Source organism: Nesoenas mayeri (assembly GCF_963082525.1).
Source record: "Nesoenas mayeri genome assembly, chromosome: 4".
In the NCBI taxonomy this organism is placed as follows: Eukaryota; Metazoa; Chordata; class Aves; order Columbiformes; family Columbidae; genus Nesoenas; species Nesoenas mayeri.
The window spans coordinates 16,239,208-16,311,296 of record NC_137540.1 but is presented as its reverse complement, the minus strand read 5'-3'; the positions used below and the strand labels follow the sequence as shown (position 1 = coordinate 16,311,296).

Genomic DNA, 72,089 nt, shown 5'->3' with positions numbered 1-72,089 from the left:
ATACACTGAGAAGACAGGTGAGATAAGAGCTTTTCCCCACACACCTGTCCAGTTCTGAACACTGAATGTTTCTGATCATGCTACAGTGAGTGCAGAAAAAAAACTCCACTCACTAACTGGACTTTTCCCTTGCTAAATATGAGTTTTGTTTGGGATTCTGCAAACATATTTGATGTTGAAAGGTAGCTCAAACTAACAATAAAACCTAAGCCAGCTTTTAAACAGATGATGATTTTAACACCTTCATAACACTTACAGCCACCTTACCATACAGAAGTTAATGCTATGTCAAATAAAGTACATTTTCACAGCAGTACAACACTACCACTTAAAATCTCTGAGTCTCTGAGTTTTTGCCTTACAGGAGTGTTTTATGCCCAGTTATGAACCTCATTCATTCAAATACTCCTTCTTACAAAAGTTCACAGAGCCACTCATGAAGTTCATTGATTATCACCCAAGCAGTTAGTTCAAGGTAAATAAATACTTTATGTGCTGAAGTGTTCAGCAGCCATCCTGTAACATAACAGTGTGATGACCAACAAGCTCTGGCAAACCTTGCTCCAGTAGTTTACAGTTGTCAACCTGAATTCCCATGCACTCCCCTGTTGCTTATCTACTAGAGAAGAGAACAAATGAAAGTCTTCACTCCAGACTTCAGCTTCCTTGCACAAACCAGCTTAATTGACAACTTAAGATAATACTTCCTAATGAAGCACATACATTATTCCTCTTCATTATGCGCTGAAGAGTAGATTGACAAAAGGAATCAAGAAGGAAAGCAAATATTAACCACTTCAGCAGGAGTCTCCAGGACACACCAGTTAGCAACCATAGTCAGCCAATAAAAGAAAAATCGTTGTGATTAATTGGGATTTTAATAGTGAAGTTTGATTCTGTTTTAATTAAACAAATAAAATTGAGTTGTGCTTGGGAATAAAGCAAGATGGATGTCCAGAAACTTAAGGGCAGTTGGGCTCCAAGAGACAGCTATAAAGAAGACACAGGAAAGGTTTTCATAAGGACACTTCTGAGGCTGGTAAAATCTTCTCTTGATGTCCTTTCCAATTTTATCAAGAGGCATTTTCTATCCCCTTCACAGATCATGGTAAACCAAAAGGGATTTATGTGACTGAAACAACACACATAGGGAAACTTCTGGTGTCAATATGCTATCCTGCTCATCCCTGGAGGAACCTGAAATGCAAACATTAAATCCCCTGCTCAATCCAAGTGCTCTATGTAGCCGAACTAATTTAGCTACAGACAGCTTATTTTCCCAAAGAACTTTAAATATTTGAGTCTTGCATTAGTGACATGGAAATGTGGCATCCAAGACCTCCTATGTTTTGCCTACAACAGAACCGAATCTGTGCAATCTGGTACACAACCACTAGACAGATACAGCCCAGCCATACTAGTGCATGCACCCTATGAATTCAAAAGCACTATCATGCTAAAGTGATATATTGTCTCTGATCATGTTAATGTAGCATTATATTTCACCTTTACCACAGAGATTAAATGGCTTGAGTTTCCTCAGTCTATTCACTCAGCTGAACAAAGGAACAATTGGATTTGGAGAAATAATAAAAATATTTACTAGCGTTGCTCCATCAACCTAGAAATTACTTTTATAGGTGATAAGTGAGATAGCAAAGGGAGTGAGAAGTTGGGGGTGGGACAGGCCTGGAAATTACTACTCTCGATTCAAATTCATGTCAGGAAATTTGACTGCCTTACCACTGAGTTACTACCAGTTTCAATGAACTGGAGGAAGAGCCTTTGAAATCCTATTACAATTTTTTTTTTTTTCTGTCTGCTCATGAAATTGTAGGCAAAACCCAGCTACCTCAGACAGAAAAATACCACACAGGCTATTCCTGTTGTCTTATAAGTTCTTAGAGACACAGAAAAAGCAAAAGTCATTTCCAGCTTCTTCGCAGTCTGCCCATGTACGGTTTCCAAAGTGTTAACCTTTCAGAAACATTGGCACTGGATATGGATGAGCAATACGTAAAGTAGAACTTATGAGGGAATGTATTTGACCTTGGGTTTACTCCTTGCAACTCAGACTTTCATTTAGCTTCTGAAAAAAAAGCATACTACGTGTCTGCCTTGTTCAGATTACGCTGCATCTGTATTCTTTCTATGAACTAAGGAAGTATTTGAAGACATGAGAAGTATGATAGGCAGGTACTGATGATTGCTCTTGTTCAAGGATAAAAAGTACGCAGACATTGCATCGACAAAACTCAAGACATAGGAATTACAGCTCTCTCTTCACTTTGGTCTTGTGGTTAGACATGGTTCTTTCTGTAAAATTTTAAAAGCTTTGAAGAGTCTGAATGGCTGGCTTCAACTTTAGAACTAAAACTGGTCTTGATTAATTGGTTTAGAGTTAAGCACCAAATCACTCTTACCATTTTGAAATCACTTCTGCCAACTCATGAAGAGGTGCCCACCAACTGAGATGTAGCATCATACTGTTCAGTACATGGGCTGATTTTCCCGTTTGATACCCCCACTTGAATTGCAAAGCAAGCTTCAGGTGTCAGAATCAGATCCCTGCAGAGAGGTACTCAGAGACATACGGATGCAGCAACAGAGACTGACAAAATTATTTATGCACTTGCTCTTCTATAGAGCTTTTTCCAGTCACCACAGCTGTGCACATTAGGACTTGGCAGTTTTAGGCCCGCAGTATCTCAGGTAGGAACAGCAGTCAGAATTTGAAGCACAAAGTCTCTCCTACCAACCCCCAAGAATTTTAAATTAAGTTTTGCTTGTGCAAATTGCTAACATCTTTCATTGACAGAATCTAACAGTAAGCATACACTTTAAGTTATAATAGTGTTGAATTAAATACTTCATAGGGGAAACTTGATTTAGGAGCCAGAAAACATCTTAATTAAGCAACTGCTGTCACAAGGCAGATGATGATTTCTTCTGTAGTATTTCATGTATCTCTCAGTGTGCAGAAATGTTTAAGTCAAGCTTATCCTTGAAATTATCAATTAAAACATTCATGGAATCTTATTTTTCCAAGCAGTTTAATAAGCAATGATGCTTCTTTGGTAGAAGTCACTTCAATGTCAGTTCCACCTGCCATTTTGTGAATAGTGACAATTCAGAAGTAATAGTAATAAATCTGATGGCCTTATTCAAAAATAATTTTACTCAAAGTAAGTTTCATGAAAACAACTATTACTTGCTCCTGCAAAGTCCAAGATAATTAATGTGATTTCCGCCAGATGTAATAGGAAGTTTCAATTACCCTACTTTTCAATTATTCTCCATAATATCTTTTTATTAATAAAAGACACTCTAGTCTTACTAAAATAAGTTTAAACAGATAATGATGATTGGGGAAGTTAGGGGAAGAAGGGAGAAACTGTCTACACAGGAAAAATTATATCATATATTATTTACTATATCTCAAATTCCAAAGAAAAGGGAAAGACAGAATAAGTGACTTAATGTGAATATCTGAATTGGACACGCAGATGAGTTATAAGAATTAAGGTCAAAGGACAGATAAAATGTATAAATCTACTCAACATTTGTTAGGATACAGATGTTTCATTTAAAGACACTCATAGTTCAGGAAAAAAAAGAAAAGCTGTAAAAACCAGAACTGTCAGATTTCTATGAAAGTAAGCTCTTTGCATCTTTGCATGTGACTTAAGCTAGTGGCACAAAAAAGGTAGAGAAAACTCCTTTTTGATGAGGTGATTAAGTCCCATTTTGAGGTATTTGCATGGGTCAGGAGTAGAAAACATTGCATACTATTGAAGGTTATGTCAATCCTTTACCATCAAAATTGTTGTTTTCCAAAATAAATTATTTGACGTAACATACTATACCAGCTAATTAACAAGTGTTCACATCCACGTATCTAGTTAAGGATCTGTGAGTACATTGTACCTCTGTAAGTGACGGCATGTTCTGTGCTGAGGTTAAAGTGCTTTCAGAACACAGTGGTAACACAATGAACTTAAGCACTTGTTTCAGCACTACCTTGGTTATGCCCAAAGAGAAAAAAAACCACCACATTTCAGTGCTTGCAGTTCTGCTATTTAAAGTACTGTACAGAGCTCTACAAGCCAAGTACAGAATTCTATACAAGCTTTTCATCCATTGACTTATGCAAGGTTTTAGTATGTAAAGATCAGAATGCATTGCTCTATTTTTTTTTTTTGTTCTTCTACTTCATGCAACCTTCTACTTCAGCATTTTAGAATGCTTCCCATTTACTTTGATTGCCATTCCAGAAAAAGTCACCAACAACTTCAAACCACTAAATACATTTCTGTGCTAGTCTTAATAGTTACAAAGAAGTCAAGCTAATTTTATGGACTATGCATACATGTTCAGCAGTGTTTTGTGTCTATTCCCCATATTTGATGGCATAATATAAATCAGAGAATTAAGAAAGCACAGAGACGACTAAAGAATCAGGCCAAAACTATAAGAAAAGTCATATTTAAAGAAGTAACACAAAGACGATAAAATATACACTAATGGCACCTCAAAACCACGCTATATACATATGCAAATGTCTATTCATGTTTCCATTATAAGTCTTGCTTTGTAGCAATTAAAACCTTATCAAAGTTTATTTCCATCAATCTGAAGCCTGGCATTACAGTCCTTGATTTAGATGCATCTCTCTTTTCCTAATTTCGAAGAACAGTTGATGTAAATTATTCCAGACCTTTTCATTATTACATGAGAAGCTCATAACCATACTGCTTTTGTAATCAAGCAAAAAAGCCTAAAACCAAAGAATATAACCAGTTGAATCGTTCTACTTTTTTTTTAATAACATCTAAGAGTAAAAGGAGTCTCCAAGACCCCCATGACCAAAGCTTCTTAACAAAGACCTCACACAGACTATGTTCCCAAATGATATCACTGAGTATGTAGAATCACAAGAATACACAATTCAACATGATTTATAAATAAAAACATATGAAAGTCCAGTATGGCACCTCTTACTTGTGAAAAGCTGCCTTTAATTTCAGCCTAGACAGCTGCAAGTTTAAGTGTTTGATCCCTCCATTTTTATAGCAGTGGTGTTATGGACAAGTGCTCTGTTGTGAGCCACAGTTTTTAATGGCCTATGGGTAAGGTCTGTAACCAGACTTCAGTTACAGCTTTGAGACAAATCCTGACCCCACTTTGAGTTCATAGTGCCTGTATACAGCAAACCTGCCATGAAATGGCAAAGCAGCGAGTCTGGAGACATCCTTTCACACACCAGAAGAACAGCTCCGAGAGGAAATACAGTTACTGAACTGTTCCCCAAAACTTCACAATATATCCTGCCTTGCCAAGAACCAAAGCAGAGTTCACAACAGTATCCTCGAGAACACTGGGTGCTTCAACATCTAGGGATTAACAGACTGGAAATGCACATTTTAAGAAGCTTTCAAATATACAAATTCGATGTGCTTCATTTTGTGCAGTGGAATGGACACTGGGTTCCTTTGGGATGAAGCTAAACCACAGCACCACTTGTACTCAAGTGAAAAAAAGACACAACACAAAGAATGAGATTAAAATAAATCTAAAGTAAAAATCAGCAAGGTGCATTTTGATGCTTCAAGTGTGCACATGAAGTCCTCAGCTCCTCCCAGCTCAAACTACACATCTACCCCTGTTGGTTCACACCACTTCACAAGCTTAATGCAGCCAGAGACAGTCCAGTCAAAATACTAGGAGGAAGAAGCCCTGCCCTATACATGAGATTTTATTCTTTTGCTAAAGTGCCAGTCCTCATTTAAACCTAGCCACAGCTTTACTAAATTGCTCTATATTTTAAGTTATACACATAAAGAGATGATGTTAACCTGCAACAACAAGCAATCAGGCTACTGCAGCACAGTCCACAGTCATTCACTCCCATTTTCACTACATTGCTAATGCTATTATTTAATGGCTGAATCCGAATACTTGACCCAGTTATCAGTAGAAAAAAAAAATCTTAAAACATATTCAAGAAATGAGCATAAAATACAAATGAATGGGACAGTCAGTCAACTGTTCAACCAAATGGTCCTAAGGGAATCTGCATAAAAAGATGCTGAAGAGTTGCATCCTATTACTTGTCACCTGCATGAACACACATGGAAGAGTTGTATTTGCTATGTAAAGAATCTTTAGAAATGGTTTGAAGAGAACAGTAAACTTTAATCCATTAAAAAAGGAAAATTAGCAGACATGAACACAAAACAGGGAAAGTGGAATGATTCATTTAGGACTAAAAATAAAGAAAGAAATAAATCACTTCAGTTCTAATTGAAGCCTTTCAAAGGGGTAAGGGAACACATGGATAATCCTGTCAATAAAGCATACTTGTGTTTCCTAGAAGCTTTTGTCACAAATCCTCATTAAAGGCTCCTGAGGAAACTGAACTGTCATTAGATAAGAGAAGATCTTACCCTTTGTTTCCTATCCTTCGATCACCTATTAACTCACAAAAAAAAGTAAACTGTCCTTTCAAAGTAGTTGCTAAAACAGTCCTTGAAAGACATATCTGATTATTTACTGTTCAATACACTCAAGTCATCAAGATGATGCATGAAGATAAAGGAGAGTAGGGTACAGAGTTTACAGTTTAAGACCTGAAGATTACTGTGATAGGTTGGAGAGTACCATAAGCAGATGAGTGAAGACATAGATGCACATGGCAAAGATGCACATGGAGAAAAAAATTGGTCTCTGCCTCATACAAACACTTAAGGCAAGGAAGTTAACACTCAAGAAAGACAGAATCAACTCACTATTCAGGAGAAGACAAAGAGAAGGTTTGAAGATATTAGGAAAGGAATAGGAAACCAGAAAGCATTGTGATAACCCTCCAAAAGACCATACACACATTTACAAATTTATATTACATGCAGTTCTCTTAATCCTATTTAAAAAACAAACAAACAAAAAAAACCCCACAGAAACAGAAAAGATGCAGAGTGTTGCAAGGGTAATCAAAGGTATGGGAAAACCTCTAGAAAGGAATTAAATAGATTAGTTTGCCATCTGAAGAGAAAACTAAAAGAGATACAGCAGTAGTCTAGAAAATTACACATTGTATAAAGAAGTTGAAGAGGAGATAATTCTCTTCTACAGCAGGGCAGGGGAAAAGAACTAGGTAGCCCCCTGTAGGGTCATCATTGAAGAGGTTTAAAATTAACTTCAAGTAATTCTGCTTTTCATGCAAATTTTGGAAGTTACCACCAAATAATGACAAATCTGAGATTTGATCAATCTGCAGAGTCAGTCTCAAGTATGACCGTTGCAATGTGACTGCCCATACAAAACTTCCATATGGTGGGTTCCAGCTAAGTGTAGCAGTGTAAAGCCCACACAATGCCAACTTTGCACTCCTCATACTCCCCTTGGTGAATGCTGCAAGCCGAGGCAGCAGGGTAGAAAGATTCTCAGTTAGACCTGGTGTAGCAAACTGTTAGATAAAATGGAAAGACAATCAGTATGTTCTTAATCAGCCTTGTTAATGATTCATTGAAGAATAAGTAGCCCTCAGCCCTCCCAGCATTCTAAATCTACAACTCTGTATCCATGCAGTATGCATTGCCTCTCCAATTATGTAAGGAGCCAAAGTTTACACACAGCCTGTAAAACTACCATATTTATTCATGTTACATATCTGTTGTGTGTGGTTTGGTTTTTTGCTTGGCTGGTTTTGGGGTTGTTTTTTAGATTCCAAGCTAGCCTGGAAATACTTTCACTTGGCTAATTCTTCTATAACACACAGAACCCCAGAGTGCATAATGTTCTAAGGAGGATGGTGGACGAGTTATTTTCCTATTCAACTCAAATCTTTCCTAAAACATTTGCTAAAACTAATTTTAGCACAGGACTTATTTGATCTCTGCAAATGTTAAGCTTCCAGGAAAACAAAACAAAACAAACACAAAACAAAACTGGTCATTGGCAAATATTTCATCATTGGCAAATATTTCATTATTTGCATTTACAGAATCATAATTTATTTTCTATGGAGTCTATATGCGCAAAACCATTGACAGCGTTCTAAGAATCAGTCCAGTTTCCCTACCTGCTGAGCTCATGAGAGGCAGAAGGGAACGTACAAGTGGCAGATGTTGTATCTCTCACCCACAGCCCTGGTTCCCTGGGTATAAAATTAACTCTGACAGAGAACTGTTAAATTCTCACAGAAGCCACCAAGATGAATGCTTGGATACCTAGTCATACGTGCTATGTTTCCTGTGCGATGCAAAATTTCATTTCATTTTGATCCTCACTACATTAGCTAAAAAAGGGTAGATGAAAGAAGCCTTACAAAATTTTGAGAGTATTCTGCCCATCTGTAACAGTAACCTAAATGCTGAAACTAGGCCCACAAAAGTCTGAGGTAGGCTTCCAATTTTACCTAAATGCTGATCTAAACGATGCAATTAAAAAAAAAAAACAACCAAAAAACACACCACCACAAAACAAGCAAACAAAAAACCCCACAAAAACACAAACACCACACGCACAACACACAGAAAACCCAACAACAGACCAAAAAAAAGTAATAAACTGTCAGGGATTTAGTGCTGGGCAAATAGTTGGCTGATCATGAGTTTGAACACCTGTTAATCCATAAATAACTGTAATACAATTGCCACCTTTTATTAAGGAGTTCTTCAGTGGTTCGTCTTCCCACTGACAGCTATTTTTAAGAACAAAAGCTACTCAGTGCAAGTTTGCATAATTACGTTGATTTAAAAAGTAGTGCATCAGTTTATATATTTATATGAAGCACTTTTTTTTTTTTTTTTTTTACAGACGGAAAGATACTGAAAAGATTTAAGGTGAAGGACTATCCATTTTGTACAAAGGATTTCCCCTTCAAAATCATTTTGACAAGGATTAGAAAAAAACATAAAAGCATTCCACAAACTACTCTTGTTAAACTAAATAACTTCTGTAGCTCCTTAAGAAAGGAGAACTGCGAGAAGTATACCTTTCATCAGAGGAAAAAGATCATATATGAAGACCAAGCTCCAACTTGACCTTTATCTTCATAAGTGATAACTCTCAAAAGTGACCAAAAGGTTAAGTAAACTCTAAAAAGGTCATCTGTCTTTAATCTGGCTATATAGATCCTTCTCTGATGTTCAATACTACACAGCTACTGCTCATTAAATACCACCTGTCCATTCATTATTCTCACCTTCTGTTTTCAGCAGCAGCTAGACTTTTGTTCTGTCATATTAAATAATCCCCAACTTCTTTCAATCCAGCACATTTTATGGGTTAGGAAGTGTTTTAAAATTATGTAAATAAATTCCTAACTGTTCTCCTTCTATAAGACTTCTGCAATGTCAGAGATATATCTGTATCTACACATACTAGTCCAAGAGCACATTAAGTGCCTTCTTTGCCCCAGTACCAGTTTTTTGTATTTGTAAGATACAGTAATCATCTACTTTTCAGAAGTGATGCAGTTTGAATCATATTCAGCTAAAGCACATTTCAAAACAATTATATAACTCAAAGTTACATCAGAAACTGAACTCTGAACTTCCAATTTAATACACAAAGTAACAGTATGTAGGATCATGTACTTCGGATGTCTAGAGAGCTAAGTACGTACTGTGAATGAACATAAAACATCAGGGTTGCTTCCCTTTAAAAAGGAAAAAAAGAAAAAAAACAAAACAAAACACACAAACACCACAGGTGCAAATACATTCTGAAAGTTCATATCATCTTATTCAATTATACAGGTTGTTCTTGTCTCTCTTCTTTCCATTTTACTGTTTTGTAAGCCCTGCTATTTACTGCTTAGTTTGAATATTGTGGGAAATGAAGATTACCACTTTTCGCCCTCCTTTCAAGGACAACAGTAATGAAGAGTGGAAGGAACTAAACTTTCAGAATAATCAAAATCCGGTTGATCGCATAGACAAGTGTTATCTTCTCATTTTTCAGCAAGTATTTAACAAAATTCGTGAAAAAGACTTCATCCAGCACCCATCCAGTCAGCTTTCATGTTTTCTGCATACCTTCCTTGAAGTCAGTCTGCAATATTCACTGTGAAGAACTCCACTTTTCAAGTTGTTTTATAAAGTTTCTTTGAAAACTGAGAGTTTCAGAAGATTATCTAGCATAGAAAAAAAAAGTCATTTACAAAAAACCTAAACCAACTCTTCAAACTACTACCATTAAGCTGAACTATGTATCAGGTCACTCAAAAAATGTGCTGGTGCTGAGTGGGTTTCTCCAGTTGTCTTTGCTCCCAGGATTAAGGCAAAGAACATATGAGATCACCTATAGCAATACAGAAGGAAATTGAGTGTACTTCCCCATCTACACTAACAATTTCCTTCCAACTGTCTCAAGTCCATACAATAATTGTTGTTATAATTATCATATTTATTGCAAAGCTCAGAAGTAATTCTTCACTGTCATGCCCAGATTTGTGCATGAAAAGTCAATTTGGTCATCAATTCAAACCTAGCTCTTCACAGGAAGAGCCAAATAGCAATCATCAGCCAACCATGCACTAGTTTGAAATGCTGAGAGAAGACAGGCTTTCAAAGGAGTGACATCTCTTGAAGGTAATACCACCACAGACAGACATGTATGAGACTCAAGAAAAGGGCAGTGGATGATTTAATTCACAGCAACCACAGAGTGCCAGACAGGGTTGTTTGTCTTGAAGACTGACAAAACAGACTCATGTAAGTCTGTCTTTTCCTGGATGTGAAGCATATAATGGCTCTGTGATTCTCAAGAGAATCAAGGTTCAATGTGATGAGAAGTGGTCTTAACAGCATCTGGATGCCTGTCCTCTCTGCTGCTCTGAAAGATGTACAAATCTTAGGATGTCTCTTAATTTATTATGCAGCATTTTATTCTGGTTTCTTCAGGGAACAGGTATGAGTGAAACATCATAAAGCACATAACTCTCACCTGCATGTAAATGAATGTATGTTCTTTTACAAGGTATTAGCCCACAATGTGAATCACCAACACATAGTACCACAGTTTACCTCTTGAGATAGAGAAAATAACAGAAGTGATACTTTCAAGTCTACAAAAAGGTGAAACTATGCAAGCCATGAGCATTTCACAACCTTGTATGCTTCCAAGCAAGCCTGCAGAGGCTACCCTGTTAACCTACACGGTTCCATTTCAAGAGTAATGCCAGTTTGTGGATCAGTGGATGCATGGAGCTGCTTTCTGACTACTGCCTCTCACTACAGAAAAACTGTTCTCCTGTCAAAGATAACCTAATCTTATGAGTCAAGGCAAAAGAAAGGATGTTTTGCCAGAAGCAAAATAGGATAAGAGAGATGAAAGGGATTTAAGAGAATGGGGTCAAGCCCCCAGATTTAGAGATAAGCTTATTGTTAAATAACAGTAAAAAAGGGTCATAATGGATGGGGCATAGTTTGTGAATTTGAATATCTATTTCTTCTGCCTACAAAAAATCAGTCTAATAGTAAAATTACCAGAGCACCACTTCAGTCTCAAAATCCAACCTTTTCTCATCTATTCTACAGCATCTGCAAAAAATCAAAAAGGGGCTCAAGGGATGAGCAGCACAGCATACATTACAGGTCAGCATGTTAACCCTGAGGAATGTTTGAGTCTAGCAATTGCTAGGTGACATATTATGAAATTAGTTACCAGCATTCCATGGGACTAGGCCCACTGGTGGTCACACCCACAGACATCATTCTGCAAGTGGTACTAAGCAGCTCACCTGTTTGTATTTTCCTATGAGAGTAAGAGTTTTAGTCTTGGCATCTATCTTCTTTTCTACAATCAGTTTTTAAGCATAGATTTTCAAATAAATAAATCACTGGATAGTGAGATGCAACATACTAGTCCACACAAATGTCTGTGTACCATCCCTAAAATAAGTCTAATAAAGTAGTCTCAACAATCAAAAGGGTAGATAAGAGTTGCAATCATTAAATCACTTCTTGAATATTCCAATAGCATGTTTGTTTCTTTACATACATCTGGGTTTACAAATACAGTGGTGAAGACGGATATATATTAAGCAAGAAGATAGCACTAAGGAAAATTACTTTCTCCCCAGCATGATTAAAGGAGATTTAACAGAAAGAGACTTTTAAGCAGCAGTTTTATTGTAAGTAATGACAATAACCAGGTACTTTAAAAACAGCAGTATGAAATGCAATTTCTGTCAAATTAAGTGAGGTTATTTTGATCAGACAAGCTCAGAAGCCTTACCCTCTATGAGTAAGATTGCCTACAGATTTCTTTTCCAAATTAGTATGTAACTTAACTAAAGAAAACCAACAAGATTTTTATGCACCAGAAGACATAATACCCCCTATATATAAAGAAGTAAATGGCTAAGCATCTGTAACTAAAAATTTCCAAGTTTGTCTCTCTGTTACTCCAAGAAATTATCTCCCACCTCTCCTCTGCTCCATTCAAATTTCTTCTCTATTACTAATTTAAAGGAAAAAGTCCAGGTTGAAATAAAATCCAGAATCATACTGAGACTTGAGCTCAACAAGGTTTGGAGGGGCAACTGCCTAGTATTTTCATGCCTCTTCTTCAAAGACAGCAGGCTTACAGACTCGAGCAGTGTTTTATTAGAATGTACAAAGACAATGCTTTGCAAGACAGCACATGAATAGAGAAATATATACATATATATATATATAAAGCTTAAGGGAAGTGGTCCTTTTCAGTCCTGATTACCGGCTCAACAGCTTTCAGAACTTTCTCAAGTTGAACAGACATCAGACAACCCTCTCAAGTATTTGTAAAATCTTTCATCACCCTTGAAGTAGGGCTTGGCCAGTAGGTCCCTGCTGAAATCATTATCTCCTCTTGCTGGTCATCTCATCAGAGCCTTCCCCAATCTGACTGCACTAGCAAAGGAGCAATTTCTCCCTCTTTCTCTTTCCAGTAAAAGTAAAATATGACCAAGAGCCCAGGAGCAGCCAGGACATCATATACAGGTTCTTTTCCCCATGCAGCCACAACTCATACACCGTTCACCTTGCCTGATGAACAAAACATTTATCATACACCCTGAACATTCTACTTTCAACACTGAGCACTTAACCTATTTGGATATTTTGCCTCTTACAACTTAAAACATGTTATCTGAACTCTATACCAGTTTGCATGATAGTTGGCTAAATCAGTACCTTGCTTTCCAGATTTCCTGTTTAATGAATAAATAAAACTTAAATCATGAGTCAAAAACCAGATTCACAGAGTCACTGCCACCCTGTTTTCAATTGGCATTCCCTGTCAGTTAACTGGAGAGGTCTTGCATTCAGTGCACTCATTTCTCTAAATCCCATTTTTAACATCTGTCATACTCTATATACTACATAAAGATTCTGCAATGATTATCAACTAAACAAACACATTCAGAAACCATAGTATATACACACACCAGTTCATACATCTCCAAGATCTCAGCAAATAGGCCGACCAAAAAAACAAAAACAAACAAACAACAACAAAAAAAAAACAAAAAACCAAAACAAAACAAAAAAAAAACCACAAAACAAAACAAAACAAAAAAACCCCAAAAACTCAGCATATTGTACTGCAATACAAAGATATCAGTTCAAGTCCCAGAAGTAAAACAGTGGCTACAGTGCAGGATTGCTACTATTTTAAGTGGCAGGAAGGGAGGAAAAACTCCTCACTGAGGGCAGGGTTCCATGCTGGAGACATCTGAGGTAGCTCAAGAATCACTGCACTACATTAAGGAGTGGACATGCAGTATTTGCCCTTTTGAGTTTAGCCCTCTAAAGTAAACATTGAACACAGGATCAATACTCTGCAAGGTTATAGGACCAATGAACTGCTGAACACACACCCTTACTAAGGAAGCATAAACCTGCTTAATTATTATTCCTAATAAACATTGATAAACGTGTCATCTTTTATTTGGTAGGGTGAGTTAAGTTACTGCTCATCTGTTTGTTGTGAGCAAGGATTCACTTTCAGAATGACAACATATGTCCTATTGCTTTCTCATTTCCATGAGGATTTTCATGTAATTTTCTGAAGTAGTAGGCCAAGTACAACTTTTTTTAAACTAATTTCCTTCACTAATAACAAAAGACAAACTCTTACAAAAAATAATTCTAAGATATGAGATCTTACCAGATAAACCAGAGTTCTCATTTAGTTCCCTATCCCTTACCAAAGCCAGAAATTTTCAGTTACAGAGAAGAAAATGTATTGTTCATATGGGTGTTCTTGTCACTTTTTTCATTGCAGAAAAACAGTTTTCAGCAAAGAAAAAAAATAGCACATAAAAATGAAAGCAGAACAAACTTGTGTCTGATTTCCCAGAAATTCATAGGTCTTGATCTCAAGATCCCTTAAAAAAAAAACCAAAAAAAAACCAAAAAAACACCAAAAAAACACCAAAAAAACACCAAAAAAAACAAAAACAAAAAAAAAAACCAAAAAAAAAACAAAAAAAACCAAAAAAACCCAAAAAAAACAACAACAAAAAAAACAAAATACAAAACACCACACACACAAAAAACAAACCTTTCAATAACCAAGTTTTCAGCTATTGCTACAACCCAAGAACTTCATTAAAACTTCCCTAGCCTTTCCAAAACTTGGAACTCTAGAAGTAGCTACAGGATAACCATCATATCAGAGGGTATCAGCAAAGAGTCTAACTAAGTTCATTAAAAATTTCCACAGCTGAGCAAAATTCAGTTCTCATTGCCAGTGAATTTGAATTAGGATATTTGAGTACAGAAAAAGGCAGGAAGGAAGAGAGGGTGTTAAAAATAAGACAATGAATGCTACAGTTGTAAAAGCACTTATTTCCAATTGCACCATCACTTACTCGTTTCTACCACACCCAGAGTTAGTTTCTTTAGTTGGTCAACTAGAAAAATGCTCTAGGTCAGCACTCTCCAAAGTGTGTTGCAAACAACCCAGGGAGTGTGCAAGATAATCCACTGGAGCACAGGAAAAAAAATATTTTTGTACCCTTAATAAATAAAGAATATCTTTTAAATAGGATTTGTTTAATCCTTATCTTTTTTTTAAATTTCTATTTTGTATATCTTTTCTAGAGCCCATAATACATTAGCACAGTAGTACAATTTATAAATACATATTCATATATTGGTGATGAATGCTCAAGAATTTTTACTGTTAGGGGTGTGCAATCAAAAAAGTTTGGGGAACTGTTCTAAATAGCACAACAATCCAAGAGTAACATTCTTAATATTTGTCAAATACTTAAAGCCTTCTCAAACATCTCAAACTACCAGAGTTTTCTGTTTCATTTCCAAGCCCTCCTAAAGAACAACAAAAGCCAATCCAGTAAGAGTATCAGTTAAATGTATTTAAATATTACATAACTAATTCCCAGCACACGTTCACTTTTCTCTTTGTTTCTTTATAACCTCTGAAAACATATAGTCCATTTTCAAGCAATGAAGGAAAACGAAGGTTTTCAACTGTCCTATCAATTAAAGTCCTTAAACTGTGTAAATCAAGGCAGAGGCTTTCCATGGGGGGGGGGGGGGGGGGAGGAGTGAGGGGGGGGTGGTAAAATTCCTAAGCTCGTACACAACCACCACCACTTGACCATGACAGGGCAAGATTCTTCAGTTCTTAAATTTCACCCTACACTTAATAAAAACAAACTTCCGGTTGTTTCACCCTTAAAAAAAAAGTTTTCATCAATATACATAAAGAATTTCATGATTCAGAAAGTTTTACCATCAGAGCAGCTATTTTCTACTCAGTTCTATTTCATTATTTAGCACATCTTTGTTTTTAGAGTGATACCAATAAGAAATGTACAGAGGTTAGCTTCTGCCTATCAACCAAAACGACCAGTGCTAGGTCCAATACCTGATGTAGCCTTGAAGAGAAATGGAACTGGAGTAATATCAAAGAACGCTGCCTTGCACAGCCTCAAGCCCACACCAGTCCCTTGATTATAGTACCTCATCGGTTCTTCGGTGTTTTTTTTTGGTTGTTGTTGTTGGGTTTTTTTGTTTGTTTTTTGTTTTTTTTGGTGGGGTGTTTTTGGTTTGGTTGTTTAAAAACAAACACTCATCTAAGGGCAGGGTGTGACTAGAGGTCTCTGCAAGGCACCAGCACGTCGTTCTTCCAGCTCCAAGAGAACCTCCCACCACCGACATGCGACACCGCCGTTTCAGCAGGCGGAGCCCACCCGGGAGCATCTTGCTCTAGCCCAGAGGATACCTACTTGCCCAGATTTCCTATTTCTATTATCTAACTTATTTTTTCCGTCTTTGAACATCACCACTTGGCAGAAGACTTTCAGCAACAGAGGCAGCTGGCTCAGCCCCTCTGCCCAGCCCTGCCGCAGCCGGCTGTGCACTGCTCCGGGAACCCTCTCACTGCGCTCCTTTCCTCTCCCAACTTCCGACTAACTCACATCTTTATTTACCCATTCATAAAGCGGTACGACCAACTTACCGCCCTACGCCTGCCTCCTGCCCGCCCACCAGGACAGCTGCGACGCTCGACACCTTTTTCCTCCTCCCCGACACCAGCCGCACTCGGCTCTGCGGGACCCACCTCATCGCGGCCGCAACTCCGTATCAGCCGTTTTCCCTCACCTTTAAAACAACTCCCCACACAGCGCGCGCCGCCGCCGAGTAGCCGGGTAACGGCCCAGGCGCGTGGCAACGGCCCAGGTGCGCAATAACGGCCCAGGTGCGCAATAACGGCCGAGGCGCGCGGTAGCGGCCCAGGTGCGCAATAGCGACCGAGGCGCGCGGTAACGGCTCAGCCACCTCCGGCTGCCCTTAATTAGCTCATTCACCGCCCCCCCGCCCTCAGCCGGGGCTGAGAGATGCTGCTGGAAATGGAGTAAGTTAAAAGAGGTTCTTAAAAAGCTCCAACCCGAAACTTCACACCCACATGGGACTCAACAATTTAAGAAAGCGTGTGAATGTTTTAGAGGGCATGAAAGCAAATCCTTCCCGTGCAAACAGCAATGAAAAAAAAGCTTTTAATAATTCTGTAGGCAATACATTTTAAACCAAAAATGGAATATATATATGCACATAATTAGCTGGCTGTATTAACATGTACATGCAAGAAAACACTATCCTTACAAAGGGACACGGTGTATTCCTCTTCACAGGAAGACTTTACCTGGCCTTTCCATCACAGAGCAGGCAACTGCTTTGCCCATGTAATGTTTTCACACTGGTAAAGCCACCTGGTGTGGAGCAGGCACATGCACCTTTCCCATTGCTTCTGTGCTGCTGCCCCAGCACCAGCCACAGCGAGGAGGCCACAGGGGGCTCCTCCATGGAGGAACAGCAGAACCCCACCAGCACCCAGTAGCCACCTGGGTCTCAGAACTTCTTGCCCAATGGGGCTGTAAGTAGTCTCTCCATGTTAAAAAAAAATAAAAATAAAAATAAAAATAATAATAATAATAATAATAAAGTAATAACTAAATAAACAAAGCCACACGGCTGTGGGGACTTCTGTGGTTTTCTGCTTCTCAGAGGAGAGACCCTCAGCCCTCAATCCCAGGCCTCTCCAGCCATGGTGAGGGTCTTACCAAGGCCAGAGTGAACAGGCATCCAAGGCAGCCACCTCCCTGTCAGGCCACAGGGGTATTAAAAATGTATTATTTTAATATTATGTAAAATAATATCATAGCAGTGGTGGCAGTCTGGGTCTCCCCATTGCCAGAGTGTGGTGCCCACCTGGGCAGCCGGCAGAATTGTAGCTTTCATGGAGGTCTGGTTCTCCTGTCTCACTCAGCACTTACTCACCTTTCAGTATTAAAAAAGAAAAATATAAGCTGATAAGATATCCCTAGGCAGTGTTTCTGCACTGCCCAAGAAAGCCTCTGTGGCTGCAAAGATCCTTCAATAACCTGTCAAGAACTGACGTCGCTGTGTAAAGAGCTGTTCGTCCCTATATCTCATTTTAGATGGATGTACGTGCCACTTTCATATCCTTCAGCTCAGCATAACATTTGCCCTTTCATGTTCTCCATTTAAGCCATTGGGAATTCAAAGCTATTTCAAAGCATAATTATACCAATCTGCATATAAAAGGCTGTATGTCCTACAGAGTGTTCAGCTGAAAAAACCAAACTCATCGAAAGAAGAAAATTAGGAGTAAATCCCACAACTAAGATTCAGTAAAGTTAATAGATTTTTCATCTGATGTGAACAGTCTGTGGATTCTTAAAGCCACTGGAAAATTGTCTAAGCCACTGCACTGAGTCAGTCTGCGTGTGTAAAAAAAATATAGCTGCTACAAGGGGCCCACAGCTTCAAATGTTACTGCCACCTGGGGTGTGTGGCAGGTCTCCTGTTGACCTTGAGGCACCTTGTGAGGAGGCTAGTACACTGAAGTGAACTTTGAAGGACCCTCCCAGAGCTTAAGCACCTTTCTTGCTGCAGGCTGTTGAGGAAGGAAGGGTCTGTAGGAACACTACTTGCTTAAGACATCATGAAAGAGGAGTGGAGAAGGACTTCTTAATAGGTACATCCATCTTAACACAAAATTTCTTTCTGTTGTGATAATGAACTATATAAAATTGTTTGGGTTTGACTGTATCATATCAACTTATCATATACAAAAAAAATCAGATACAGGAATTATAGCCACATATGCTATACATGCTACATCACGGAAGTCAGTTCATTTGTAATATTCCTTACCCTGAACATGCAGAGTTAACTTCATGAAACTCATAAAAATGGTAGAAGTCATTGGAGTGTTTCTAATTTACCTTACTTGCTTTATGCACTTGGCTTAAAATGTCTCTGACAGTTGGAAAATACATTTTTTTTTTAAGTAAAGTTGAGTTTCACAAAATTGTGGAACTTGAGGAACAATATAATAAATTAAAATTTGAATATTTGCAACTTAATTATGAGTGCTGGAACACTGATTTTCTGGGATTATATTTCAGAGGTGGTTTTCCTACCACATGGCTTCTCCTTCTTTCTGATTTTCCTGGGATTATATTTCCTGGGTATTACGTTTCTGGTGTTTATGTTTCTGGGATTATGTTTCAGAGGAGGCTTCCCCAGCATACAGTTTTCCCTTCTCTCTAATTTTCCATTCCTCTTTCCTGCCTCAACTTGTCATCACACTCTCCTTCATGCCACTCACTTTTCAGTTCTCCTTAAGCTCACTCTCGTCCATCAACTTCTGCTTTCTTCTTCATAAGTTTAGATGGTATGTAGAGGTTGTTTTCAAAGGAACGTGAAGGCACTGGGAAAGCAACTCCAGAGAAGCTGCATTTTGCCTCCCCCACTACCTTCTGCAAAAGCATCCAGACATTTCACTTTGTGTAGCTGATGTGCTGCAGACAAACCCCCTCCTTTCCATTTTTCTAGGAAGAAACACTGTTTATCATCAGTTGTCTGAGAAATCCTTACAAAAAGTTAAAACTAATATTATCAATGATAGCAACGACTGGAGAATTTACTTTCTGGCTGTTAAGAAATGCAGAGGTATGTGTCTTTTCTGTAAAGCTATATTGTGAAAAAAGTTGGAACACAAGATTACATTTTAATAATGGCAGATGACAACAGTTCAGAGCTTCAAAAATACTGTAACAACTTAGGGAAATCAGTAACCAAAAAAAAAACCAACCCAGGAAAAGTACAGCTAACGTTTCTGTATGTATAGCCTCTTATTAATAAAATGCATGTCTGTTAATGTTTACCAGCTTCTTTGGGAAAGATATTGCATTGATTTCCAAATTGTAAGAAAGATCTTTCAATATGGGTTCAGCTCTGATTAAATTTTCTAGGCCAAACTATAGTAGTGAAATTAACAACAATGATTATTTACTTTTAAATGAACTTTAAAACATCGCTTTGATTATAGGCTGTTCCAGTGAGAGACTGTATTGGTAAATATGTATTACAAAAATAAAATGCTGGCAAAAAGATTGCAAGTAGAAATAGAGGATGTCTCAGAAGCTCACGAGAGGCAGAATTCCATCTTGATTAAAAGCGTTTCTTGCTTGTTATTTGGAAAAGACGTAATTTGCCTTTATTTTAAAATTCTGTGTATTTTAGAAAATGGATAACTTCAGGCTTTTAGCATAGAGGCATTGAAGCATATGGTAATCCCAGTCCCAAACACTAAAATGCGCCTGTCTATGCCAACTCTTAATTACCAGCTCATTAACACTCAGGTGTCAATTGCTGGTGGCAAAGGCAATACTCAGTTGGCCTGGTTTCTGTCATGCACAGTGTAATTAAATTGACCTCCGCAAAAGGAGCCCAGTAGTTGCCTGATACCACTTGGACACCGATTGCTGCACTAATCACAATCGTGTAATTTAGTGAATCACACAGTGTAATGAGGGAAAGACTCTGGAGAGTACCAAATTGTACTTGCATATGTAATAATGACTTTAAGGACAATTAGGGAAATAATCGCTGCTCTGTTTTCTTCCAAGCTAATAATGAACTACAGTAACTATTTGAGTTTCTATTGTTGATTTAAAACTTTAGCTGCTCTCTACTATTTTTAAAATAATGCTTATCAGCAATTAAAATGTTAAAAACAATAGCAATACTAGTAAAAAAGCTCCATCTTCATTGTTAGCCCAATAACAGATTACAGTTCCAAGTACTGGCTGCCTAGTTAGTATTGGAGAGACCTGTATCGGATGGTTTGTTGCAGGAGGAAAGGGTGATTAGATGTACTTCACTGATCTCTAAGACAGGCCAACATGCAGAGACCCTCACCCCACCTGCCCCATGCACATGACAGTGACGTGAAGGAAACCAGCCAGGGCTGGGGATGAGAGGAGACCATGGGCACTCCACTTCTCAGGTAAGGAATCTAACTTTGGCACCAACATCTAAACAATCTGTACAGACACAATTGCTCAGTTTAGCCAAGATTTTTAAAATGCAGCTTTTTCTGATCAATGTAGATCTTCTGAAGTGAACTCTCTGCCTTGGGACTTAAGAAATGGGGCTCCTAAGGCTGAGTTTATTGTATGGAAGTTTTAGCACTTAAATGAAGTGTCAAAATTTGGAGCATAGTTAATCCTTAGCTCCCTCTTGGCCAGGTAAGCAACACCAGCAGCCATCTCAGTGCTGTTTCAATTTCCACTTCCCTTGATAGCCTTTTCTCTTTCCCTGTATTATTTAGCACCTTACTGCTACATACTAATGAGATCACCTAATGTCGATTTCTAAACTTGGACGGAGTGGGTCTGGGCTATGACATGAGACCACAACTCAGACTTGTGAGCTTCTAAAAGGCTGGCCACACCTAAACTTCAGCATTTTCCTTTCCTTAATTCTGAAGGCTCTGAGTCTCTAGACACATCTCTGGTGTTATACAAGTATCAAAAATCTGGGCTTAATATTTCTGTGGAGAAAAGCTCTCATCTTCAGCTTTTTTTCATCTCTGCTCATCATCTCCCATGCATCTTTCCTGTGCATCTCCTATGCAGTACCACTGAACTTCAGGGCTTTATAGATTAGGTTCCCACTTCTCATTGTTGGGTATTTTCCCTTGTGGTTCTCTGTTTGTTTGCCTAAATCCTCCTGTTGACTTTAATAATTAAACTGTAAGATCAGTATGGTGAAGACTTTTTTTTTTGGTGTGTTTGTGGATTCACTAGTAGAAGCATCTGCCTGTGAGCGGGTCTCCTATGTGCTATTGTTTTACCAATACTGATAAAAATCTGATGTCCACACCCAAGTATGAATAAAAAAAGGTCTTTGTATTGATACACTGCATGTGTTTCATTAATCAGCAAATGTCATGCTTACAATATGGAGCAGAATTTTTATGATATGCGCAAAAAACTTTTCAATATATAATACAGAATGTCAAGTATATTTACATGGGGACATTGGATGATGTCAATTTGTAACATATGCAAAAACTAAAACTTAAAAATTCAAGACTCTTCTGTAGATATTTTACATATAATAGAACTCCAGATCTTAGATTTTTCTTTTGCACTGATACCAGTGGGATATTTGAGCCCAGAGCTTGTGTACGATCAATTCAATTATCATGGTGAGCAGTAAAAGAAAAAACTGCCAAAGAGTGCAAGCCATCTGATGAATAGTTACTGAGCTGGGAGAAGAACAAAGATTTTTTCAAAAGTGAAAACTTTAGTTCCCTGAGAATGCAGTAAACAGATTTGCTGACAAGTTTATGCAAAACACGCAGAAGGAGCACAATCATTTCTAGAGATGTTACAAAATCTAAAGAATAGATGAAAGCATTTTGTTGATGATGTGTTTATTAAAGATTGTGAATTCTGGAGAAGTGATCCATCTAACAAAGAAATAGCAATGCTGTGCAGAGATTAGGAACAAAAGGGAAGGATCTTTCTTGAAGAGTGACAGGCCATCAAGGAAAGACACTTTCCAGTGAAGTGCTAACAGATGTAGCAGGTGAGATTCAATCAGTTGAAAGGTACCCAATCGACAAACAAGAGGAATTCAACACTGTTTCATGCATAAGTTCATACCTGCAAAACAGTGCTCAGCATGTATTGCATAAATATGCAGCTCAGGAAGGAAATAAAACTCACAGTACCTTCTCAGTAGACATTTCTAAACCTGTCTTCTGTGTGTTGAACAAAGAAAGTTTAACATAGAAATAAAGATGATGGAGATACTGTATCTATAATTGTGGGAGAAAAGGAGTCAGACTCTTTTTTAATGTACTAACTTACTTTTGGAAAACATTGAGTATACCTGGCACCCTTCAACTTAAACAGGAGCTCTGGTTGTTCACAAATTTTTAAAATCAGTCTTTGGAGATATGATGTATTTTCAGATTAAAAATACATTCAACACCTAACTTCTTTTCAGTTATAAGGTGTGAAAGAACCACTCTTCAGCCTGAGTAAGAACCAAGAGGCGATTCCATAGGAATGCCCTGCTCCCCAGTTATTTCGAAGAAAGGTAACCAAAAAGTGGCTCCACTGTGAAGTCCAAGTGAGCTCACTGCACTAAGAAGCAGATGGCATAATCCCCCAGACTGGAGAGTTAGCTGTAACCTTCTGAAACTCCAAACTTTTGCTTATTGTAGTAACTATCATACAACATAAGCACACATAAACAATCATAATAAAAATGCCTTACATCTAGAAATATTTTCCATTCACTTTTTGAGAGGCAATACACACTACAAATTCAGATAGGAGTACTGACATAAATGATGCTTATAAAGCACTTGCCCCGCATTCCTTTTACAACATTGTGAGTTATTCATTCACCATCTGTATTGTCTATACTACTTCATTTCTATTTAGTTTTGCTTTCTTCCCCTAAGGAGTCAAGCCTTCATTTTTGTATGTGTATGTTTATCCCCTCCAATATTGACTACCAGTCTTTCTGATTGTGACATCTGCTAGTGATTTAATGTACAAATGGCAGGCAGAAATCGTCAGGCCATGGAGTGTCATTTGTTATGCCATTCTGTCTTTGACTCTGCACACTCTAAGGGCAATAAAGAGAAGGACAGTACTGATATAATTCAAGGTGATGAACAGATTCTTCTAACTTGAATGGACTTCTTGTGATCTTCCATATTATTTAAGGATTCAAAGCCTTCTGAGATTTTGATCTTTTAAGCACGCTACTTTCTCACAATTTAGTTTATGTATGTTAAGTGGAAGTGCAGGGGAATACAACAGGGTTTTAAAATATAAGATAATTCAGAGAGGTATCTCACCAGCAGCAAGACAGAACAGTCTCTGTTACCCTCTTCTTTCTTCTTTGAAAGGCCTAGGGGAACACCAGTCCTGGGAATAGGGTGGGGACAGAAAGACATCTTAATTTCTAGCAATATAGTCTGGAAGCAATATAGTCTGGATGGCTGCTGAAAAATTGTCATACTTCTGGTATAATCAGCTTATATCAGGAGTAGTACAGAGTGATGAATTCAGATACCCTTTTATATTGTCTCATTTATTCTCATCTCAGTTGTGAGTTCTGTGCTGTGATTTTGAAAGGGACAACCCCATATCTCACGTTTTTGATTCAGTTTGCATTTATTGATTATTTACATATATTCGCTCAAATATAAAATTGTAGTTCTATATAGATACTCAGAATTTTGATTAATGGGTCAGTTTACCTTTTTTATAATGGACCTGGTAAGGCAACGTGTTCACCTATACTAGACTAGAATTACACATACAGACACTAGGCTAAGACCCTACCATTATTCTGCTTGGTTTATATAGACTACACTGGAATTGAAACAGAATTTTACCTGCACACCAACAAGTGTATGAAATTCTTGTAACAAAATTATTTTCATGTCTCCTACAGCTTCTCTCATAATGTTACTTGTTCAAGGTACTGCCAGGTCAATTTAAGTGTCTTGGAGTGAGAGGAGATTGGGGAAAGAGGGAGAGACAGAACTGTTATAGGTGTAAGGTTTTAGTTTGTAAGGGCAAACCAATATCAAGAAGAAAAAAAAAAGACCTTGTCACATTAGTGACAACATATGCCCAGGAAATGTACTTGTTTGATTTATTTGAAACAGCTATTATTTTGCAATCTAAATACTCTAGTATTTTACAGTAACATAACAGCAAGGAAATAAAAATATCAAAACAAAACTCCATCTGAAAATGAAATATTATTTTTTCCATCCTCTTTGGAATCTCTCTTTTACAACAGAGGCATGTTGTGCCTGGTATAAATATAGTCTGTAAGAACAGCTTAGATAAACTTGTATTGGTAATGGCATTCAAAACGCTAATCCAGGAGCAAGGCAGTAGAATTGGGAATGATGACCTCCCAGTGTCAGGGCATGGAGGGGCTGGGAGCTCCCTTGGGACTGAGGTCTCCCAGCCAGGAGCAAGGTAGCCAGAGAGCAGCCACAGACAGCCCCAGGCCTGGACATGGATCACCAGCGAAACAGCAAAGAAATATTGTTTCCCACCTTAACTGGTGCAGTAATTCTGTTGTTGTCAATAGGATGACTTCAGAAACACTTACCTACTGGAAATTTATCCAATTGTCTAGAATCTCTGAACTTTTCAGCATCTACCAGGTACATACTGGGTAAATCCTTCTCTGTAATGCATTATATTAGTGTATATCTGAGTATTTTCTAATAATACATTCATTTACATGACTAGCATGCCAGGTGTGGTTTGCTCTCTTGATCTCTTTGGCAAGAGACCAGGCTCTCTAATGGTTCTGTAATATGCTCAGTGTCACTCCATGTGTCATTAAAAGAAAAAAACCTCACTGAGCAAAATATTTTATACAGTACTACTTGCTGGAAAGCAAGCAAATGAATCTGTAATCAGTGATTAACCATAGGAGGTGGCACATGTACATTGTTCCTGCACCAAGAGATGTTTAAGTGCTTTTGTAGATTGGGACACCAAAATAGGAGATAATCCTCCAACTTGCTATTTAGAAACTCCTCTAAGCTGGATATGGATGCTGAGACTATCTGAATACAGATTTCTCACATCCTAAAAAAATACTCCAGAAGTCATACCATCTGCTCTGAAAATCTTAGATACATACTCTTTAACATCTTAGCAAAATAGTATCCTATTTTTAGGTGTTTTGAGAAGACAAGTATTGAAAAGAAAACTACCAGAGAAAGAAGTGCTGACAGAGGCCCTTATTCATACAATACTGATCATAGTACTTGCCCATGATATTGGCCCCTGAGGACAAATGCTTCTTTTTTATCATGGGATCTAGACCCAGTTTTATTTTCCCAACCCTCCCTGATAATCAAATCCAAAAAGATTTAGGCTCTGAGTGAAAAGATGAAGAGCTCTTGATTCTTCTCTTTGAAGCTGTCCCATTTTGCAAAGAATAATTATATATTCTTTTGACAGAGAGACCAAGGGCACCGAATTACATATTGCTCTCTAGACTACTAGTTAGCTCATTAACCTGCATGTGGGAAGATCTCAGTATTGTAGCACCCATGTGGTTTTACATTATTTTATGTTATAATCACTGTTGTGGTTGCATTTTTCTTATTATTTTAATTTAGGAACTAGGCCCTATTCCCATCTCTGCAATAAACTGTATTATGAAATTTCTCAATTATGCCTCAGTAAGATAAGGACAGTGATACAGGCATCTGTTTTAACACTGGAATATATTTTGCTTACTAATAAAGGATATAAAGCACACAGAACAGCAGTCAATAGAAACCTAACTTCGAAATGCACAGTTTTTCAATTTCCAGCTATGCATAGATCTTCCAGTGCTCAAGGTTATTTTTTGGATGAGAACAGTAAGACAGATTTTGGTTTGTTTTTTTCCTGAAGCTTTATATTTGTGAATATCAACAATGTGTTCAGTGAAGCTGTGGATTTCACTCTGCAAGTGAAGAATTAAACACCTAAGAAGTTTGCATGCAAATGGTGGTTTCCAGTTTACTCTAAACAGAATGGAAACAGGAAAGAAATTTCCCCCATCCAGTAAAACACTATGCAGACTTAATATTTTCTGTTACTGCATTTCATGTCCTTGTCCCTGAACAGTGGAGTTCTGGAAATGATTTCTATAAAAAGAAAAAAGGTAAACTACCTACTTTTGCCTGGATTTTTTTTCTGTCTGAGTGGTACTTCTTGCATCAGATTTACTAAAGAAAACAAAATTTTATTTCTTTAATAATAAAATCAAATTAATTCCTGTGATGTCACAAAGGAAGTGACAACAGGAACTAAAGTAGAAAAATGGAACCCAGAAACCTTAATATAACTTTCTATATGATAAAGGCTAATTTAATTCCACCTGTATTTATAAGGGTATAGTTTAAAAGTTAGGCTGATAGGTCTATTACTCAATTATACACAAAGCTCAGAACCCAAAAAAAACTTTTGACAAATCATGAAAAGCACAATGAAGTAACATCTGTTAAAATGTAGTATTTAAAGCAGAATATAATAATATATTTAAGAAGGAAGTTTGTAAATTGCTAAGTTTCACAATAGGGTAAGAAACCCTTCTAGGGGGTTGATTTTGGGGGCTCAGGGCTGGCTCAACACCAGCACACCCAAGGCTGGTCCCATCCTACCATTGGGAGCTGTGGGAAGAGGTTTCCTGCCATGCTGGTGAGTGCCCACGACCCAGGGCAGTGCCTGGTTCCATTCACTGGGCCTGATCTTGACCCTCACCCGTGGCACCAGAGCTCATCTCAGCCTCAGCGCACCACTGTCCCCAGGGAGGTGCTGAATGCCAGTGCTGTCCCCTGTTATCCCATGAAAATTGGTGTAAGAAAGAATACGACATTTCACATGCCACTATTTTTCAACTCAGCTGTGATTGGTCTGATTTAAACGTGTACTTAGAGTGACAAGGAGCAGATTTATTTCTTATTTTGGGGGTTTTGTTTGTTTACTTAATTTTTAACAGATCTTTTCCAGAAGCTCAGTGTGGTTTAAAGATACCATTACAAGGTATGTTTCATTTTCTCCCTAGATTATATTAATTAACTATATTTTACTTCCAGCACTCTGTCTCCCTTTCTTTGTTGACAGTCAGAATATAAATCAAACCAAGCCTCTTACAAAAATGGAACGGCCATGAGCTCCAATGGCATCATTTAGCCTCATCTTCAGAGGCTGGAGCAGGAGAAGGTTTGCTTGCATTCATCATTTTTTCTGCAGCTAGCAGAAGCCACAACAAATATATTGCTCTCATGGTGAAATCTTTCTCTTTCATGATATTTATGTCCCTGAACAAAGCACTATTTAAGTACCAATTAATGTCATCTGTGAGACTAGGAAAAGCAGAGAACGTTTTATCTCTTTCTCTCCCTCTTTTTCTTCTTCACAGTGGAACAGTGCCACACCACTGCTCTTCTGTCAGCGTTGCATAAAGTTTCTGCCCTAAATTGTTCTGATAACCTGTCTAGAAAAGCTGTAGTGATATTACTAGGCAATTTTGACATCAGACATTTTTCCAGGTCTTTTTTTCTGTTTTATCCTCATCAAATGAGGATATACCCTCACACATACTGAGGTGAACAGGCAAACCCTTCAGAGGACTGCTTTTGTACACCAGGTAAAAGTTAGATCAGAAAAGATAATAGGAAACATCTTTCAATTTAGTTCTGAAAGGAGATAATGTGCTTAGGATCTGATTATTACCTTCCAAAGCAAAACTCACTGAAACATTCATTATTGAGGTTAGTACTTACTTTCTTTGCTTTGTTCACATTTTCAGCCATCAGCTATGGCAGTGTAAGAATACTCTGCTCCAATGAATTTTTGATTCTCTGCCCTTCTGCATAGTGAAAACATGAACATATATTTCCAGGACTGTATTACTGTCTTTGTCTTCTTAGAAAATCTGAGCCGTGATATCATTTAAGGTGGTGTGTTATTTTGCTTTGAGATAAAATTATTAGAAACATGTCTATTTAAAACTGACACCTAGCCATGTCTGAATTTCCAAATTTGATTGCACAGCTTGTTTAAACAGAGCTAGTGAAGTTTCCCTTTTGTCAGTGTCAAAAAAATGTATTGTAGGGTGTTCTTGCTCAAAAATGCATGTGCATAAAGAAAGAAGTGAAAACTTCCTTTTGTTCTCCCTCAAATCGCTGTGGCTTGGGCCATTGTCTTTAATGGAATCAGGCTCTGATACATATAAAATATAGATCAGTTTGAAATTAAAATGTTTGAATCCAAGACTTCTGAAACTTAGGGTTGGCTTGGTTACATTCCCTTTATCATATTGTCATAAGGCTTTGTTATACAATACATTACTCTTCACTGTTAGTGCAGCTCAAAGAGGAGTTATCCAAAAAACGCTTTTAAGCATGGTGAACAAGGAAGTTTTACTACAGTATATTTCATCTTGACTCAACAAGATGCCCAGCACTCACCTGACAGGATGCTTCCAAAATGAAGCATTTGCCTTCAGGAGAACTACACCCGCATAGATTTCATTTTTTTCCTGATGTCTGTCAATATCATGAACTTTATTAACAAATTCAAATTCAAAACCAATTTCAACTCAAGAAAGCTGTCCAAGTTAGTTCTTGCTTATTTCATACATATGAGGATATCTACAAAAACACAGATGCTCAACAATGGATTTTAATGGATATGATATTTGTTTATATATATGTATCCATTTCATACCAAGACAAATTAGCAGATTAGAGACAAACTAAAATGATGGAGCTCTTTAAGAAGAATTTGAGCTCTGACTGTACGGATCAGTGCAATGAATTTAACTCACAGTTTCAGAATTTCTCATGGTATAATATAATAAAGACTCACTGGCTGTCTTTTACATTACTTCAAACAGAATAAACAACTTCCTGTTCTTAAAGAGATCTGATGCTAATGTTTTGCAATTAAACTGCAAAAACTAAATATGTGTTGAAGGTGCTTATTTTTGCCCCTATGCCTTTGTATAAATTTTAATTCAAAACTCCCAATGACATAAAACTCGAGACTTGAACATGGAACAATGGCAGGATATGATCAGCTTTCTCTGTGTAAGACATACAAATATTTAACAGCCTTGCAAAACTGCAATGGCAATTTAACAGCCTAGGAAGACTATCTGTTTATCCACCCTTTACCCTGAGGAATGATAGTAGATAAAGAAAAGAAATGTCCTACTATGAGCTGATAAAATTTGGAAACTCAAATACTGAAAGGCATGTTTGGTTGTGGGTATAACACATCTAGAAGGGGCTGAATTCAGATCTTGAATGCGAAACTCCATTTTACACTAAGAAACAAGTCTAACTTCATAGTATCATAAATATGTTTCTACCCTGCTGTTTGCATTTACTGGTAGGAGCTTACTCCTGTATGAAAAAAATCCAGTGGCAACTCACCAGATTTTGAACTATAATTATATACACGCACACATATCTCCCCATACACATACATAGTGACTATAATGCAGGAAGCATAATCTTTACAAATTGTACTCATCTGTGCATTGTCATTCCACTTAATTTTGCAACAGTACTGATGAAAAATTATTACACCTTGTTCAAATCAGCTGAGAATATATCAACAGGAATATATATATATATATTTTTTTTTTTTTTTTCTCTCAGTAGGCAGCTTAATAAAAACTGACATTAAATCATTGAAATTTTATTTCAAGTAATGAAATGGTTTAGTATTTCTAAGTTTTGGAAGAATCCATCTGGAAGAAACCAAAGTCTAGTTTTGAATAAATTGAATAAGCAAGCTGCTTAAAAATCCATTGCTACATATCTAAACAAGAAATAAAAATAAAAATAAAAAAAAATACAGATCTGGTTCCATTTTGTTATCCTTTATAAGATCCTGTCTTCTGTGCTGGAACTCTAATTTACTCCAAAGACAGTTCTTAACACAGACAGCTTGTTCTATTATGCTCATAAATTGTAAATTTAAACATTAAATATTGCTTTTGCTACCTAATTGAAGGATAGAACATTCTTATCTTTACAGCTGTGTACAGATCACATACTTCAAAGCTTAATGTGCTCTACTAGGAACATCATAGAACAACAGGATTGAGAGGCTAGTCTATGCTTTTTCACTGAGGCAAGTTTAAGTACACTTATGTTATTTTTTGAAATATTTTTGAAAACCTTTAATGAAGGAGATTTCAGAACCTTCCTTATCCCAGCTTATGGGTATAGAGATTTCCCCTTAATATCCAATCTAAACATTTTCTGACTACTTCAGTTTACTTTTGTGATCAATATGCAAATCAGAGTCCTTAGACATTTGCATCACACATGCTTAAAGGAAGAGGCAAATAGAAGAGCTCATGTTTAAAGGCATTTACATACCTATCAGTGCAGATAGGCACCTAGGAGCATGATGACATATATGGTAGATGCTGAACAACTCAATTGCAATGGGAGCTGGCTGGATGCAACAGGATTCTTCCCCACTACAACAAAGAAATGGGAGAAATTGAACCTCTGTATTGTCAAATACACTTCTCAGTACTTCTCTTGGGACACAGCAGCCATGTACTCATTTTTAGTGTGTCCTAAATGTTATCAAAAGTTATCATACTGAAATGCACAGTGAGCTAGGGAAATCAGGAAAAGCTAAGTCTTTAAATATCTTGGGAGCCCAGGCTGCAGTACTTAAATCTTCCTTTTCTCAAGCAGCTCTGTGTCCTATCATAATTCCCTCTGAGACTCTCCCAATGAACTCAGAAGGGTTTCTGTGCATACCTGGACCAACGGCTACATTATTTAACATTTAAAAAAAAGGTATGTATATCACATACACAGTTCATGGAAAGAGTTCAGTTATGGAAATGAATGACACAGTATGATATGGTCAAGTTTTCCAGGAGAAATGGCATGCAAAATGTGAAGCAGTTCCATTAAATAGAAACACTTCAATTGTCCATGAAATGGAAAGGAAAAATATTTCCTTTTCCTCTCAAAGACTGAAAACAACCTAAATTTACAATATATGTCTAATATGAAAAACACACTCGGAAAGCAAAAACATTTCTAAGAAGTGCAAGGACTTTCTCACCTTAAAAGCAGAAACAAAAATTTAACAAACTCCTATAATGAAACCTTTGTCAAAAGCTTTTTTTTTTCCCTCCACAAAATTAGCAAAGCATGTAGGTGACCTGAAGTCCTGTTACCTACAGGCAGGGAAACATTTCACTGTTGTGTTTATTCAAATCAGTATCTACCGTTGGTGGCTTTTTTCTGATTGTGTTTTGTATACTATATACATTGTTAAAAGGACCCCATAAAATATTTTGTACTTATACAAATGTGCTAGACGTACACATTAAGAGTTTAATAAAGGCAAATTTTTGTCTGGAGTAATGAAATTAACAACTTCAGGGCTCTGTCCAGTAGCTGTTTGTACAAAGAGTTCTCACAAATTCATCGGGAGTCTTGTTTGGATCCATAGCAGGATGGTTTCCATGTATATACTTCTATCTAATAGAAACTGTAACTATAACAAAGAAATAAGAAGAAAAGGAAGAAAAGCAATTTCTGTTACAACATAGCAGTGGCCAAATTCAGCTTCTCACACGTTCCTCCTTTGGCAGCACTGGTGGGGATATCAGAATTCCTATATAACTGGAATCAGTGAGAGGTTTTCTCTTGTTTTAATAATCATTACTAGGAACTAGACATTGCTAGACATTGCATGATAACACAGTGTTCTCTTGTGTTGTTAATATTTGACAGTAAGATACAGCTGGGGAAAAAAGCACAATACAAAAAGAAAAAAAAGAAAAAACCAGTTTACTAGATTTTTACATTTAGTAAATGGTACTTAAACTCCATGGACATGGGTAGTTTTAAACTTCACCTTTGAAAGTTTACCTTTTTCAATATTTCATAGAAAAGAAATGCTCTAAGATACCATTTCAGACCACAGAATTTTTACAGAACATAAAGACTATATGCAAGGGTTTAACCCTTTTCCCAACAAAGATGGCAGCCAACCCCTTTACAACTCCACTGGGAGAAGGGTCAGCTGAGAATCTGGTTGTTCCTAATTTCAAATTTCCTTTGTGATAAAAGAATCAATAATTTGGCATAAAGTTTGCCTTCATAATTTGAATTCTAGCAACAACTATTCCTTGCCACAAGAGAAATATTTTTAGGCAATATATTTGTATAGTTTCACAAACCTATGTCAGAGAGATGTGTGTGTTTGTGTGTGTGTGCATATGTATGTATGTACGTATGTATACTAATGAGTTTGGGATGATTTTCTTAAAATACTTAACTTCACTTACATTATATCTTACATCGCAAAATGTACAGACACCCAGTGTTCTTTTTAACAACATATACAGGTGAGTTTATAGAGCCTTATAAAAGATTTTGTGATTCCAAATTAAAAACCATAGAAATATAACCAAAATAATGGAGAGTGATTTATACCTCTGATAGTACATAGCGCTCATTCTGGTAATATTGACAGCTGCATCTTTGGCATTGAAAATTCATTACAACTTTTAGACAAAATGTTGTTGCTTACAGCTTTTTTTGTTTAAACAAGAAAACAGGATTGACCAAAATACGAATATTGGGGAAGTACTATTAAAGGTTTCTTTTATTTTCATTTTTAGCAAGGATAGCTTAGGAACCCTGAATTACCTTCTCACTTTAGCGTATGGTGTAGACTGTATGAATCCATTTAAAAATCAACTAAGTTGTACCACGTTTTCCTGAAAATTATATATAATATAATATATATATATATTTTATATTTATTTAGAAGCTTTGAAATAGTACAGTAAACACTTTGCAACACGGTGTATAAACTACAGAATGTCTTTGATAATTTTTGTGGGTCTTCAGATTAACAACATTTTTATGACCCACAGGTGAAAAGAACATGATCACAATCTCTCTTGTAAAGTTGGAATAATTTGGGAAACACTTGATCACACAAAAATAATATAAAACAGTCAAGTTTAAAACAGTGATATTGCATTTATAATGCACATTTCTTTTATCTGTACGATTGGCTTCTTGTGGTGAATATAAACATCTAAAGGGCTCAGTGACATTTTGGAGAGAGAAAGATATATAGTGCTGTAAACAGGCACACACTGATCAGAGAGGCAAGATCAGTTGCCTCTGAAGTTTCTACAGTTTTACACATTTCAACTCATTTCTCAGGCCTGCTGAGAGCAATTAGGTCCTATTGTTGGCCATGATGTCTCCAACAGCACACAAATTCTTCAGTTACACAGAACTGGATGGCCAAGATAATGAAGTTGAAAGTTGATGCTTTTTGTTGGTCGACTTTTGTGCAAATCATGCTGCTTCAGGTAAGTCCTGTAGAAGTGACTAGCATATCCTTTTCCGTGCTGCAGGAAAGAAATAAAGACACTTCTGAGAACAGAGAAAAAAAAACCAACCCAAACAAACAAACAAAAACACAAGAAGAAAACCCAAAAACAACACCAAACACAGTCTCCAACATTTCTTAGATTTAGTATTTCTTAAGAGTGTAGAGAAACAGCCAAAACTTGCCACAAACTTTGCTTAAAATCCCCATTGTAGCAAATAGTTTAATGTTGATTCACTTTTCAGAGGAAAATCTGTTTGAGACTTGATAGTCTGAAAACCGAACTTCATGTGCTTTTTTATTATTCTGTCTAACATGTCATAGCAAGTATTCCAATGTGCTTATACAGAATCAGTATAAGAACAAAACAAACAGTCAGACTTGCAGGTTCAATATTACTGGAAATTCCAAGCCTATTCTAAGCAAGATCTAGAATCTCCTAAAGATTCAGAAGCTGGTTTTCCTTCTCTTTCAAAGAGAACCATTATCCTCATCATCAAATGACCCTTTAGTCCGGTTTGACAGAGATGAAAAAGTGGTGCATTAGTGCTACAATTCAAATTTCAGCATTTACTGTCAGGCTGAAAATTAACTCATGTTACACAGATAAGAAGGTCAATGCATTAGCAAACCCATATCCTAATCCATCAGCTGTGGTAGCTATATTACCTCAAGACACTAGCTATTTTAGCTGTAATCAGGAGCAAAGGTAACAAATTATTTGTATTAGCATTCAGAAAGACCCTGGGTTAGATTTCAGACACACATGAAGTTGAGACAAGGGACTAACTTGCTGTATTATTGTTATCATCATCATTATTTAGAAAAAATTGTAATGATAAAATCAGGTTTTACCTTAGCTCCAAATCAACTAAATCCTTACCTGAAATTCTGTATATTTCTGTGCATGAAGTATTACAACTAAATCAAAGAATCTTAACTTTAGAATGAATCTTTGAATCAAGCCATCCATATATATATGCTGATGCTTACATGCTGACACAAACACATCCAGTCTCCGTTCCATTTAACACAAATATACATTAGCCATACCTATTCACTATTTATATTCACTAGTAAACATCTAATGATGTATCTACTGTATCACAGAGAAGTTAGATTACTTACAGGAAAATATTAACATAGATGTTGTATGTTCATCTAATCTAGCCTGTCTATGCCATGGGATGCACACAGAAAAATGCAACAAACATTTATTCATAAGCTATCTGTTGAACATACGGACAATTGCCAGATGTATTATTAATATTACAATTAAAGCATCTAATATATTATGTTTCGGTTGTCTCAATTCTGCAAATTAGTAAACAGAATTAGAAAGACATTTTAAAAGCTTCTGCAGTATATTTTTTTAACATTGTAGTAAAGATTAATGCGATCAGAATTTTGTGATGTTTATGTGTATGTGATCAAACCAATCAAGTTTCTATACATCTTTAAAAATATATTTTAAAACATAACAAGGAAAAGCATTGCAATAATAGTTATAAAAATAACAAGATCTATATTTGGTCTTCAAAATTTTTGTTCCAAAAGTTCACTAATAATTTCAGTTCTCTTATAAATTCGTGAGCACAGTCATCTAGGTTGCTGTGTGCCATTGAGGAAATTATGCTGCAGTACAAACAGAGCAGGAATTTCATGGGATAAAACTATACAGATCTGTAGCTGGGGCAATTGCTGTTCTCATGCAGCACCTGTTTCCTTCTGCTCCTGTCTGAAACGGTAGATTGGTGTTGATGTGGCACTTGAGGTATGCAGCAAAATCTGTTTACAATATGCTTTCAGGTAGTACAGAGATTGAGTTGCTGGCCGTGTCTAGTCCATTGCAACGTAAATTAATTGAACTTAATTTTTAAACTTCCATTATTATGTTTATATTACAAAGCAATTAGGCCATTTTATAGCAATAACTAAGTATTACATATCAGGGTACAGAATACCTGCAACTCTCCCACCTACAAAAATCCTTGTCCTAAATCCTAAAATATCCTCTACCAACACAAAACATGCATTGGATTTCAAAGGCAACTTTTATTTGGTATGTGGGGTTTTTTTGTTTGTTGGTCTGTTTTTCTGTTTGTTTGTTTTGTGTTTTTGTTTTGTTTTGGTTTGGTTTGGTTTTTTTGTATATGTACAGAAGTTTATGTGCAAGCAAATCTCTCCATGTCTATACCAGTTTCCGTCTTTTTACAGATGGGGAATATAAATCAGAGAGGTTAAATGGAAAGGAGGATGGATTCAGCTTAAAACAGAGGGCAATGAAAGTTCTGACATCTGTTCCTAGCTCTACGTGTGTGCATGCATGTGTGTTCATAAATAAACTTTAATAAGAAACATCAAGCCTCTCTGTATCACAATTTCTCCATCTGTAAAATGGGAATAATATTGCTTACCTATCTCCTAGAGGTGCAGGAAGGTTTAAATCACTATTCTTTATAATCCACTTTGAGATCCAGAGATGGCAAGTGCTACAGAAATGGAAGTATCAGAGTCAGTGTAAGAGCTGGCACAAGAACACCATAATTTCTGGTGCCTAATATCTCCTAAGAGATCACAGCTCTCTCTTTCATCCCTGTTTCATCTCCTGTTCTGAACTCTCAAACTAGTGCATAAGGAAGCTTCAAGTCTGTGTGAGTATGGGTATTAGTTAGAAAAAGGGTTTTAATAATGAACGGTTTCATAATTCTGTTAATGTAATTATACTATTTGTACACAGACTCTAATAGTGTTTGAGGTGAACAAGATGATTAAATAGTCACAAGTATTCCAATTAAAATTCTTAGGGTACACAATTTGTACCGTACTGACTATAGTTCCTTCCCCAGAGACCTTAACAAAGGTTTGGAGTGTTACAGTAAGAGCGCTTAATGCATAAAATTTATATGGAGTTGCAATAAAAACTGGAAATAAAACCCAGCAAAAATACATTTAGATTCATTTGTTCCTCAGTACACGTTAGTAAGCCTCCCATTCACAGTGAGCTAGTTCTGCGTAGACTGACAAGACATGTAAAGACATCAGCGGCAAGTGAACAGAAAAAGAAAAGCAGTAACATAAGAAACAGAAAAGAGAAAATAAAGTATGCAGTGATTATTGCTACCTTATGAATCAGAAATGAACAGAAAATACTGTCAAGCTCTCGTCTATTTAATAAATCTTCCTTTCACCCTGATGTGAATCTTCCCACTGCATCCAAACTTGATGTCAGACTAGTACTTTACAACCATGAATAGAGTCATATACATTTCCTCTTTTGGCAAACCCTAGAGGGGATTGCCTGTACTTGGAAGACCTTCAAATTATCTGAATAAATTTTTTCTCCTGCATAGTATTGCTGGCTAATCTGACAAGGACAGAGAGAAGGCCCACTGCTTCCCTCCACAGCTGGCAACCAAAGCAGCAGTAGAAGACACATCCTCTACCTTTTATAGCTGTGGTCTCTGTTCAGTCTATACTATATTCGAGAGCTCCATAAACTCCCACAGTATTATAACTGCTATAACTGAATGACTGCAGAATTCCCTCAAGTGACAACAGTCTAATGATCCAAATGAACCCCAATATACTAAAATCTCCAAAGAATACCAAATACCAAGCATACTGCTGCTGTTACAGATATATTGCTGTTCTTCACATGGAGAAAGAATGCACTTGAACTTAAAAACTCTCTTTTAAATCAAAGCCAGCTGTGCAACAGGAGAACAGAGGGAAAGCCAGTACGTAAACTGTCATCTTGCTGTTTCAGATCCAAATTCTCTAAGTTAGCACAATATCCAAGTATTATTTGTCTTCACATGGACTTTCAGATACAGGCTTCTATGAAAGCACGCAATGCATTACATCTTTTCTTTTGGGTCCCCTGTAAAAAAAGGTGCTTCACGATGCCATGTTTGCACAGATCAGGTGGTCCCCATGCAATTCTGCAATTGATACAGAGATTATGGGAGACTGTCATCTCCTGCATTCCACTCAGCTCGTTAGGTTTTACAGTGAATGACTTTCACTTGTAGAGAACAACTACTTAAAAAGGAGTTGCTTACCTCAAATACATTATGGCAATGTTGGTTTTCAATTTGCATTATTGATTTTAACTCTTCATATTTTTATTGTTTGTTTTACAGTCTACATCTTAATTGTAGCAAACGAAATATTGCCCTTTAGTAAGTCCCGTCAGCTTTGACAGAACCGGGAATGGATAATTCTAGTGACAACCAACAGACTGCAAATTCAGCATACTTGTTTTAACTCAGCCCAATTGAAGAGAGACCAGGATTTAAGTAGTGGTAGAAGGTATTGTCTATGAAATAACTTGGTTATTTCAGTTACCCTGGAGCTCTAGTTCAGTTAGCAGCAACTATATTTTTGGAAAAAGGTCAACAAGTGAATGGAAATGCAGAGTAAACTACCATAGCTCCCTCACCCTTTGTAGTGGTGTATCCAGGTAAAGGGTGAGACACACGGCTGGAGCTGGGGCTAGGGGATGTAGAATGGGGATTACTCTGCTGCCACCCACGTTCTGTGGATAAAAAAGTATTCCAGTCACTGTAGGTGTCAATTTAGTATCTTTTGCAATCCATAAAGTCTTTTTTTCTTTCTAAATGAACAATTACTTAAATAAGTTTTTTTAAAGCATTACTAATAATATTTTATGAAAACTCCATTATTGGTGTTATAAAAAGAGATTGTGTTTATCCAGTCCAATAAACTTCGGTACACAAGTATGAAAATAATATTTTTCTCATATATCTTCTCCTAATGAATTAGTTTAAGGGGAACTTTTTTTTTCCTTTTTCATTCAAGGATTTAGTTAAGAAATTTTGTGTTTCAAGCCTATGTATGCTGTAAAGCACATTTGGACAAAATAGTTTGCATTCCAGATGCCAATGCTACGTTTTACACAATTAATGTGGTTTTGTTAACTCCGTATTATATCGAGTAATTGAAAAAAGGAAGATGGAACATACTTACGTTTGTACTTGGCTGTTGGTTGATTGGTTGGGTTTTTTTTGTTAATTAATTAATTAATTTTGTTGTTGTTGTTTGCTTGGTTTTTTTTAACAAACAAACAAACAGCCAACTGTCCCCTAATGTCAGTGAGCCATTGTTTATGTGCTTATGCACATAATGAGCCATTGTTTATGTGTTTATGTATAAGTTTGGAGACTCTTGAGGGCTGCTCAGGGAGTTAGGTAAGAACGAGACCACACTCTGTCTGGCTATTTCTGGCATCTGACAAGACAGGGAAGGCAGGAGAAGCTCCCACATGTAAACATATAAGTTGCACCAAGGCAAAATTTGTCCCTAATAGAGACATGGAATTCAGTATGACTGAAATGTTCTTTCTGGAATCTGCAAAACCAAAACTATAAATACTGTTTCTAAAATAAACTGACAGCATTTGACTGATGGGTACAATTATCCAGATTTCATGTAAAACAACAAAGAAAATTGTGAGCATTAGATCTTCAGGCTGCAAATAAATAAAGTAGGCTAAAATGCAGAAGTTTGTAATTGTTGCACTGACTCTCTTCTAGAAACAGACTTGCTTTTAGCTAAATAAACAAACTTCATAGACCATTAAAATCTTTCCTTCCTTTGAGAATACATCTTCTGGAACAAGATGATTATGCCAAAAATCTATCTTTTGTACAAAATAGACAACGTAACCACATATCCTTTCCTTTTGTCTTAATCATTAAGAGCATATATTTCCATGTCTATATTTATTCAAATCAGTTCAAGAAACACTGATTCTCAGGCAAGCTAAAATTTGACAGTGGTGGACAGTACACTGCCCATAATGCAGTGAACATGACAAATAGTGTTATTCACTCTATGAAAACGGGGCAAGAGCTTTGTCCTTTGTATTTAAGTGGAGAAGTGCCACTTTTCAAATGCAAACACAGTGTTGAATTCTGTATTAACAAACTGATTATCGCGTTTTTTTGAAAAATATATATTGACCAAATTTCTGACACATATTGTCACTTTTATTAGCTTTGTTTCAAGATCAGAAAAATACATAATTAAAAGATATTTTTGATGTTTGTAACATGTCTTGGTAAATATTTTCATGTGGCAAATGGACTACCTGATACAAATGTCGACACATCATGACAGTCACTGAAATAACGTTTATCTGGTGCTATTGAGTGCTCTGAGACTTATATCCTACCTGGATTTAGCTGATCCTCTGAAAAAAATTAAAAAAAAAAAGGCATTTCAGTTCTTAAGTATCTAAGTCTCAGCTCATGTAAGCACCAGATAAAATTTCTCTCTGTTTAGGACTATCTTCAAGCATAGCCTTAAATTTAAGCACTGACCTTAATCAACATGTGCTGCACATTAAACATGCGATTAAGAAGGATTTTCTTTTGAATTATGTCCTGGATTTTGTCATCAATGTTCTGTGGCAAATAAGATACTTTTATATGTATTTGATTCTGCTGTAAATGATGACAATATCTTTTTCACTGCCAGCAATAGCCCAGTGGCACAGTACGTATCAGATTTGATTTATCTCTGGTTGCCATCATTTACCACAGAAACAATGCTTTTTAGTTAATACAATTCAGCACAGAAAGTGCTAATCTATATTCCATAATGTGCCAGAAGAATACCAAAGACAGTTTTGCCAAAAGACACAGTAAGCAGAAGAATGTATTTTCATCTTTCTGTATTATTACAACCTCATTATCTACCTGAAAACACTAAAGATAATATATGACATCATCATTATATGCAGAGAATCATGGAATATTTAATTTTGCAAGAGTTCATATAATTCTGTGTTATATTAAGATGAATTAAATAACTCGTCGGTTATTCTTGATTTTCGTTAAACTTAGTACAGAGCATATTCCCTAAGAATATTTCCTGATTCTCCATCAACAACTTATTCTAATTGCATTCATGCTCTATTAGCAAATTCACATTCTTCTCAATTGACTGTAACCTAATAATTTTCGTACTATCCTTAGTAATACAAGTATCTGATTCCTTTTTTTTTTTTTAAAAAAAAAAAACAAAAGCCAATATATTTGTATTTAACAGTAATTTTTTATCTTTGCTATGATGTTTTTTCCACCACCTCTCTCTCCTAGCAGGGATTAGGTGACATTATGATTGGGCAGGTATGTCCCCTCTCCTTCTGTGAATGTTTTATTTTCCATTTCTAAAGTACAGTACTTAACATTGTTTTTCATGAGCAGCAAACACTCAGATTTCAGAGAGTCCTTCCCAGTTTACCAGGGTAACATAGTTAAGTGTATGTTAAGTGCAACTAAATTTCTCACAATCCTTTCATATTTTCTTTTATTCAAAAAGTCTAATTGGCTCAGTTTCTACCCATGAATGAAATGTGCCCATGAGCATTCTGTGTTACTTAAGACTACCAGAATGGAATTACTTATGCCCACATTATTAAAATTTCTTATCCACATCAAGGACCATGTACTGTGATGCTATTCAGTCTGCTGACAGGAATGGTCCCTGGCCCATGTTCTGATGCCCACACCATACGCAGGACTTGTTAGGGAAGAAAGTTAGTTGACACAGGCTAAAGGTGTGCCAGAGAGTGTAAGAGTACAGACTGTAACATTACATTGCTGGGAAGAATCTTATTTAATTAATTAGAAGCAGTGTATCCATATCAAACATAAAAAATATTGCAGGTAGAAAGCACACAGGACTCTATCTTGAGTAGAGCAGGAAAAAGTTATATATATACGACAGCTGTGTGCAGGTACAGTCAATTGTCGTCTAAATTCCAATTTTAGAATAGATGGGTGTCAAATTGAAGCACAAAGAGGCAGCTAAAAAGGTCACAAAGGGACAGAATTTCACTCTGACATAAGATGAATCCACAATATCAGCATGTATAAAAATTCCTTATGGATAGAGAAAAGTTGCATTTAAGCAGTCTCATAATGAATCCAGTGCTGAATGTGATCGTGATGTGGGAGGTGAAAAGAAAGTCAGAGGACTCAGATCACGTGCTAAAACAGAAGTCTGTCTTCCCCGTAAGTTCTTTTGTGAAACTACTCTGCATCCATTTATTTTTTTTTCTAATCCACGTGATTCCTGATAACCTGTGAAAACGTCATGTAAAACAACATCATTTACACATATAAACCAGATCACATGTATGCAAGAAATGCAGATTTGCTCTTGCAACTCTTACATGCACATGATTTTCAGGCAGAATTTAGGAAGCAAGTTCTGAACATTTGCTTCACCATGTCCACGATATTTTATTCAACCAAGAAGACCATCAGCTTATCAAAGAAACAAATTAAATTACCTTAGGAGAGTTTGGATTTTCAGTGAATCTACATTGATTACTATAATAATATTTAGTTCTTCGAATAATTTATTAGGTATTGAAGTTAAAAATTGTAATTGTCTGTCTCCTACTTCCTGTCTTACAAGAAGGTACCAAACACATCATTTTTCACTCTTCTGACTTCACTATAGTATGTTTCTAAAACAAATTAAATATATTGACAGCTACCTCCCAGCAGCAGTCATCCTTCTGCTAGCATGAAACTGTGCATTCTCAGTGGCTAGTGTGCAAATAGAGCTGTTTACAGGCTTGCCAGATAAATAGCAACACTGATCCCTATAGTGTACTTTGTCCAAACACAACAAATAGATGCAGTTCCTTCTTTTACTGGCTCTCTGTTGCATTCTTTAAATGGTTTTCCCTATTTGCCCTCCTTTGGTCAAGAAAAAAAAAAAAAAAGAAAGAAAGAAAGAAAGAAAGAAAGGGAAGCCCTCAAAAATTAAAGCAGTGGAAATGACAGCAGAAAATCAGAGTTATTGTGTGCAGCAAAAGAGCCAGAAGCAAGAATAATTTCCTCTACTGTGCAGGCCAAGGAGTTCCTAAGATAGAGGCAAGCAGAGAGGAAAAGACTTCGCTGTGTGTAGACCCAAGTTTAGGCACACATTCAATTCTCCAGCTCCTGACTGTCACAGTAAGGAGTTTTGTATATTTAAGAATAACATTTATTCATAATTAATAGGATTTGCCTATCAAAAATAAATAACTTTAGTGCCTTTGAAAATTTTAACTGTAAACATCTCGTTGCTTTCCAAAGAGACTCATGTCCGTAAGTGGCTAAACTACTTTTGTCAGAGGATTAAAATTTATAGGAAAAGAGGCATTTTGGAATTTTGAACCAGCATAACACAGTAATCATCTCAAAAATTACTCCTAAATTTTCAAGCAATCTTTCTGCTGGTTTCTTTTATATTCCACTGTTAGGAATCCAGAAAATGGCATTTCATTATTTAAAAAAGAAAATATTAAAAAAAAATCTCACAGATGGTATATTCATGGCAGACATAAGCACTCTCAAAACTGACATAATTGAATAAATATAGCACCAGTCTGAGATAGCTAGATATACAAGACTTCTCAGTGTTCCAGTCAGAACTGGCAAACACAGACTTTTACAGCTATTAGAGGAACATAAATAGTTGAAATGACATTTTTTTTAAGACAAACTAAAAATATATTTTTTTTAACCTTTTCAATTATTTTCCTTCACCGTACTTGGTAAGAGCTCTAGAGTTGTCCAAGATAGAAGATGCTATGTAAACCTAATAACAGGTATATTTTTTTACCAGTATTTTGTACAATATAAGGTACTGTTAAATCTGTCCAAGATCACAGTTACATAAAGAGATTCAAGCAAATTGTGTTTAAATATAACATCTAACATCTGTGCTTTAAAATTAAAAGAATGTTTTTTTCTTTATTTTCATGAAAATAATGCCATGTATAGGTTTTATTGGGCTATAGCCAAGTTATCTTTGCATATTTATATGTTTCTTTCTAATTTTTCTTTCTGAATTATCCCTTTCCTTTCTGTTATTTCAGCAGTACTCTGTAAGTGTTCTTCCCTTTGAGCAATAACTGCAAGAGGAAATATTCAGATGAAGAAGGCAAAGCGGTCATGGATGCGAGATAAAAATACCTGTCAGAAGTTATGCAATAATCATTGAACAGTGAATCATCATAAGTGGCTTATTTAACATCACAGAGTACCTAAAATAGTGAGTAAAAATCCATCATAGTCTTGCTCTCTCCTTATTCTATTTTAATTAGTGTTACCTGTTTATTTCAGGTTTAGGGTTTTTTTTGTAAGCTTTTTTTACCCAATAGAGATAATGTATCTGAACTGGCAAACTAGAAGTATATGCAGATAAAACTCTGAGCAGTTCAGATACAGCTGTTTGCAAAAATGGGAATGCTCTATTAGATTTTTTAGAAATGGACAAGTGTTCAGTTAGGTTTCTCAGCATTATTGGATGTTGGCTTTTCAACTAAGCCTCCATTTTTGCTGAGGGATTTTGCATGTACAACGTCATTCTCATTTGTGCAGAAATGAAAGCTGTATCCTGTCACTGAGATAAACTCCTTACTATAAGTTAAGAATTCCACTGTCTGTGACAGGATATGCAGGATACTCAGCTATGCAGATCAGATTCAAAGTTGAAAGATACAATTTTAACATTCTTTTTGAGCACAAAACTGCACTATTCACAAAGGAACAACTCTTTTACTATGCACATATAATTTGTTTATTCATACCAATAAAATTGCATTTCAATGCCATTCATTTCAATTGAGCATTAGAATGTTTTCTTTCTTCCTACCCCAAGAACTGTCAGACATGCATGCAACTTACTGTTGCTAATTTGTATGCTTTTACTTCTGCGCATTTTTATTTCACATATGTGTGAAAATCATAAATTGAGTTTAAAATTATTAATGAAGGGACAAGATAGCTTACCATTTTACCTGATTTGTAGTAGAAATCAAGTAGGTTAATTTTAAAAGCAAAAAAACCTCATTTTAAAAAGTCAATCAAGTGTCCCATTCAAAATAGCTGATATTTATGCTTACGCAAATATAATGCTATAATATCTATCACAGCTGTGATAAAACTACACAAATACTTTCCAGAAACAAGAAATAACTAAAAACCCCAAAATTCTTCTTTTGTCTTATTAAATGTACAAAATTGTAATTTCCTTTTTTTTTTTGGAGGGGGGAGACGACGACGGGGGACGACTGGGCAGGCAGAAGGACACTGTTCCAAAACAATAAAGGCTTCTTGCTTAAAACATCTTTTCCTGTATTTCTGTTAAACATCCACAGAAAATGCTGTGTTACATACCCTACCATACAGAAATAGGCCTTTATGATCATAATTAGATAAAAATACCCCAAAAATATTACATGGACTTTTTTTAATACTTTGAAAGTTAATCAAAGGATTGTGAGACACTTCTTGTCCTGGTATAAAGACATGAACATTTTTCTCTTCCAGGTCATTTGTTCTAATCTGTTTCAGGGAGATAGATAATGTTTGTAAGTCAAACTGTTCTTTGTGCTAGCTCTGTGGTAGATTATTTGAAATAAATTGATGATTCAATTCCTAAACATTCAACTGTGTAAAGACTTTTGAAAGCTTTTTAATTTTATTTGTAAACCAACACGACATGAATAGGTCAAGTTGAGCAGGTGCCAAATACATCATGAAATGAGAAACTCAGACTACATCTATAGCTTCACATGAACATAGGGAGTTGTGCTCAGACCCGAGCCTGATCCCTGTGGTTGTGTTTAGCCCTTTGTTGTACCTCGGCTGCAGAGTCAGTCAATGCTTATCCAGGCTACGAAACGGAGGTACAGAATGAGGACGAGCCTACTTTTAAATTTTTGGATGGTACAAACAAGACTCATGCAAATAATTTGATTCTGCAAGCCTAGACCTATGTGTATCTATCAAAGGTAGTGTTGGTATTTCATATCCATGCCACATAAATCAAAACAGCCAAGGAAAGGGATTTTTTTTCCTTCCAATTCACCTTGCTCAGCCCACCAGCTCCTTGGGGTAGAGACCAGCTTTTTTATTTTCTTTCTGTGTGTATGTCATACCTAACATGATAAAATCCTAATTCATACATAAAATATGTTGGTGGTGTTAGCAATAATTACTATGATAATGATATATTTTCATCAGTGAAGATGAAGATGCTTCTGTGTATGTAGAAGATATTGCACAGTTAATTAGGACTCTACTTTAGAACACAATTATTATTCCAGAATGTCTCTGCGCATAAACACTGTTATTCTGTGTAGTAAATCATTACTTTCTGCAGTTTGTTTTAAACCTGCTTCCAAAGTAGATTAAGCTATGCTGCAGTAATTTTTTAAAAGCAAACTAAGCATTTCTACATAGAAAGTTAAGGTATTATGACGATATTTAGCTGTTTTCATACTTAAAAAATCCTAACCTCTTACTAGGAAGAAAAAAATGTTCTATCACTCATGTCAGTATGTAATTTTAGGAGAACTCTGAAGTATTACGAAAGAATTGTACATCTAGAATGATTCACAATTACAGAAAACAAAACAAAACAAACAAACACAAAACAAAACATAAAACAAATGAAAGCTACTTCTTATGATCAATTATCAACCAAAACACTACTGAGCTGAATGTTACAGTGCTATTCCCACTGTTACCATCTCAGAACCTTGTCAAAAATATTAGAAATAGATCAGAATCAGACTGATCAGGTATTCATTGTGAAGATGGTCTCTCTTAAATAGCCTACAGAATGTGGTACAAGAGAGTTTGAATCTTGAATTAGTGGCTTGGGTCACTACAGTAAAAACACTTATAAAAATAATGGCTAATATAATGAATTCAGACTGAAAAATTAGGTAGAAATAGTTAGAATCTATTTTAAAAATAGAGGAATTTCAAAAGCTACATTTTACTTTCCTCACAAGTGTTATTCACTTGTTCAAGTTCAGAATCTCTTTTATGTTTTATGAACATTCAAGTCATTATGAAAATTTCTTAACTGTTTGCAGAAAGGCAGTGTTCAAATCACATGGATGAAGGAGAGGAAATAACGGTAAATTATGCAGTAAGAGAAATATGCAAGTTAGAAGAAGCCTGGAGTCATTCTATAAGAAAACTGTTTTCAAAAACCCTACAATGTATTGATCCCATCACAATTTTTCATTCTAAATACTTAAAAATTATGTAAAAAAAAAAATTATTCAAAATATATTATTTGAATAAAGATCTACTTTTGGTGTATTCTGCTCAGAATAATAAACAGAATATGTATGTGGAAATAGTTGTTTGAATATGTCCAATGGCTTAGATCAGTAAGGTGAAAATTTGACGACGGGACATAAAAAAAACCTTTTAAATACGAGGATTTGTATTTTTTTGTACCTTAAAATTTGTAATATAGCTGCTGCTGTGTTCATTTATCCATGCAATGACCTAAACCTCAAACAACAAAGAAGCGAACCTCTAAGTCCCCACTATGAAGCCCTTGGTTTCAATCACACACCATAATCATAAGTTCAACAGATTACTGTATTATTTATGTCAAATGTATATAATTTTATCCAATATGTATGATCTTGTCAGTTCATGACCTCATTGTCCTTCAATTGTTTTGTCTCCTTGCTGTTCTCTTGTTATTGAAAATGGCAAATGAAAGTGCCCAGCTTACCTTCTCAGTTTTCATGCACTCTCCTGTTTACTCCATGTCCCTATCACAGCTTGTCTACGTTAACTAGTACTAAGCTTTTCATATTACTTTGAATATAAATATTTTCAATAGTTTTGCTGCTATGTTATTTATTTCTATGGAATGAAGAGACTGGCTAGAGCAACACAGTGATACATTTTTGTGTGAGGGTTTTATAACACTTTTTAGTGTATTTTCAAGTCAATTCCTTTTTACAGCCTAGCATTTTATTTCGTTCTTGCTGGCTTTGTACATTGGGAGACACTTTTTAGGGAATTATTTCCCAATCTTTTTTCCCAAGAAGAGTTCAGATTTCTCATGATACAATTTATCTTTTCTATGGTTCTGCATGGAACGTCCCCATTGGAACACCATGCAGGAATCACCAGGCAGACACAACTTGAGCAGAGACACTCATATGACACAGTTGAAAGCTCCACATAGAGCTACCAGCTTACATTCATTGCTATTGACCTAATGGCACAGCTTAAGCAAGTTCGTTCTCCCAGCTGTTCTACCATGCTGATACTGCTCTGCAGCCTTCAATTCCAGAGCGAGATAGGTCAGAAATAGACTGAATTTTCTGGACCATGCTTCACTGCACAATGTAGGCATACATAGTCTATTAGAGACTTGATTGACCTAAACCATTTTATATCATCTGCAAATACCGCCACCTTTTTCTCATTTCTGTTTCTAGATAATTATATTTTTAAACTCCATGGATCTCTGTATAGACACATGGGGAACTCTGCTTCTACTAAAATGTTCTGTTTATCCTTGTGACTTTTTTCTCTCAGACACAGATACTCTGGTAATGCTTTACTAGCTTATTCCACTACACAGAAACTATGCTAAAGGCTTTTTTGTCAGTTGACATACGCTAGATTGATTAAATTCTATCAAATTTCTAATAGATTGACAATCTTTCTGTTTAATTTTCCTGGACAGATGCCAGCTACCTTCTTCCAAAACCCCACAGTCACAATGTCATGTCCTATATGCCACAGTTTCTCAATGGAGTCTGATTTAGAAGATTTTCTACTACCTTTTTTTAAAATGATAAACACAACTTGGAACATTCTTTGGCTACTAGCTTTTGTTAGAAAATGAAAGAAAAATAATCTACTGTCTTCTTCCTATTTCTTTTAGTCACACTTGCAACAACATCCTCTTCTGTGACTCAGTCTTGCACACTCCTTTGAAGTGGTTACCTGAGATAGGTAGCTACCTCAATATGCCTGTCTTTCATTCTCCATCCCTCCTCTGGTAAAAACAAATGCAAAGACACAGTTTAGAATCTTTGCAATGTCCTTGTTCTGACCAACTGCAGTTCAAGAAACACACCAGTTCTCTTCTAGCTTGCTACATTTGACATCTGAAAAATTGTCTATATTTATTTGAATGCCTTTGGCTATTTGCTCTAAGAACTTCCATATATCTCTGCTAATTTCCATCCTGAAGTTTACCTGCTAAAACTTACGCTCTCTTCTGTTCATTTTACTTAAGAATCTCTCTTTCTTTTACAGACATTTTTAGTTCAAATAGTTTTTGTATTCTGCAATATACTTTTTCTTCTTTGCTAATGTTTTTTTAATACAGCTGTTTCCATACATGCTGCAACTTCTTATACAGTATTTTTGCTGAATATGAGGATTCTGTTTCATACATTTTAATAATTTCTTTTAAAAAAGAATCATTCTACTGACAAACTAGTTTTTATATTATGTTCTTTAAGAAGCTGAATTTAATTTTATTATGGTTGCAATTACACTGTAGCTCAACTAAAGTTCCTTCCTGAATCAAATTCCTCTTATATATTCGTCTTGCCTTATTCATTGAACATATTATTAATAATGAATTATTTACCCATTGCTACAAACATTGTGCTAATTTTCTTTTCTTTGCTTCTGTTTTTCACTATACAATTATAACCTAGAATTTAACTAAAGAATATGTTAAAAAAAAGTAAAATAAAACAGGAAAATATTATTCTTGGTTTTGTGGCAGTTTTAGGTTTGAGATTCACAGAAAAAAAGTATAACTGAATCTGGATTCTCAAGTGGTTTATGTAATACTACTCATTTATATTGTTTACTTTCAACATTTTACCTCTAATTTTTTAGACCCTCATACCAGAAAAGTGTAAAATGTAGACCAATGTTTATCTGTAAACAAATTGCTCAACAATATTGTTTATGTTAGCTGAAAAAAATTTAATACCTAAACTATCAAGAAAATAAATATTTCATTGTTATTTGAAACAAAAGTCTCAGGCCTAGAGTGAAACAGAACAGTGTTGTGTCACCAGATATAATCATCATTGTAATGCACATACTGCATCAGAACTGGTGTGATTAGATAATCAGTGCTATAAAACTCAAGTTTTTAGATGGTAATGAAAGAGATGAAATTTGTACTGATAGATTACAGTTTAGTACTAAAGAATGTTTCTTAGAGGTAAATGATGGAAGACTAGTTAGGGAAAGTCAGAGTCATAAGTTGTTAAGTCATAGCTAAGTGAAATTTCACATTGGTCGTTAAAGTATGAGCAGATGATTGACACCTGACATTTTAGCCTACACAAAATAAGCTGATTGTCTCAGATTTTTTAGGAATGGCTGTCACATCTCAGAACTGGTATCCAGATTTAGAAGCTTTCAGTAAAGCAAATCTAAAGACTGAGGTGGTTAAAAGACCTCTCTGAAGAACTGATAAATAACAAGGGAAAACTGAGCTGTCTGTGCTGAGAATGATCTGTAGCAAAGATCTACACAGGTTAGGACTGCCAGTACAGCACCTTTCAGAAAAACCAAGTGCTTTATAAAAATAAATAAATTAATACCATTCAGGAAGATTTGTTTTCCCGATTTGCTGTTCTAAAAGACTTGCTGCTTTATAAAAGGGTTGGTATTACAATGTTAATGTCTTTGGCTTATTTGGATGAGATAAACATCATAAACTCTTGAAGTCAAGGAGATTACAGTTTCTAATAAAATACAGAAGGGTGCTGAATAAAATAAAAAGACATATTAGATGAAAGTCTTACTCAAGGGTTCTACAACTCGCTCAGCCTCCAAAAGGAATTATGAAGGTATTTTTGAGATCTATCACACTCTTTTCTGACACCCAAACATAGTCAAAAGGCAACTGAAGAAATAAGTAAGGTGTTGGAACCAGACAGAAGGCATGGGCTGAAAGATGATCAGATGGAAGGCAAAAAGTTTTTTCTTCTTTCCAAACCACTAAACTATGTAAATAGTTACCTCAAAATAATACACATACTGTTTATTCACAAGATACTGCTCAATCATAAAAAGAAGATCTTAGGACAGTTCTCTTGACTTAATTTTATTCTTAAAAATGTTAGCCTGGCAATGGCAATGTTTAAACCATCTAGCCAAGGACACTTGGAAAATAATCCACCATCAGAAAATAAAATTGAGCAACTCCCCCACTAACATCAGACGATACTTTTGTTGTTGATGATCATGTCGTCCTAAAAACAAAGTTTTGTCTTTTTTTAAAAGCATTGAACAATGCCTTCTTTGGTGGTTTCTGAATCCAAGAGCAGCCATTTTCCCCCACTGTTCCTAAAACTGTGTCTATATTATTCCTGCTATTAATAGCAGAAAGAGCTAATTTTTATTCCCGCAAAGGGAACACTTTCATATAGCTTTTTGAATAGTACTTACTCAAATATGGTGGTTTGTAAGGCGCTCGTGTATTAGACAGCAGTCCATCCAACTCCTTCCTCTCCAGAGTGTTGTGAAGGGCCTTCTCTTTGCCGAAGGTGGAGAAGGACCTTTCTGCCCCCGGCTGGGCTTCTGGTGTTTCAAACACTTCAGTGTCTGGAACGGAGTCCATGCCAGGTACATGCAGATTGCTGCGGTAATCTGCAGCTTGGCGTCCATCGGATGGAACAAAGGAAGGCATCCAGCACCGATCTGAGTGGCCCAGTGCTTTACATTCCTCTGTGCAATTGGAGAAGAGATCCATGCCTGCAAGCATGAGAGAAAAAGAAACTACAGATATAAGCTTCAGCATCATGAACAGCTGCTGACAGATAAGAAAGATTATGTCGAGCAAAGAGAGAAGTGGAAAAAGAAATGTCGTAAGAACTTCTTCCACTACCTTCATCTCCTCAACAAAAAAAATAGAAGAAAAAAAACCTGACTGTCCAGACTTCAAAAGTCAAAGACACCATTTAGTAAGCATAAACAAATGCCAAAATGACATACGCATGCAAAAATATCACAAGAAGAGGGGTACTGGTGGTTCTATCTCACAAAATAGCTTTCAGATCTCACTGTTAGAACCCATTCAAATAAGGCTCAATTCCGCTTGTAGGTTGATGTCTGCGGTTTATCAGTTGAAAATACTTGTTGAGAACATGAAGGAATTTTTTCTACATAAAAGCATCTCTGACCAGAGAAACTAAATGTCCTGATCGAGGAACCTCAGATTTCATTTACAAAAATGAAATATTAATGAGTCCTATAAAGGAACTATCTGTGCATACATTAGTATGCACATAGAGCCTATTGATATTAAAAGCAGACCTTACAAAGTAGGAATCCAGCTTTCAAGTGATCAGGATGCCTTATTAAATCAATAGTTACATTATTCTTTCAGAGATAGTTTTCACTGCTATCGCAGCAAACCTTACTATCATCAAGTCATCCAAGTAGTGGGACAGAATGCTATAATAAATTACTGTAATTAGTGGTACAAAAGTAGCTGTAGTCCGATGTGACATGGCTGTGAATACTATTGACAAAATTGTTAATGCTTCCCTTATACAAGCAAACACTTTTCCCTGCCAGAGTGTAACTCTTTTCTTACAAATCCTTTAACAATATTAAGATTTCAAATGACAAGCTATGCTTCTATTGACTACCTATAGATCAGCCTTCCAAAATGTTTTTTGAGACTGTGAGTTACTAAATTGTTGGATTATACTTGTTTTGAGAGAAATGGCATATGAAATCTTAGGCATAGAGGAAAATAAATACTAACGTCTCCAAGTTGATAGTCAATATTTTACAGAAAAGCAGAACAATAAAGAAATATCTTATTCTTGTATTTATAAAAAGAACTGAGTGTCTTAGAATAGGTGTATGTCAAAACTGAACTAAATCTGTTGTAAACATTGCATTTACAAGCATTGCACTAGAATTATAAAAAATGACATTACTTGCAGAAGAAATAGGACAAAATTTTGAACAGCTGTAATAAGACTCATGTAATGTAGCTTGCGCACCAGCCAAGATTGTAAAGAACCGGATTAGCTTGATCTCTAATATGAGGATTAGTATTAAGAATTCTACCACTGTTTTGCACCATAATTTGATTTATATTAGTAATAGTTGTGCGATATCTCACACTGTAAAAAATCTCTTCAGCAAGCAAAAATCTTTCTGAATGATCAAGTGCTTGAGTACTAAAGGCAGTCACTTAGGCAGAGAGGAAAATAATGAAGGAAAAATAAGCTTTGTATCTCAGATTATCCTCACTTTATAATGACTTTTTAATTTTAAATTGAGTAATATACAATACTAGGTCCACTTTCGATTAGAACCTTGCATTGATAATTGGCATGCAGAAGTCTGAAAATAAATTACTAATCAGTGAACTGTTGAAGAATGCAGACGTGAACTGCAGATATGATTAAGGAGTCAGATGAAGATCATCAGGCAAGGCGTACAAATTGTATAGTTCTAAATTCTGTAGCGGTAGTAGCTGTCAAAGACTGAAAAGAAAGATTCAGTTGCAGGCTTTCTAGAAAGAAGCTAATATATAGCAATGTCTATAAAACTGTGTGTGTATCTCAGGTATTGAAATATCTGCACAAAAATATGTCAGGCAAGAAAATATCTATTTTATTAATCTAACTTTTTGCCATTCAGAAGACTTACATGACAATTAAGACAAATGGTTATTGCATTTTTCAGGCTACATACAAACAACAAATAACCCTAGTTTTAATAAGAAAAAAATGATGACAGTTAATTTTGCTAACAGTGTATCAACAAATGTAATCATTTAACATTTCTTGAAAGACAGCAGGAGAAAGAAAATATTATGAATTAATATTAAATTATATTCTTTTGTATATGGGGAGGAAGATGTTATAATACTATTTTTTAATATAGGCAGTCACAGACAGACCCTTTTTTGCCCTCCATAAATTTTAATTTCTCCTGGAAAACTATCCTCCATTTTACTATTTTGTTTCCACATCAGCTGCTAAACTGTAAAATGTCTCTGTCGAAATATTGGTTTTCAGTTCCTTTTTGAATACTGCTTGTCTACTGCAATGCACTGAATAGTATTATATAACAGTTTATTATTAAAGAGATTTTATAGCCACTATAAATCAGAATTTTGAATTAAAAAAATACTGAATGTAGCGGATACAGTATGTAGGCTTGTCTGACAAACTTTTTCCCCCTTGAAGATAGGAATATTAACAGAAGATAGGAATATTAACAAAACAAAACCCAGAAAAAAATGGAATTTTAATATATACTCCTGGAATATACAGCTATAATGTAAATGCTTGTATAGGATGGGAACAAAATCTTTGGAGGGGTGTTTGTGTATTGTTCCTACTTGGATCAGTCACAACATTCCCTGAGAGCTTAATGGACACAGAACCAAGTCTTTGGCTTTAGTATTTTGACAGAAAATAAATTCAACTTAGCACTCTGATTTTGAAATCCCTGGGCACCTGTGTATATTTATGCTGACTAAGATATAAATGCTGGCTATTCTTCCTCTACCTTTTTCCTGTGGGTCATGGTATAGAATTCTGCATTTCTAATAGAAAAACATTAAAAGCAGAGGAGGCAAAGGCTATTTGTTGTTTTCCAAGAAGGAAGGATATATCTTAACAAACAAAGTAAAACATTCAGCACAGAACACCTTCATATACCAAGAGTAATGTTCTTGATTTATAACAGAAAGAAACGTTCAGCAGTAGAACACTTCCATCTCATCTCCCTCATGAATCTGGTTATGTCTAGAATCCTTCAGAACTAAACTATCCTTCATAACTGCAAATCCAAATTAAAGAAAAATGCTTTATATTTTTCATTTAGTTATCACATTAGACAGATGTAGATAAGCTGAGTTTTTAAAGGTGACTCTGAGTTCTGAATTCCAAATATCCTTTGCAGATGCACACAGATAGTTTAATGCCCTAAAATGCTGAGAAATTATAAGCATTGCACTGTTTCAAATACAGCCTTCATATAAAAGCTCATGGCAAGGGCCATTAGTTCATCCCTACTTGCTCAAGTCTTATTACTAGATATGCCAGTGGGCGATTTGCGCTTTCACATAACCTTAACTGCAGATTTTGAAGCAAAACAAGCCCACATCCCTCCCTTGAAAGGAAAACAAAAACTCGTAAAGGAGTTCAATATTAAGTTTGGTATCTGCATCTGAATTTCCTGTACTCAGGTGCTTTGAATCAGATAGTTGGTAGTGTTGCATTTCTGAAGCATATTCCCAATTTGCTTCCTTTTTTTATATTTCAAAAGGAGAAAAATCAAAATTTCTATGTGCATGATTTCTAATTGGTTTGAAAGGCAGTTTACATCAAAGCAAAATTTAGGCCTATAAGCATTTTTAAATAATGTATTCTTTCTTAATTTAATTAAGGGAGAAGATCCATACACCAAGTAAATGAGTGAACAAATTCACATGTATCACTGAGTAAATGTTGTAAAAAAGTGCAAAAAAAAATTATTAAATATTGACAAAGTTATTTTATAGCATTGTTATTGAGAGGGGTTCTTTTTCCCAACACATGCCATTTTTTTCACAACTTTGGCTTTTATTTGGAATTAAATGGCAGTTTTCATTTCTTCTGTGGCAGCTTTTCTTAAAAAAGACGGTTAGATGGAAGGTAGGCATGATGTAGGGAACCAGGACTCCTTTTCAGATCTCCATTACCAGAACCATCGTCCTTTTCGTTAGATTATCCTTGAGCAAGTTACTCATTTCCTTATGATTCATGCTTTGTGTCAGTAAATAAGGATAATGATGTTAAGCTCTTTGTAGAAGACTTTATCTACTGAAGAACTGGACTTTATGAAAAAGAATTATTATAATTCTTTCTTGCTAAGTAATTGGTGTGCTGCCTGGGATAAAACTGATTTCATCTGCATGAGAACATGAATAGAGACTCAAACATCTTCGATATTCAACTCTTCCAAATCTCAACTTCAGAATTTCAAAGCCCTATCTGGACCACTGAAATGTGAACACTACAGAGCATGCAGTCCAAGGAAAAAAAAAAAAAAAAAAAAGGAAAAAAAAAAGCCAAAACCAAGAAAGGAAAAGGAAACCACCCTCAGCTTGAGTCAAAGCACTTTTCTAAGCCATTTTCATGTTCACTTTCACTTTATCCGAGATAGACTCTTAGCCCAAGTGACCTTCAAAACAGGATTTAGCTGTCACTCTGCATTGCCTCAGAAGGAATACTGGTTTTGTCTGTCCCTTTATCACTGAAATTCTATCCTTGACTTCTCGAATTCTACTTGTTATGAACACTGAAATATCATAGCTCTTCTGCAATAATGCATACTAACCCTTATGGGTTTTACCTAACCGGTATGGAAAAGGTGTGAGATAATGTTTCAGCCTGTGCCTTTGTATTAGACCCCTATGGATTCGCTTCATAAAATTCACTAGTGGAACTCTAATTTTAGATCTCAGCTTGTCACCAGTGCATACTGTCCGGTGCTGCATGAAAGAGATAGTCAACAAAGTTGATGCATTTTGTAGTATATACATTACAGTACATTTACTTAGCTTCACATCTTGGATATTTCTTCCTGAAGTGAATCTGAGAGATCATGACAATTCAGTGAGAAAGGTTTAACAAAGGTAATATTGTCAAGAACCCTGCATGTTCAGCTTGAGAAAGCTGAGTAGCTAGTGAGCAACCATACGAAATAAGTTGATGGCATGAGTCCAGATCTTACAGGACAGGTGTCTAATCATACAATTTAAACATACACACATGCAGGGTATTAATTGGCACCCAAGTCGGCAATTTCACAATGGAGGCCAAGAATTTAATCAACCATGGGAAATAAAATAACCTCATGCTTAGAAATTACTCCTACAGAACGTGATTGAAGTACAGTGTGTTGTTAATAATAGGCAGTAGTGTTGTATTAGTTGCATTTGTTCTACAACAAGTAGCAGCTTTTGTCTCAACAATTTTCAGACAAAGAAGAGCACAAGTAATTACAACATGTGCATGGTGTTTGAGAAACCCCTCCTACGTTTGCCAAAAACTTCATGTACTTCTTCACCTTTGGAAAATCATTTTCCACAAAGCTTGGATTCCTATCCCAATTAGTGATATGACTACTCAATGCACAAGAATTAGGCTCTTGAACACTTGAGTATCCCACTACTTGCCATTCCCTGATAAATGTAGGTGACAGTACTTTGGTAGTTCATGGATATTAAGGTAGATAAGAATGTAGATAATTACAAGGTGTTCAGGTGGTACATTAATGAGAACGATACGAATTCCTTACATACCAGCACATTTGAAACCAGGATTGTATCACTGTTAGGAAAAAGTATTTTGTAAAAAGGTGAACTAGAATCTTATTTCAAAAGATAAGAAAAACATTTTGGGGTTGTTCAGCCTAGAGAAGAGAAGGCTCTGGGAAGAACTTATTGCTGAAAGTCTCTTTCAGTACTTAAAAGGAGCTTGTAAGAAAGATGAGGACAAACTTTATAGTGGGGCTTGTAGTGATATGACAAGGGGTAATGGTTTTAAACTAAAAGAAGAGGCATTTAGACTAGGAAGGATAAGGAAGAAATTTTTTATTGTGAGAGTGGTGAGACACTGGAACAAGTTGCCCAGAGAGGTGGTAGATGCCCCATCCCTGGAAACATTCAAGGTCAGGTTGGACGGGGTTCTGAGCAACCTGATCTGGTTGAAGATGTCTCTGATCATTGCAGGGGAGCTGGACTAGATGACCTTTAAAGGTCACTTCTAACCCAAACTATTCTATCATTGTATGATACACAGAATAGCTAAGTTTAACATTTTCAGTAAATAATTGTGCAGGATAAATCTATGACACAGTGATAGGTTTTCATCCTGCAAGTTTTCCTTCCCAACTAATAATTAACCATGACTTTTGACAGTCAGTCTGACTAGCAGTGGATTACTATAGAATAGCTACTAGTGTGCCACATGACTGTTCAGTAGTGACAGTAACAGAAGTCTTGTACAGAACAGTAAAAAGATGTTTCACGAGCATAACATACTGCTGATTACAACTGGTAGGGAGTGAGTTTTACTTTTCAATGTGAATTATCTAGTAAATATTTTTGGATGCAAATACAATGCTTTTGAAAACAAATATGATGCTGCATATTATCAGGTAACATCTTGAAAAAAATAGTCCAGACTTCTGCTGTGTTATAAACCAGTGTGTTTTTCTTCAACAATTTAGAAAGAGTTGATTATAGAGCACCAGAATGACTAGAAAACACAGAAGGCATACCTCCAGATATTTCCTCCAGCCATTCAAGATCAAACAGAATTTAGGCTCTTTTTTTTTTTCATTAAATTCATCACCAAAAGCTATTGGCAAGAGTGAAGTTTTTTTATCAATATATCTTGTCATTGCTGAGGTCAAAGGGTATCTTCTTTGCGTCATGACAGCAGGATTCAGCCCAAAACTTACAGAAAAACTATTATCATGTGTTTGTAGGAAAATAAAGCAGTTTATACAGAGATTTAGAATTAGCTATTTATAAACAGATATTTCAATATCTATTTGGAACTAGCATTTTTAAAATTGTGCATGAAAACTATTCTCAAATCATGGCACCATTATATTAAATTGGAAGTTCTGTGTATTTTAGGTTTCACTTCTAACAGTCAATTCTGAGTGGACCAAACCTGTCAGCTTTCATTTTTTCATATGTAATCACCATTGAAAACACAGAAGTTCATAAATCACGTCAGGTTCATAAATTTTTGAAATCATTTTGAAAGTATAGAATAGATTTTTCCCCTAGTTTCATAAAATGGAGATGATGAAAATGCAAAATTTAGCCAGCTAAGAAGTTTGATGGTAGATCCAGTGTTCATATCTGAAATAGACTACTTTTAAAGTGCAGAGAAAGAATAAAGAGCAGAGGCACAACAATAACAGCACTGAATGCATCTAAAAGAAAATAGCTTTCAGTTGATGTGCAACTATATGATTATATTCCCACCATCAGTCAAACCCAGCCCCTTCTGCAGATGTTTATTCTTTTCTCTCCTGTTTGGTTATTATGGTTCATTATGTTGAGGAACTAAGCTGATTGAAATGTTCATTGAGATGACTGCTGCAGTAAAATGCGTAAAAGAAAAAAAACGGAATGCAAGGAGGGCAGGAGGAGAGGGAGATTTTTATAACTCAGTAGCACTGATCACTGCACCAGAAACAGTGTGAAAGAGAGGGTGGGGGAGGCAAAATACATGGCTTTTTAAAACAACAATAAATCATACGCCATATATAGGCCAAAAATGAAAGAGGCTCTGTGTTCAGATGCAAACTTCTGGCAAGACCTGGTTTGTTGTCAGGTTCCCAGACACAAAATAGACACTGTGTTCACTTAGCATGAAGCCCTGCAAGAAGCAGGGAACTCCGGAGACTCTTGGCTCTTCTCAAGTCTCATTAGGTCTGCATATTAATGACTTGCAGCAATATAAAGGGGCCCTGTAGCAGCCTCCTCTTCCCCTGATGCCTGGCTTTCCCATCGTTAAGGGGACAGTGACTATAATGGCAAGAAAAAGAGGACCTTAACAGAGCACGTGGGTGAGGCAGCACTGCCATGACAGTACTGAGTCCCTTGCTCTGCTATCTTTTAAGAGGGGGGGTCAGGGCAAAAAAATAGATGACTGGAGGGGACCCCGGCAGTATTTTGTATGATACACTTGTAGCAAATCCTTATACATGATGGGGCACAGAGGAAACAAGGGGAAAGAAATCACTGTTTGAATCAAGACATACCAGACATTTGGAGACTGTGGTAGGGAATAAAGCACAAGCATTTGTGGCTAAAATGCAACACAATGGTGAGAATTAATTATAATGCATAGACTCTAACCAAATGTCCATCTCTTTCAGAAAAAAAACCTGACAGTGTGAGAGCAAAACCAGCAAACTCTATGCATGGGAATAACACTGAAATGTATATATTTTCGAGGTGATTCAAACCATAGTCTTTTAAAACATGTATTTCCTTTGTCAGCACTGAAATAAATGTACTTTAGAATACTTTAGCCTTATTAACATGGAGCTCACTTACAGTATCATGGTCGCTTAATTTGAATTCAAAAACCGCTCTCAAAAAACGCTAAGGTATTACACATTCAGAGCACCCAATGTGTCTCCACTGATCACCAGTGAAAATCCTCAGAGTCTGGCTGTCATTCAACCACTGGGTTCATTCTTTCCCTTGGGAACTCCCCCTGCACTTCACACTGCCATGTCAGCTGAAGTGCCTACTAAACAAAAATGCCTAATGCTTTGAAATTCTGCAAATCTGCCGTTGAAAAAAATGCACTATAAAACGTACCAATAACTTTGTTTTAATGTGCAGGAAGTTCTTCTACAGCAAATCATGCAGGCTAACACACCAAACCCCACCCCAGCTCAAAAGAATAAAATAAATTCTGCTCCATGAATGAAAATGGTTCAAAATTGTCTCCTTGCCCAGGTTACTGTAATTGCAAACTGACATAAACCCAGCCTCCCATACAATATGCTCACATGATTTATGTCTCTCTTGTATTATATTCCTGCAAGCAACTGTTCTTCCTAGTCTCCCTGCTTAAAGATCTACTACTTCCATTCTCTTATCAGACTTACCAGAGGATTGACCTCGATTAGTGGCATCATGATCACTGTCTCCTTGCTCACTGTCTCCATGACCACTGTCCTTAGAGCTTACTATGTCTGCTTCCTGGAATGCAGAACTAGACACAGAAACATCTTTACATTAGAATAAACAAGAAAAAGGAACTCATAAAACATTCTTCTGCCATCACATGGCCAAATACGGTGCTGCATTCACCCACTCCTGCCTGCTGCACTGCTTCTGCAGAGGTGCTCTGTCCACCATGAACAGAACTGGCATTTTAAGACACTGGCAGTCTAGCCTGAAATGGGCAGTGGGCACTGTCACTTCGACTGTTTGTCATGTAATTGGTGCAAATTATTTGGTAGTATTTACTTAAGATGGATAGTTAAATTTTAACTCAGAGAAACCAATGCTGTCTGGAAGACCCTACAGTGGCATTCATAAGTATTTAAAGCATGTTTTAGACTAATGCAAGATTTTGTTCTCTTCTTGGTTGGTTTTGAAACCCATTCAGAAAAAAAGCATAATTCAAACTCATTCAGTCAAGAGTGTTTTATTTAGTGTATCTATACACATTCAATTTCCCATTGCTTTACTACTATTTTACATTTACATTAAACACATTTTGGCATCCCATTCAGATTTGCTAAAGCATGCATTATGAAATAAAGGCTAACTTGTACCTGTTTACCCGTCGGGGTCTGTCAACTAGGTAACTGAGTTCAGCACGCTGATGTTTTGTCTAGGAAAGAGAAGATATTGGAAAGATTTTAAATCTCGATGAGAAATTAGACACAAGCAGCTCACCGTATTCACTGTAACTGTTAATGCTTAGCTGCAAGTAGGCCTACACAGTCTGTTTCTAGGATCTAAGGGGAAAAAAAAAACAGCTTTTATTTGCACATATGGGAAGGCATGAGGGATTTTTTTCCCAAGTTCTTTGGGATGAGATTCTGACACATTTTCTCACAGTGCATGCTGTCAAGCATCACAAGGACTCCCACAAAAATCAACAGAACTATTTCTAGAATTGTGCACTACTTAGTCTGAGGAAAAACTTATTGTAATCTAATTTTCAGCCTGATATTGATTTCAGTGTATAAAAATAAGAGCAGACAGTACAGTTATTGCACCCTAAGGAAGAAAATACATTGAGATACTTTTGAGTCCTTACAAAAGGCAACAGAAGGCAGAGTTTTATAGACATTTTGAGGGAAGTTCAACCTTATAAGCCAATATTAGATGTCTTAATGCAAAACTTAATGCTTTAGGAAATATCATTCAAACCACTTCAGCCAGACTGGACAGCATTCAGGTTTTAGTATTCATGCCAAGAGGGAATGAACACTTTGTTTTTGTTAGTGCACAAGCAGAGAGGTACAGAGTGCATGTATGAGCTAACCCAGCAGAAAATTACTAACAGGGGAGCACTATGACATGGTATATGCTTTGATAGAAATTCTCTACACACGAGATAAGACAATATAGGCATCATATTTAACAGGTAAGGATTTTAAGTCTCTGCATATAATTTCATGGAAACTCCCTATACTTTGCTTTGTGTACTTAGCTTTGGCTTACAAAGAGCTGTTCAGATAAAGAAAAGTCAATTGATAAACCCTAATTCATGAATTAATTAAAGTTCCTGCTAGCTGCAGAGATTTACGCAGTCCCAGAGGGGGGTTCACCCAAAGCCTTACTTGCACATGAAAAAAATTCAGGAGGAAAAAAATATAGTTTTAAAATGTTGCTTCAGAAAACCCTGTGACCCGCCTGACATAATTTCATTACTGTTGGCTGTAGCGACTCTGCGAAAAGCAGTAACACACACACACACACACACACTCACACTCGCTTTCCCGCAAACCCCAGGCGATCCGCCTGCAGCAGAAGACTCGGGAGTCTCCCTGCTCCCCGATGCTCCTGGCCGGGCCCAGTTTCGTTCAGAGCCATGGCGGGGGGGTGGAGCTGGGGGACGGGGGAGGGGGGGTGGGGAAAGCCCTTGGCTGCAACAGTTTCTGAGCCGCTCCTGAGCGGCCGCCCGGGTGAAAGGGGGCCAGCGGCTCGGCGAGACGGGGGCCTGGCTGCCTACACTCACCTCTTCCTCGCCTGCCGCTGAAGCGTTCCAGATATTAGAGGCCAAAGAGGACTGAGGCGGCGGACAAATGAATGAACGGGGAAAGAAGGAGGAAGGCGGCGAAGTGCCTTCCCCTCCGGGAGAAGAGAGAAGGGAGCTTCGGCAGACTACGGGAAAGTGAAGCGGGGTTTAGGGAGAGCCCGCAGTGCAGCGGCAGGGCACGGCCGGCCCGCAACGGCCGCCCAGCGGTCCCTAACGGCCCCTAACGGCACGGCGCGCGGGGCGGGGTGAGGCAGGGGTGCCAGGCGCGCGGGCCTTACCTCGCTGGACAAAATGCTGCCGTTAGAGATGATGTCGGGCTGCTGGTCGGCGTAGCCGGTCACGATGGCCCCGCAGGGGTTGTGCTCGGCGTCGGTGCTGCGGGAAGGGCTGCAGGGCTTGAGGAACATCAGGTCGGTCTTGGCGGACTCGGGGGTGAGGCAGACCTGGTAGCAGTAGTTCTGGTTGTGGTGGTGGGAGCCGAAGCTGCCCGACTCCTCCACCGGCACCTGGGCCGGGTTGCTGGGCACGTTGGAGCTCTGCACCAGCATGATGTCCGACTTGCTGAGCTTCTTCTTGCGGGCCCGCGCCTGGCGGCTGCAGCAGGGGCAGCAGCAGCAGCAGCCCAGGCAGCAGTCGCTGGCCAGGCAGGTGTAAATGTTGAGCTTCTTCTCCTTCTGGCAGCGCACGGCCAGCACGATCATGGCCAGCAGGAAGATGAAGGAGACGGAGCCCAGGGCGATGATGAGGATGAGGGTGAGGTCGAGGGAGGTGTCCCCCCCGGAGCGGCTGGGGCGATGCTCACCGGAGCCGCTGCCACCGCCGCCCCCCGCGCCCGCCCCCACGCCCAGGCCACCACCGCCGCCGGGCCGCTCGGCCGCGCCGTCCACCAGCACCACCTGGATGGCGGCGGTGGAGGAGAGCGGCGGTTGCCCGTGGTCCCGCACCTCGATGACCAGCTCGTAGGGGCGCTGGGGGTCGCGCTTGGCCGGCACCCTGCGCGCCGTCCGCAGCTCCCCTGTACGCCAGTCCATGCGGAAGAGGCTGGCCTCATTGCCCCGCACGATGCTGTAGGTGAGGCGGGCGTTCTCCCCGTCGTCGGCGTCCACCGCCGCCACCCGGCTCACCAGGTAGCCCGGCTCGGCGCCGCGGGGCAGCACTTCCCGCGCCGGGGTGCCATTGCGGCCGGGCAGGGGGCTGACGATGGCGGGGGCGTTGTCGTTCTGGTCCACCACGATGATGTTGACGGTGGCGTTGCCGGCCAGCGGCTGTGGATCCTCGCCGGCGTCGCGGGCCTCCACCTGGAAGCTGAACTCCTTGAGCTGCTCGTAGTCGAAGGAGCGGAGGGCGTAGAGGAAGCCATTCTCGGAGTTGATGGAGACGTAGGTAAAGACGGACATGCCCTGGATCTGGCTCTCCAGGATGGAGTAGGCGAGCTGGGCGTTGGCGCCCTGGTCCCGGTCGGTGGCGCTGACGGCGTAGATGTAGGCTCCGGGCACGTTGTTCTCGCTCACGTAGACCTGGTAGACGGGCTGGCTGAAGCGCGGCGCGTTGTCGTTCACGTCGCTCACCCGCACCTGGATGGACTTGCTGGTGCTCAGCGGCGGCTCGCCGCGGTCCCGGGCCACGACGGTGAGGGTGTAGGCATCGCCGCCCGCCTGCTCGCGGTCCAGCGGCCCCTCGGTGACGATGGTGTAGTAGTTCTTGAAGGAGCTCTTGAGGCGGAAAGGCACGTCGCCCTGCAGCAGCTCGCACTGCACCTGCCCGTTCTCCTCCGAGTCGCGGTCCGAGACGCTGAAGAGGGCGACCACGGTACCCGGCGCCGCCGCCTCGCTCACCGCCTCCTTCACGGTGGAGAAGCTGATCTCGGGCGCATTGTCATTGGCGTCCAGTACCCGCACCAGCACCTTGCAGTGCGCTGGCACGGCGTTGGGTCCCAGGTCCTTGGCTTGCACGTACACTTGGTACACGCTACTTTCCTCGTAGTCCAGCTCGCCGCTCACCTCCAGCCTCCCGGTGCGCGGCGCGATGCCGAAAAGCTCCCGGGCGCGGGCCGAGATGTGGCTGCTGAAGGAATAGATCACCTCGCCGTTTTGGCCCTCATCGGGGTCGGTGGCGTTGAGCTGCAGCACCAGGGTTCCCGGCGGCGAGTTCTCCGGCAGGGACACAGTGTAGACGGGCTGTTCGAAGGCGGGGACGTTGTCATTGGAGTCCAGCACCCTGATGGTGAGCAGGGCGGTACCGGTGCGCTGCTGGGGCTGCCCGCCGTCCACTGCGGTCAGCACGTAGCGGTGCACCGCTTGCTGCTCCCGGTCTAGGGGCTTGTCCAACACCAGCTCGGCGAAGCGGTTGCCGTCCCCCTGCGTCTGCACGTCGAGAGAGAAGTAGCTATTGGGGGTGATCTCGTAGGTGCGCAGCGAGTTGGTGCCCACGTCGGGGTCGAACGCGCTCTCCAGGGGGAAGCGGGTGCCCGGCGTGGCGCTCTCCGAGATCTCCACAGTGAGGTCGGGCTCCGGAAAGGAGGGCGGGTTGTCGTTGATGTCCAGCACCTCGATCTCCACCCGGAACAGCTCCAGGGGGTTCTCCAGGAAGACCTCCAGGTGCAGCAGGCAGGAGGGGCTCTGCTTGCAGATCTGCTCCCGGTCGATCTTCTCATTCACGTAGAGCACCCCGGTCTCCAGGTTGAGTTCCAGGTAAGGGCTGCGGGAGTTGGGCGCCGTCTGGAAGCGGCGAGCCGAAAGTTTTGTAATGTCCAAGCCCAGGTCCTCGGCGATATTCCCCACGAACGTGCCATGCTCTTGCTCTTCCTGCACCGTGTAATGGAGCTGGCAAAGGGCCCCCTCCACCATCCAGAGCAAGGCAAAGAGGAATAGCACAATCATCTCCAAATGGGGAAGTAGATTCCCCCCCTCCCACCACCACCTCTTCCTCCTCTTCCAAAAGCCTCTACCACTACCACCTCCTCCGAAAATACACAGTACAGTGTGTGTGCCTCTGAGTGTCTGTGTGTGTGTGTATGTCTCTGTGTGTGCGCGCGTGTGTGTCCGCGCCTGCGAGCGTGTGGAGAGAGAGGGATCGGGGGAGGGGGAAGGAAAGGGAGGGAGGTTGATTTACGGGGGTGCTAGATATTATTTCTTCTGATTCATGGTAGGATTTTTTTCTCTCCCATCTCCTTCCTTTTTTTTTTTTTTTTTTTTTTTTTTACGAGTATTATTGTTTCACACGCTGACCAAATGAAGAAGACAGGCGTCCCCACTTCATCTGTGATCTTCGAAATAAATGGCCAACTAATAATAGCTATTAGCTGGATGGATCTAGAGATACACAGTAGCCCGCTTTTATTTATTCCGAGAGTCTTGGCACTGCACCGCGGCAGCAGCAGTGGCGGCGGAGGCAGTAACAGCAGCAAATCCCAGGGAGGAAATTTTTATATTTCAAGATTGTCCTCGGTTTGTCTTCCTGGTGGGAGCTGGAGGGGTAGATGCCGCTGGAGGAGCCGGTGGACATGCCCTCTTTAGATGCAAGAAAAAGGCAGAAAACCGCGAAAATAAATAATAATAAAAAAAATTATAACCTGCAGAAAGATTTCATATCAAAAAAGGCAGCGAACAGCTTTGCTACCCAAAACTTTCATTCCTCGATTTTTCTGGGATTTCCTCTTTTTTATTTAAAGGTTTAGATTTTTCTCTCTTCTAGTGATAGTCTTTCATTTTCTTCTGTTATTGCTATGATTATGTTCATCATCATTGCTTTTTATGGATGTGCTGATCAGTTTTTTTCCTTTCTTGCTGGTTTTGCATCTAGCCCCTCTTTTTCTCTCTCTGTGTCTGTGTCTGTCTCTGCTTGCTGCTGCTGCTGCTGCCGCTCGCCTCCCGTCCCAGCTCCGGTCCTGGCTCCGGCTCCTCTGATCTCTGCCGGCAGTTTCTGAGCCGGCAGCGCTCGGCTTTTCTGTTTTTGCGCAGCGCTCAGCTCCTGCCAACCAATCAGCTGGCAGCAACACCCCCGGGGGCGTCACTCTATTGGCCGTGGCGTACGTCAACTAGGCTGCATCATAGATGGGAGAGCGCGCAGGCAGGCAGAGGGAGCTTGAGTCGCACAGCGCAGGCAAAGCCAGGCAGCTCCCGAGGCGCTGCTGGGGAATGCCTGCCTGCTTCTCTGCCTAACTCCCTGCTTGCTTGATGCCCTGCTTGACTCCCTCCCTGCTTGACTCCCTCCCTCCCTCCCTGCCAGCCAGCCTCCGAGAGTGGTTATTCCCCCGCTGCAGTTGCTGGGTAGGGAAATAACCTCTTACCAGCCTGCACACAGGGGTAATCATAAGCGTCTCCTTGGAGAGGGAGTTTCCACCAGCTACTAACTTTCCTACCCTAGATCGGGCGCAGTTGCATTTTTAGAAAAAGTATAAACAGGGGAAACTTGAGATTATTTCCCCTTCCCTCCCCCATGGGCTACCTTAGCTAATTAGTTTGTTTGACAGTGGAGAAAGTGCAACTTTCCACCATACATCTGTATAGTGTTTCCAGCTTCAGCCAATTTAAAGTATCATAAGCCTGCACCATTTTTTCCCAATTTACACTTTTGAATTTCCACTAATGTAACAGGAGACTTAGGGTACAAGGGAAAAGAGTTAAATATTCCGTCACTGGCTACTTCGGGAAAAGAGTTAAATATTCCGTCACTGGCTACTTCGGGTGGCGGAAGGGGGCAGGGAAGCGCATCACTGAGGGGTAGGGGGAGGGAGGGGGACCATTAGGCAGGAAGAGTCGGCAGAGGCTCACAGCCACTGATTTGTTTATTTTCAAGTGAAATGCTCCAATACCGAGTGTCGATGCTCGCTGTATCGGTGCTTCCCACGCTGCCGGTAACGGTGCTGAACGCTCCGCGACTGCTTGGCTGCTCCGAGGGCTGAGAGTCGGCATCCACAACCGCCACCGAAGCTCGGGTCCGCAACTTCCAAGCTCGCGCACTTTAGTAAGCGAAACTGGGTATCCGTATGTCTCACACAGCAGTAGGACATTTTCCTTTCGCTTTTCTCTCAGCGAGAAGACAGCCCTGTGCTAAATAAACTCGATTCTACAAATAGTGTCTATAGCACGTCAAGTGCTCCACTAACATGTTTTTGATGAATGCATTTATGTGAAACGAGCGGTAAATTTCGAAACGGGTGTTCGCAGTGACGGCACCCATAGTGATGTTAGCGTCCCATGCCATGGGCTGGAGATTCATGTCCGTAACTTTACAAAATGAAGAAAGTAAGAGCAAAAAAAAAAAAAATACTCTTGCTTGCTTTTTATTTTTTTTCCCCTCCCCAAAACGTCATTTTATTGTTTCTAGAGAACATCACAAAGCAGGTAGGCGGGAGCAGCTTCTGCTTTGAAGACCAGCGACTCGTGACCCCATCTTTAATCAGTTGGTAAGTGGTGGCTCCTTTCATACATTTCAACAAACTACATGCTCAGATGCATTTCCCGTTGAGGAAACACAGGACTTCACATTTTCGAACTTGTGCATGTACCAAAACCATCTTCGCCTTCGTGTGCGCTCGTACACGCCTGGCAGTGTCGCTGCTCACCGCCGCCTGCCCTCGCCCTCCCGGGGGAGCGGATCCCGGGACTGCGGCCGCGGTGACCTGAAATGGGGGCACAGCCAAGCTCACGTCGCCATGACCAAACCGATCTTGGTGCCACGCCGGGGGCCGGTGCCGGGACGGCAATTGGTGAAATTGGGTCTCACGGGGGACCCGTGAGAAGCGGGTTACGGCGCACCCGGTTGCGGCCAAGGCTGCGAGATCGATGAGTGGCACGACCCCACGTCCACCCCTCCCGATCTCTCGCGGGGCACAGCCGTCGTGCCCCGTGCTGCGCTTCGGGTCGCCGGCGGCGACGCCTTAGGGCGTCGGACGCGGCGTCCAGCGTGGCGGCGGTGGCCTTTCCGCGCCTGGTGCCGCCAACCCCCGCGCAGGCGGCGGCGCGCCCAGGACGCCGCGGCCACCGGCGGCCCTCGCTCGCCCCCTCCGTCAGCGGCTGCCCGGCCGCAATCGCGGGCGGCGAGCGCCTCCTAGCGGCGGCGACGGCACACTGCGCTCGGGCGGCGGCACCGCCTCTGCTCCCCGGCGAACCCGAGGCTTTCGTACCCGCTATCGCAGCCCTTGCGCTCCCGTCTTCCGGCCCTGAGCTCCCTAATTCTGCCTCCATTCACCCGCACACGCCCCTCCGCCCCCGCGAGCCGAGTACGCGCCCATGCGCGCTTCCCGCGGGCGCGGGGGCCTGCGCCGATCGCAGCTCTCCCTTTACCACGCTCACGTCCGCAAGTGACTGTGCGGCTGAGGCGACGGCGGCTTTAAAGTCCGATCTAGCGGCACATGGTGCTGCCTCTCCGCGGGAGGGGTAGAGGCAGAAAAGCAGCATCCGTGCGATTGTGCGGGGGAAGCCACCGATGTTGCCCGCCGGCGCGGAAGGCAGGGAAATGCCACCCTAAATAGCATCTTTTCCTCCTCAGCCCTCCCGCCCACCCCTCAGCGCTTATAGCAGAGCTAAGTAGAGTCGGCCGGTCGATTTCAGTGGGTGTTTTCCAATAAAATGGATTTCGTCAGAAAAACCCTTGCTGCTGCTTTCTGTTGGATGCGGATGGGAGCTCGCTGTGTTACCTTTGCATGCAGAAGCGCAATCGTTCGTTCATCTTTCCGTGCGCTGCCACCAACTTAAAACACAGATATCAGAGTTCGGGTCTTTCTTGCGCTCCGGTGCAAGGGGCCGGGGTCTTAACCTGCCTTTAGAAAAACGTCCCGTTCCCGTGATTTAACGTGACCCTAGGCGGTCCGTCTAAACCCTCCCCACCGCAGGACCCCCGAGAATGGCTGTTTCTCTTGCCTTCGAGGAACATGGGCAGCCAGGGCGCGACACGCGAAACCCGTGGGACCTCGGAAGCGGAGGGGCGTCTGTCCGGGGCCATGATCGAAACCGCCCCTGGCGGCCGGAGGTAAGGGGGGAGGCGGGGGTCCGGGCTGCCGGCGCGGCACATCTCCGCCTCACCGCGAAGGCGACGTCGGGGCGCTCCCCACGCGCGCTCGAGGCGCGATACCCACGCGACGCTTTTGTAATACGGGGCAGTAACCATGCAGGAATATATGTGTATATTCATATACACGTATAAGCGCGGGGAGAGCTGCCTCTCGCCCTCCTTCCGGCGGGCCGGGCGCTGGCCGCGGGTGCAGCCCCGGGGTGGCCCGATCCTCTCTCGCCCCCCCTCGACGCGTTTCACAGCGCACCCGGGTGTCCATTTTGTGTAAAGCGGCCACAAGCAGCGCTTGGTTCCTCCGCAGGCTCCGCCGACACCCGCCGTGCCGGCGTTGTGTTAAACCCCGAGCAGTGAATTAAAAGCGCCGATGGTCTGAGGCAGCCCTCTAATGCAAAATGACAAATTGCACTTAGGCAATACATGAACGAGAAAATGATTTATGGATTTTCACGACGGTCTAAGCAAATGAAGGTGACATGAATTATACATCCTAATGTGCAGTATATCATTTTCTAATAACACCGGTTTAGTTCTAATGCCGTATGCTGCTGCTCTCTTCGATAGGGGGTATTGATTAAATAAAAAGTCCGAGGGCTGTCTTCAAACTAGATGCATATGTTCTGCGGGCACCAGCTGAGGTTTATGTACTTACCTCTTGCTAAAGCAGAGGGCTATCACTGGACTCCTGACACCATGGCTTTTAGTTTTTCCATCTGTCATCATTTAATTTGGCAGTTACTTCGCCAAATGAAGACTAATCTTTCATATTGCTGCGTTTCACTTCATGCTGTGATTTAGAAATGTAAATAGATGACATCAGGTTTGTAAACCCACCATACTGACGGAGATAGCACATAGGTAAGTCAAACCTTTCCTCCTTGCCAAAATCCTCACGTGTCTCTTTGGCACCCCAAGTACAGAGAGGCATTTTCTAGCAAGGAGAACATATGATAAATAGTACTCCTGCTCAACCAGAACCACCCTAGCATCTCCATCTAACTAACCTCACAGATTTTCTTAAAGATTAAGAATTTTGCATTTAACTGACACATGCTGGGAGAATAAATTAACACCAAAAAACTGAGTGTGTGTACAAAAAGGGAAGAAGAGCTCTCAGACGGGGGGATGCTTAGCCCCAGATTCAGCATGCATTAGTGCCCCAAGGCCAAGGCTTCCCCTCACACGACCAAGTTCCTTTGCCCATCATCACAGAGTAGCAATGGAGTCATAGTGACATGATCTATGAATATTCCGTATTTTTTCGATGGTTCCCAGACTAAAACATCACTCGACATTAAGAAGGACAAGCAAGACCTGCCCTTTCATGAAACTGTAGAACAGAGCTGGGGAAGATGGAGGTAGAGCATTAATGCATTCATTTGGGGATGCCTTAAATCAATGGTTACTGGGGAGGAGCTGAGGAAATGCTTAATTTCTCATTACACAAGTGACATATTTCCATTGTTCTGGCACAAAAGGAATCACACAAGTAAGAAAATGCCAAAATGCTGTGTTTTGGACTGAGCAATCACTTTCATAATGTAGACAATCATAGTTTTGGGTGTAGAAAGCTAATCTACATTGCTTAGCTGGGTCACTAGAAATTATTTTCTGGTTCTATTTTAGGTATCAGTCTTAGTTTTAGGCTGGGAAACATAATGGCCTCCTTACTATCTGAATGTTAGATCACATTGAGAATAGCACATTCCCCTCTGCTCCTTTTCTCTCTACATTCCCTTCCCTCATCTCCTAAATTGTCATTACTTGGTTTAATTTTCATTATCTGGGTTAAACAAACAAACAAACAAACAAACAAAACCAAACAAAAAAACCACTCCACAACACAAACCACAAACAAACACAAAAACCCAAACAAAAAAACAACAACAACAAAAAAACCCAACAAAACCCGCCCAGGTTCTCCTTCAAGAAAATTAACAAGAGCTCTTAGTGCAGGAAAGATTACTGGAATCAACAATGTGATTAGGATTGTAAATAGGAAGTAAAAGATGTCATCATTAGAAAAAGCCTTCTTTGCTAACAGGAAGATGTGTGTGTTTTACTGATAGGGCTGTAGAATGAAAATCCTGCTTCAAACAGAGGTCGATACAGAACAATTTCAGAAATTAACTAAGAGGCCTGATTAAGGTTATTTGTGTCAGAGGGAAAGGTTCACTGCCACCACTCCCTCAATGGATTTTTTCCTTAATTGCCAATGAGAAGACAAAACAGGAAGGCTAGACCATTTGACTAATCAATAAAAAAAAAAGTCTGCCTTCATGTTTGCCTGAGGAGCACTCCTTGGGTCAGATCGATGTAGCAGCCACCAAAGTTCTTGCAGAGGTCACTAGTGAGCAAGACATTTTCTGATGGCTTTTAAACAACCCTGGAGCCAAGCATCTGTTGTGAGGTTGCAAATGTAAGCAGAACTGGAGATACAATGTTAATCATCATCCTCATGCTTACGGGAGGACTACTGGTGATAAAAACAATTCATTGTGTTTATGACCTTAGACAGCTGGTTTAATGAATGAAGATAAAGTATTACTTCATTACAAGCTCTGTACTGCATTAGTGATCAGATATGATGGAGCGTCTCCAGAAGGTGCCAGGAGTCTTTCTGAATAAGTATTGCAGTGGATGTACCACAGTCTGCAACAGAATGAT

At 38.9% G+C, this 72,089-nt stretch overlaps 1 protein-coding gene across 2 annotated transcripts; it reads right to left on the bottom strand.

Moving 5' to 3' along the window:
• Nucleotides 1-36,250: 36,250 nt before the first annotated feature.
• Nucleotides 36,251-65,290, bottom strand: PCDH10 (protocadherin 10; the record flags this gene model as incomplete). Of its 2 annotated transcripts, XM_080343354.1 has the most annotated exons (6): nucleotides 36,251-36,285; nucleotides 38,238-38,333; nucleotides 51,085-51,390; nucleotides 60,301-60,407; nucleotides 60,976-61,034; nucleotides 62,690-65,290. In XM_080343354.1, the coding sequence occupies 6 exons, from the start codon at nucleotides 65,288-65,290 to the stop codon at nucleotides 36,251-36,253; spliced, it is 3,204 nt and encodes a 1,067-aa protein (XP_080199480.1). The 2 variants fall into 2 exon arrangements, with proteins under 2 accessions (XP_080199480.1, XP_080199481.1); XM_080343355.1 differs by lacking the exon at nucleotides 38,238-38,333.
• Nucleotides 65,291-72,089: the final 6,799 nt, after the last annotated feature.